Raw genomic sequence first — 72089 nt, forward strand, 5'->3', positions numbered from 1 at the left:
ATAAGAGGAGGATGACTCAACATAAAAGTAAATAGATAGGCCCTTCGTAGAGGGAAACAGGATTTGTAGAGGTGCTAGAGCTCGATTTTTGAAATAGAGATGAATAATATTTTGAGTGGCATACTTTCATTGTCAACATAACAACCGAGAGATCTCGATATCTTCCATGCTACACACATTATAGGCGGTTCCCAAGCAGAATGGTAAAGTTTATACTCCCCCTACCACCAACAAACATCAATCCATGGCTTGTCCGAAACAACGGGTGCCTCCAACTAACAACAGTCCTGGGGGAGTTTTGTTTGCAATTATTTTGATTTGATTTGAGCATGGGACTGGGCATCCCGGTGACCAGCCATTTTCTCGTGAGTGAGGAGCGGAGTCCACTCCTCTTGAGAATAATCCGCCTAGCATGGAAGATACAGACAGCCCTAGTTGATACATGAGCTATTCGAGCATACAAAGCAGAATTTCATTTGAAGGTTTAGAGTTTGGCACATACAAATTTACTTGGAACGGCAGGTAGATACCGCATATAGGAAGGTATGGTGGACGCATATGGAATAACTTTGGGGTTTATGGAATTGGATGCACAAGCAGTATTCCCGCTTAGTACAAGTAAAGGCTAGAAAAAGACTGGAAAGCGACCAACTAGAGAGCGACAACAGTCATGAACATGCATTAAAATTAATAAACATTGAGTGCAAGCATGAGTAGAATATAATCCACCATGAACATAAATATCGTGGAGGCTATGTTGATTTTGTTTCAACTACATGTGTGAACATGTGCCAAGTCAAGCCACTTGAATCATTCAAAGGAGGATACCACCCTATCATACCACATCACAAACATTTTAATGGCATGTTGGCACGCAAGGTAAACCATTATAAACTCCTAGCTAATTAAGCATGGCATAAGCAACTATAATCTCTAATTGTCATTGCAAACATGTTCATTCATAATAGGCTGAATCAGGAACGATGAACTAATCATATTTACAAAAACAAGAGAGGTCGAGTTCATACCAGCTTCTCTCATCTCAATCAGTCCATCATATATCGTCTTTATTGCCTTTCACTTGCACGACCGAACGGTGTGTATAATAATAATAGTGCACGTGCATTGGACTAAGCTGGAATCTGCAAGCATTTTAATACAAGGGAGAAAACAAGGTAATATGGCTCTTGGTTAAATCAACAATAATGCATATGGGAGCCACTTCAACATTTTAATCATGGTCTTCTCCTCTCAACCCCCAAAGAAAAGGAAATAAAATAAAACTATTTACACGGGAAAGCTCCCAACAAGCAAAAGAAGAACAAGAAATCTTTTTGGGTTTTCTTTTAATTATTACTACTACAAGCATGGAAAGTAAACTAGCTAGAAGCTACAACTAATTTTTTGGTTTTTCTTAAGGTTTATCAAACACACAAGAAGAAAGCGAGAAAAAGAAAATAAACTAGCATGAATATTACACTGAAAAAGTATGAGCACCGACAACTAGAATGAGTGTGTGAACATGAATGTGATGTCAGTGAGAAATACGTACTCCCCCAAGCTTAGGCTTTTGGCCTAAGTTGGTTTATGCCCATGGATCAAAGTTGTAGTTGGGGTCGTACTGAGATACAGTAGCTATTGCATCATGAGCTGCCGCTTGGAGGCGAGCTGCCTCCGTCCTCCTCTTATACTCGTTTGCCTCCTCCCTGGTTATAATATATCTCCCTTTTGCCTGAAAGTCAAAGAAAGTAGGAGTAGGGAGAGCAACATGGAAAGTGCGGCTCCTGTCAAACATTAGTCGGTACTGGAGAGGTTGTTCATTCCTCTCAATAAACTGATGGCGAACCATAGCATTATAATCTAGATAAGCGGGAGGCAATTCCATATCATTTTCATGTATGGGTATCTCAAGAAAATTAGCCACACGGGTTGCATAAATACCACCAAACAAGTCTCCACTTAAACCATTATTATGCAACCTTCGTGCAACAATGGCCCCCAAGTTATATTGTTTATCTCCTAAAACAGCACTCTTGAGAACACTAAGATCAAGAACACACATGTGACAAGCCTCATCCTTACCGTTTATGCATCTACCTATAAAGAGAGCAAAATAATGTATAGCAGGAAAATGAAGGCTCCCTATGGTAGCTTGTGTTATTTCCCTAGATTCCCCCACAGTGATACTAGCAAGAAAATCCTTAAACTCAGATTTGCGAGGTTCACTAGCACCACCCCGCTGCGGAAGTTTACAAGCAGTATTAAAATCCTCTAAGTCCATAGTATAAGATTTACCATAGATATCAAATAGGACGGTGTGAGAATTGCGTGAAGATGAAAATTTGAACCTTCTCACAAAGGAATCAGTTAGGTGATAATACTGAGGGCACTTATCTAGCATGAAGCCCTCGAGTTCAGCATTACGCACATATGCGTTAAATTCCTCCTTAATTCCTGCTCGAACCATGAAATCTTCTGACGGCCATTCACAAGGCCGCACTTGAGCTTCTCTTGGTGGTTCATGCTCCGGCTCACGTATTGCGGGCCTGGGTCCTTGCTTTCTTGAAGAACCACCTTGGTATATTTTCCGAAACATATTTCTTCTTCTGAAAAATTTCTGAAAAATTTAGTAACTCAAAATAAAAGTGAACCAAACTCAACAAAATTGATAGCAACTACTCCTACAAGTGCCTAGAGACTATATCATGCATTAGAACTACTTGGGACCATATAAATTTGACATGCAAGCTCAAGAACAGGGTCACCTAGGCAGCAAAAATTTGCAATGAATAAAGTACTAGAACAAAAACTAACCATTGGAGGAGTCACATACCGAAGAACAATCCCCCAAAGCAGTTTTGTGAGTGGAGCTTTGAGCAAGGAGATCGAAAATCGCAGCAAGATGAGCTAGAACTCATGCTTGAGCTAGTTGGTGATTTTTTGGGGAGGAAGAAGGAGTGTGTGGGTGCAGGAATAAGTGGAGGGGGGCCACCAGGGGCCCACGAGGCAGGGGGCGCGCCCAGGGGGTGGGCGCGCCCTGGACCCTCGTGGCCAGGTGCTTGCTCCCCCTGATGTGTTCTCAGTGCCTAATATTCTCAAATAATCTAGAAAAAATCATATTTCAATTTCAGGGCATTTGGAGAACTTTTATTTTCAGGATATATTTTTTTATTGCATGGATAAATCAGAAAATAGACAGAAAATACTATTTTTGCTTTATTTAATCTAAATAACAGAAAGTAAAAGGAGGGTACAGAGAGTTGTGCTTTCTAACTTCATCCATCTCATGCTCATCAAAAGGAATCCACTAACAAGGTTGATCAAGTCTTGTTAACAAACTCATTCCGAATAACATGGAACCGGAGAAATTTTGAATAACACTATGTTACCTCAACGGGGATATGCACATCCCCAACAATAAGAATATCATATTTCTTTTTGACAGTAGGAAGAGGAAATTCAAAACCTCCAATAGTAATCGTTGAAATTTTTCCAATAGAATTGATACTTTGGACTTGAGGTTGTTTCCTCGGAAAGTGTACCGTATGCTCATTACCATTAACATGAAAAGTGGCATTGTCTTTGTTGCAATCAATAACAGCCCCTGCAGTATTCAAAAAAGTTCTACCAAGGATAATCGACATACTATCGTCCTCAGGAATATCAAGAATAACAAAGTCCGTTAGAATAGTAACGTTTGCAACCACAACAGGCACATCCTCGCAAATACCGACAGGTATAGCAGTTGATTTATCGGCCATTTGCGAAGATATTTCAGTAGGTGTCAACTTATTCAAATCAAGTCTACGATATAAAGAGGGAGGCATAACACTAACACCGGCTCCAAGATCACATAAAGCGGTTCTAACATAATTTCTTTTAATGGAGCATGGTATAGTGGGTACTCCTGGATCTCCTAGTTTCTTAGGTATTCCACCCTTGAAAGTATAATTAGCAAGCATGGTGGAAATTTCAGCTTCCGGTATCTTTCTTTTATTAGTAACAATATCCTTCATGTATTTAGCATAAGGATTCATTTTAAGCATATCAGTCAAACGCATGCGCAAAAAGATAGGTCTAATCATTTCAGCAAAACGCTCAAAATCCTCATCATCCTTTTTCTTGGATGGTTTAGGAGGAAAAGGCATGGGTTTCTGAACCCAAGGTTCTCTTTCTTTACCGTGCTTCCTAGCAACAAAGTCTCTCTTATCATAACGTTGATTCTTTGATTGTGGGTTATCAAGACCAACAGTAGGTTCAATCTCTACATCATTATTATTGCTAGGTTGAGCATCATCATTAACATCATCATTAACATTATCACTAGGTTCATGTTCATCACCAGATTGTGTTTCAGCATCAGAAATAGAAATATCATCGGGATTCTCAGGTGTGTCTACAACAGGTTCACTAGAAGCATGCAAAGTCCTATCATTTTTTTCTTTTTAGAAGGACTAGGTGCATCAACATTAGTTCTCTAAGAATCTTGTTCAATTCTCTTAGGGTGGCCCTCGGGATAGAAAGGTTCCTGAGTCATTTTACCCCCTCTAGTCATAACTCTAACAACATTATCATTTTTCTTACTATTTAATTCATGGAGCAAATCATTTTGAGCTTTAAGCACTTGTTCTACTTGAGTGGTAACCATAGAAGCATGTTTACTAATGAGTTTAAGTTCACCTTTAACTCTAGACATATAATCACTCAAGTGTTCAATCATATAAGCATTTCGCTTCAATTGTCTACCAACATAAGCATTGAAGTTTTCTTGTTTAACAATAAAATTATCAAACTCATCTAAGCATTGGCTAGCAGACTTATAACGAGGAATATCACCTTCATCAAATCTATAGAGAGAATTTACCTTTACTACCTGTGTCGGGTTATCAAGACCGTGTATTTCTTTAACATGCGCAAATTAAGACCATGTATTTCTTCAATAGGAGGTAAATTCTTAACATCATCAGCTTTAATACCTTTTTCTTTCATAGATTTCTTTGCCTCTTGCATATCTTCAGGACTGAGAAATAGAATACCCCTTTTCTTCGGAGTTGGCTTAGGAGTTTGTTCAGGAAGTGTCCAATTATTTTCATTAGTCAACATATTATTCAATAGCAATTCAGCTTGATCAACTGTTCTTTCCCTGAAAACACAACCAGCACAACTATCCAGGTGGTCTCTGGAAGCATCGGTTAGTCCATTATAAAAGATATCAAGTATTTCAGATGATCAGGCAAAGCATTAAGTAGTTGGAGAAGCCTCCCCCAAGCTTGTGGGAGACTCTCTTCTTCAATTTGCACAAAATTATATATTTCCCTTAAAGCAGCTTGTTTCTTATGAGCGGGGAAATATTTAGCAGAGAAGTAATAAATCATATCCTGGGGACTACGCACACAACCAGGATCAAGAGAATTAAACCATGTTTTAGCATCACCTTTTAATGAGAACGAAAATAGCTTAAGGATATAATAGTAACGAGTTTTCTCATCATTAGTGAACAGGGTGGCTATATCATTTAATTTAGTAAGATGTGCCACAACAGTTTCAGATTCATAGCCATAAAAAGGATCAGATTCAACCAAAGTAATTATCTCAGGATCAACAGAGAAATCATAATCCTTATCAATAACACAGATAGGTGAAGTAGCAAAAGCAGGGTCATATTTCATTCTAGCATTCAAAGATTTTTCTTTCAGCTTAGCTAATAATTTCTTCAGATCATTCCTATCATTGCAAGCAAGAAAGTCTCTAGCAGTTTCTTCATCCATAACATAACCCTCAGGCACAACAGGCAATTCATATCTAGGGGGAGAATCTTCATCATCACTTTCATCAATATTATCAGTTTCAATAATTTCATTCTCTCTAGCCCTAGCAAGTTGTTCATCAAGAAATTCACCTAGTGGCACAATATTATCAAGTATAGAAGTAGTTTCATCGTAAGTATCATGCATAGCAGAAGTGGCATCATCAATAACATGCGACATATCAGAACAAATAGCAGAAGCAGGTTTGGGTGTCGCAAGTTTACTCAAAATAAAAGGCGAATCAAGTGCAGAGCTAGATGGCAGTTCCTAACCTCCCCTCGTAGTTGAGGGATAAATTTTGGTTTTCTCGTCTTTCAAGTTCCTCATAGTGATCAGCAGATATAAATCCCATGTGACTCAAAGAATAGAGCTATGCTCCCCGGCAACGGCGCCAGAAAATAGTCTTGATAACCCACAAGTATAGGGGATCGCAACAGTTTTCGAGGGTAGAGTATTCAACCCAAATTTATTGATTCGACACAAGGGGAGCCAAAGAATATTCTCAAGTATTAGCAGTTGAGTTGTCAATTCAACCACACCTGGATAACTTAGTATCTGCAGCAAAGTATTTAGTAGCAAAGTAGTATGGAAGTAACGGTAACGGTGGCAAAGGTAACAGTAGCAGTTTTGTAGTAATTGTAATAGTGGCAACGGAAAAGTAACTAAGCGGAGAACAATATGTGAAAAGCTCGCGGGCATTGGATCGGTGATGGAGAATTATGTCGGATGCGATTCCTCATGCAATAGTTATAACCTAGGGTGACACAGAACTAGCTCCAATTCATCAATGTAATGTAGGCATGTATTCCGAATATAGTCATACGTGCTTATAGAAAAGAACTTGCATGACATCTTTTGTCCTACCCTCCCGTGGCAGCGGGGTCCTAATGGAAACTAAGGGATATTAAGGCCTCCTTTTAATAGAGTACCGGACCAAAGCATTAACACTTAGTGAATACATGAACTCCTCAAACTACGATCATCACCGGGAGTGGTCCCGATTATTGTCACTTCGGGGTTGCCGGATCATAACAGATAGTAGGTGACTATAGACTTGCAAGATAGGATCAAGAACTCACATATATTCATGAAAACATAATAGGTTCAGATCTGAAATCATGGCACTCGGGCCCTAGTGACAAGCATTAAGCATGGTAAAGTCATAGCAACATCAATCTCAGAACATAATGGATACTAGGGATCAAACCCTAACAAAACTAACTCGATTACATGATAAATCTCATCTAACCCATCACCGTCCAGCAAGCCTACGATGGAATTACTCACGCACGACGGTGAGCATCATGAAATTGGTGATGGAGGAAGGTTGATGATGACGATGGCGACGGATTCCCCTCTCCAGAGCCCCGAACAGACTCCAGATCAGCCCTCCCGAGAGAGTTTAGGGCTTGGCGGCGGCTCCGTATCGTAAAACGCGATGAATCCTTCTCTCTGATTTTTTTCTCCCCGAGCGTGAATATATAGAGTTGGAGTTGAGGTCGGTGGAGCACTAGGGGGCCCACGAGGCAGGGGGCGCGCCCAGGGGGTAGGCGCGCCCCCACCCTCGTGGACAGGGTGTGGGCCCCTGGCCTTGATTATTTCGCCAGTATTTTTTATTAATTCCAAAAATATTCTACGTGAAGTTTCAGGCCATTCTGAGAACTTTTATTTCTGCACAAAAACAACACCATGGCAATTCTGCTGAAAACAGCGTCAGTCTGGGTTAGTTCCATCCAAATCATGCAAGTTAGAGTCCAAAACAAGGGCAAAAGTGTTTGGAAAAGTAGATATGATGGAGACGTATCAGTGCGCACTCTTCTCTTCCACGCTAATGTCCCGCCCCGGTTTTGGCTGGACGCCCTCTCCACCGCCTCTCTACTCATCAACATTCGTCCGAGTCATGCTCGTGGGAACTTTGCACCACATCATCTCCTCTTCGGTAACCCTCCCTCCTATGACGACCTTCGTGTTTTTGGGTGTCTCTGTTATCCTAGCATTGCCTCCACTACTCCTCATAAACTCGCACCTCGCTCCGTGGCATGCATCTTTCTCGGATACCCACCAAACACCAAAGGTTATCGTTGCTATGATCCGGTTTCCTACCGAGTTTTCACTTCACGGCACGTTTACTTTGACGAGAGGTCTTTTCCCTTTCACCAGGTACCGCCGTCGGTCGACTCGCCATCGTCACCCGCGCCTCCTGGCACCCCTCGAGGAGGCCGCTCACTTGCGCTCGGGCCTCCCTCCCGGCTTCGGGCCCCCTGCAGCGCGTGGGCTTCCCCCAGGCTTCGGCGCTCCCACAGCGCCTGGGCCCCGGTCTGTGTCCGTGGCGTCGGACCCGGCCCCGTCTCTCGCCGCCCCAGGCTCTCCCGCCGGCCCAGCTGCATCCTCGCCGGCAGCCACGGCGCCCCCGACTCCCGTTGAGTCCGTAACCCGGTCAGCGAGCGCCTCTCATGCGCCTGACCCTGGCTCCTCGACGGCTTCACCGGTGATCCCGATGGGCTCATCGTCAACTTCGCCCTCGGTCGATCCCCCCTCGCCGGCCTCGCTGGCCTCGTCAGCTGCGCCCCCGGCCCCGCCGGTCCTGCCGACCCCGTGTTCAATAATAGGCACGGACTCCGGTGCGGTGTCGTCAGAGCCCGTCTCCATCGTGGGGTTGTCCTCATTGTCGAAAACCTCAGGCGAGTTGGCCGGCATATGCCCTCCTGGATCTGCCTTGCACGGCAGCTCTGCCACGCGTCCGCAAGGGCGGCCAGCTCATGCTTTGTCTCCGTCGATAGGCTCTTCCAGAGAGCGTTGGCGCCTGCAGTCATGGCGGATGGGGTGGAAGGAAGGAGGATGTGGAGCTGCTTGTGTTGTGGCGTGAAGTAGCCCGGGTGTGGCCGCCTTTAAATAGCGGATTCCAGTGAGGCCAGGCGTCCGGATGCGTCAATGCGCGGCGCTGGAGTGAGTTTCTCGTTCGGCGAGCTGGCTTAATGGCGGCATACAGACGGATGGGGCATTGAACGGGCATGGTAGATATTCGTCATGTCCCGTCCAGTAAGGCGTCTCCGACATTGAACAGGCGCAGACACCGGGGACGCGTCGTGGGCGGCGCCCTCGGCCGCTGCACTGCTTCAATGCTGGCGCCAGTCAGAGGTCGCGTCCGCTCTGTAGCCGGCTTCAATGGGGAGCGGCCGCTCTACAGCGGCATGAATGCAAGCAGCTGACACCGGGCGGGAACGGCAGGACGTTTTTGGGTGGGCCAGGGTGATCAGAAGCAAGCGTGCCTGTTGTTCGCACGCTCGCAAAGCTCCCCCCCCCCCCCCCCCCCCCGCCTCCCCTTCTCCCTGTTTGTCTCCGAACTGCCTTGCGGACCGACGCATGACTGCGTTGGATGGCACAACACGTTCAAATCACATGGTCCAGACGTATGCAGACAGTTTGAGGGTTTGCGTTGGAGATGCCCTAATCAACATATTTGTTCAGATTCATCAGATAACATACTGACAACGATTGCAGCCGGCCATACACAACGTACAGTTCATGTTATGAACCTGGACTTTTCTAACTATCAATCGTACTTTCAGAACCGAAGAAGTTGTCGCTGAACCCGACATCCGGCGTTCATAAAAGGACAAGATCGTTTCATTTTCTCACAGCTAATATGAGGTGAACGATGGCATCAAATTAATTCTTCCAAGTACACAAACAGAAAGCAACAAATCCTTAACAGTCAGCTTACTGTGTAAACAAGAGTAAGGTAAAGCACCAGAGAATCTTATCTCAAACCCAAAGTTAAATTGCACGCTGGCTGGGAGCTATAATACACTTCACTCATATTACTCCTCACATACTACAGGTACTATTCACCATGTACATAGTGTATATATCATAGGTAAAAATATGGCAAGGGATCCCTAATAGTACAGCAATATCTACAGAGCAGAATTTGTTTTGCTGAGAGACCTACACGCTGGCCTTCTCGGAACCAATCTGCCACATGCTGATCGAATCCTTTACGCGATCCGTACGCAAATCGTGGTAACTCTGCTCTCAGAATGAGAATCGGCAGAGGATCGGGTAGCAAAATGTTGAAAAACACACACACATTGTTCGCGGAAGGGGAGGATGGATGGATCGCCGTTCATTTCTTCCAGCTCCGGCAGCGTAGGACCGAGTCGTCGCCGCCGACGATCCATGTCTCCTTGGCGATGTCCATGGACACCTGGAAGAAGTCGGGCGGGTACCTCATCACCACCAGGTTCTCCTTCTCCGGCTCTTCCTCCCTTGCCTTGTTGCTGTCGCTCTTGGCCTCCTCGTCCTCCCCTGCGTCGGCTACTCCTAGCCTCCTCGCCAGCCCCTTCGCCGGCGCCGACCGGCACCGCATCAGCATCAGCGCGTTCGCCGGCGGCGCCGCGTCTTCTTTCTCCTGCTCCTCGTGAGGTAGCTCGTGCTCCTGGTTCTTGTTGGGAGCCCTCTTGCCTTCCTCGAGCACCATGAACCACTTGGCCAATGCGTCGCCGTGGCGCCGATCCGTCTCCTTCCCCGCGCGCTCCACGTGCTCCTCCTCCTCCTCGTCCTCCTCCCCGGAGGTGTACTCCACGACGGCTCCGGGGAACCTGCCGAAGCAGCCGGAGACGTTGAGCCGGAAGGCGCCGTGCAGGGCGTTGAGGAAGGGCAGGGCGTCCTTCTTGATCCCGAGCGCCTGCATCCACGTGGCCTTCTTCTTCCCGCCAGCACCGGCGGCCTTGGGCTTGGCCGACCGGGAGACCTTGATCTGCCCCGCGCACGTCACCTTGGGCGACGACGGCTCGTTGTCCTCGCCGACGTCCACGGCGTGGTGGCGCCGGCTCGGGTTCCTGTTGGTGGCCGCCCTGGACGACGACGACGACGGCCGGGCGCCGCTGGTGCTGTGCCGGCGCTCGGAGCTCGCGGACGGCCGCGACGGGCTGCAGGCCGTCTTGGGCGGCATCAGCGCCAGGTGCGCCCGCGGCGGGAAGCAGACGAGGAAGTCGGTGGCCGTGCCGCTGCTCCCCCTCCTCCTCCCCCTCATGGCGCCCGCGCTGTGTGTGAAGCTTCTTCTTCCTCGTCCTCCTCCTCCTCTGCTCCTAGGCTCTAGCTAGCGTCCGCTTCTTGTTGTGAAGAAGCTTGAGGCTGTGATGAGTGACCGAGCTGTCCGTTTAGGTGGGCAGTTTTTAAAGCCCGGCCGGACGACGTCCAGCTTTCGGTTGGTGCTGGCGTTAAAAGAAGAGTCCTTAAGCCCAAATAAACAAGACAAGGCAACATGTAACAGGAAAAGCTTGAGCCAAAATGATAGCTGCAATGGCGTGTCGTGCTGTTTGGCCATATGCCTGGGGTAATAAGATTAGTGCCCGGCGCTTGCTTGGCGAAGTGGTCTGGGCTAAAATATTGGGATTTAATCGGGGGCCTAATTGAGGTAGTTGATCACGGGTATCTTCAAGGAAGTGGACCTTGGAGCTTTTCTATGGATACATAATCTAATCTATCTACTGGGTATCTTCAAGGAAGTGTTCATAAAGCTACACTCCACCACCTTCCGATCTTGATCCCATCAAAAAGAATGCGCGGGTAATCTACTGTTGCATAGCGGAGGATCTATTTATGTGTTGTGTGTAAGTGCAGCATCACCAGAGGAGCCCAACTTTGTACTCCCTCTGTTCTAAAATAGATGACCCAACTTTATACTAACTTTATACAAAATTGGATCATCTATTTTGGAACTGAGGGAGTACTGCTATACAATTCTTCTTATTTTTAATGTGCTCCGTCGGCTCGATCTGTATTATACTGCTGTGGGCGCAGGTTTGTGAGAAGTGTGCAACAACGGCTTAACCTACCTGTTGCAGAAAACCGCAAACAGATGTGCAGATACAGTGCTAGGCTGGCTTTCAAATTGGGTGGTAATGTCACCCTACTGGCATGATCTTACCTAGATTTGTTGATGAAATACATCGGAAGGCACTGAACATGTGGAGACAGTGCAATTCAGTCCTCAAACTTTCAAAAGTGTGCACTCAAGGAAGTCGATGAAATGCATCGGAAGTCATTGAACTTACGCCATGCCTACTGGATGCACAGCGAAGGAAGGGTTTTAGATCGTCGATCGACCCCTTTGTAAAGTTTGAGGATGTATGGCGGGGCCTCCTCTGCGACCGTGTCACACCATGATGGTGCCTACATGCGTCCCCTGATTGACCCATCGGCCTCATTGCCATGTCCAATGAGCCACCACAACACTAGATGGTAGCCACCTCCACCACCTCTTCTCGGACGACCCGCGGTGAGGAGGCAGGGCACCGAATGGTGCACTATGGCTAACATGGGTGTATCGCATCCGAGAAAGGTGGGCCGAGCAAGGAGAACAGAGCCATATCGACACACCGAGGTCGGCAAAGGCAGAGTCCTCATCTGGGTGGCCTAGAAAATGGCGCCAAACTTGATATGCAGATCGGGGCAAGAGGGCAGGGACGTTCTGTGGAGGAATAGAGGCGGCTTGTCAGTTAGCATGGGCGTGGTGAGGTCAATGTTTCATTGTGCTAAGTGTCACTTATAACTAGGCCGTGTGGGGCCAAATAGTTCTTGTTTTATGAGCTAATGGACTAGGTTTTGCCGGTTTCCAAGCAAGGGAGACACCCCTCCTACCTCACTATCCTCCCCCTCACAAATTGAACCCTCACACAACAACAAAAAATAGTCACCACCACTCAAACCCTAAATCACCACCTCCTACCTCCCCGTCCTTCCTTTCCCCGGCCGCTTCTAGAGACTATTGGCCGGGCTAAGCCCCGTCACTGGTCGATTTAGGTGGCAACGGGGAAGTCGCCGCTCTGATAGCCTTTCGTGGTGAGATGTCATTTATGAGTGGAGGCTAGAAGCAAAGGGCATGGCTGCGTAATGGTGACAATTGTGGTTTTGGCCTGGTCGATAATATCTGGTGGCGAGGTGGCGGTGGCGACGATCTCGATCCTGTCTGCAGGGACGTAGGGGGCAATAGTGGCCATCTGCGCCCTACCATGGTGGTCCTCCGCTCGGGAACGTGGGTGGCGCCATGGTCCTGTGTTGTTAGGCGATTGACGCAGCATCGGCTTGACATTAGTCGCAACAAGCTTCCTGAAGGTACCTCAGCGGTTGAGCGTAGTTCACTTCCTGAAGGTGTTGTTACCGGAGAACATTTCTCATTGTTCTTGTGATGTCAAAAAATGATTGGTGCGGATAGTTGTTGTAGTAGTTCGACGGTTGCTGTTTTGATCACTTTGGAGATTCTTTTCTTCTATTTCCTCTACTTAGACATAACTTCTGCCTGGTATAACTTTACTCTTTGCCAGCATGATTGTGTGTGTGTTGTGTGTTGATGTTGGTTGTATGCGTCCTAATCATGAAGAGACCAGGTGCGTCATCATTGTGTTTGTTCGTATTGCCTTGATACTTCATTTTAAGATAATAAATTCCACCTTTACCGAACAGGTTTTTCCAGTTTTCGAGCCGAGGACATTGTGTTTACACCGTAGACAAATTTAAAACACACTTTTCTGTAAATTTTACTACTCATAGTTTTTCTATTTCAACCAAACGTCCTATGCATGCAGCTGAAGGTACCAGCATGGATGCATCGATCCTCATCAGATGAACCTGTTGCTATCAAGTGAGGAAGCAAGTACGGACAGTTCACAGTCAGCTGACTGTGGCAATGTTGTACACAGTAGACTTATCTACAAAGTTTTTGCCATAAAAAGAATCTAACAGACATGCCTCTCCATGCCGTGGTGGTCCAACGGCGTCCATCACCATGCTTGGACCCCGAGCTCCAGCAGCTCCTGGTGGTCACGCTCGAGCCCTCCGAGTGCGCGGTGGCGGCACACGGCCGGGCCGACGCGGCGCCTAACCAAATAATTCATCTACCGCCGAGCATGATTTCTCTCCTCCAGAGCACGAATTATTAGCGCTACTGCCACGCCTGTCACGAGCGATTCCCATGGAAACTCCAAAGCAAAATGAAGGAAAGAAAACCATTACGCATGCACTGATGCAGACCGGAGCAACACAGCGCTTTCCATGAGCCACCACTGCATTGTTAATCCTCTGCAATCATACGACGAGCTTCACATAATGATGGTATCTCGGAGCATTAGCTAGCACTGACGGAGCACCGAGCTGCGGCTACGCTACTGATGATGGACGTCGCCGTGATTAGTTGTTGTTTATCCGCGTAGCAATGATAAGGGAGAATGGGGGGAGAAGGGTTGGTGTGTGTGAATTGTTTTTCTTCTGAAAGCAGGGATTTTTTTCTTGTGAAAGCAGGTTGGTGTGAGTGTTCATGAGTGATGGATGTGTAAAGGATTAAAGGTGTTAAATTCATTTAAGAGAAACGGGTGCCATCATGGGGAGGGGGATGCATCACGCACACTTTTTTTTTTTTTTTGAGGGGTATCACGCACACTATTGGGAGTTGAGAGGGGATGGAGGGAGGGGGTGAGCGGTTGGGCTGGGCTGGCTGGACCCTCCACCACGAGCCAAGATTTGGAGCCGGAGATTCGCTGCGATTGCCAACTTGCTTTGCCCCGCACGCATCGCTAGCCAGCCGGGAGGCCATCCTCTGGGGGCGCTTTCTACAGTGTTCCGGCGGAGTGTCCATTTTCAGGCTTCCGAGGGCGTCGACCGTCGAGGTTCGCTAGCAATCATACGACCTCCGGTCCCTGCATGTGTCCTCGTTCGCCATGTCGTTGCGTGTCTGCTTGGGTTCTTCCTGCGATCAGTTGCACGCTTTCGTGGATATTTTGCTGAGGAAAGTAGTGGAAGTCTGGTCAGTGTTTTGGTAATGGAACATGTGCGCCTAGTGCTTGGGTTAATTTAGCACCCCCAAAATGTAGAAAGGTACCAAATTTGCACCAACCAAACTGTGAAATTCCATATCCAAATTTGATGCAAGAACAAGATAAAATCCTGTTATTGGTAGTTATATTTCCCTCTATCTGTAAAAACACAGCATTTTAGACAATGACCACCGTCTTTAACATGCAAGTTTAATAGTAGAAGCTTAATTACAAGAACTATATCATGGATAAAATTCATGAAAATCTCCTGCACCATTCCCCACTAGACACCCTAAGTTCTTACACATCGAGATAGAGAATTTCAATGCACACTTTCTTAAATGACATCCATTTCCGAATAGAGGTGATAGCGTGTATGGAGTTGAGGTGATGTATTATAATACAACTAGAATTTGTTAATGTGTACTCCCTCGGTCCCAAAATAAGTGTCTCAACATATTATGTGTTTTGCTTCTTTTGGGATGGAGGGAGTACATCATATTATATGTTTTGCTTCTTTTGGATGTGTGGGCCAAATCTGTATTTTATGTGTTGTTGCATGTTATGAATTAGAATGTGAAATAGGAAAAGGTACAGACACAAATTCAAGTATATGTTGAGGAATGGAGAATACCAACTTGTTTGGTGGGATCATTTTAGTCTATGAACTTGCAAAACGATATGAACTAGTCCCTAAACTTTCCATGCAGATTCAATTCGACAAAAACAGTCTGAATCGCACACAAGCCATGCCATAAAGGGCACACTCCCGTGGCTGTTTTTGTGTTGAAGCCGGATGAAATTAGTCAAATGGGTCCTTATTAATATGTGCTTGCCCGTGTAGATATTTTGTTTACGACCCAGGGGTTTAGGCAATTCTCACTCCTAGTCCCGAAACCACATGTCCCCCTCAAACTGTTCGTAACGACTGTGTAGAGTTGTCGTTTGCGAGCTGGCTGGCTGCTAAGCACACCAAATGGAGCCACGACATTGAGGAACATGAGATGAGCCGCCCGATTACGATAAGCTACAACTTGATCTTGCTACCTATTGGCCAAAAGGGTTTTGGGTGTAGAAAGTTGCTCGGTTTTTTTTTTGCATGATTGGGCCTAAAACTAGACAAATTTGATGGTTGTATGTTGGCAGTGACATGGGACCTGTTTACAGATGTACATGACACTTCTCTCATGCAGGTTATCTACGGATGTACAAGTACGCTCCGTTTGTGGTCGTCTCTACAACGTGTGGAGAATCAAAACATGTTTACGCAGGTGTGTACACGCTTGGAGAACACAGCAATGGATACTTTTGCCCGACATGCATGGCAACATGGTCTTAGGATTAGGCATCATACAGTCTTATGATTACTTGTATTTCACTTTCTTTTCTTTCTGGGTTTGAACTTGGTTTAGTTGTGTGGATCTTAGTTTTGCAGTGGCTGGGTGTAATACTTAAACCTTTTAAGTAATAATGCGCTACTTATCAAAAAAAGTAGTCGTACGAGAAAAGTGATAGGAATGATAGATTAGGGGTCGTGATGATTGTTGCCTTAGGTCCATGGATGGTTTGAGGGGGTAGTAGTGATGGTTTGACTAGAAGATAAGAGCCATAAGTTAATGTGTGTCTTCTAAGTTTGCTAATGCGTTTGATCAGATGATACCCACTCCTCCATAGTTGGCGTGGTTCCTCTTCTCCATCGGCGGTAGTGGTCAGGAACGGAGTCAGGAAATGGTGATAGGGGTGGGGGGCTTGAACTAGAAGTATCGATCACAATTACACTCATATATCATCGTAACTATCGGAAGGTCTAGTGGTCTAGATTCCCAAAACATGTTCGATGTTCTACAATATGAATAAAATTTCATCTCTATTAATCTGAATTTGGCTCTACACCCACCATGATTAACGGTCTCAGTAATTTATTCTGAAGTAAATTGGCTACTAGTTCCAGTTGGCTTGAAAATGTTCTCAACTAAACTCTTCATCTTCATGTCTACATAAGTAAAATTGGAATATTTTTTAAATATTTTATAATTGTAGTTTATAGTTTTGTAGTTTTTAAGACACACAACTAAACAAAATTAAATACAAAAAATGATGGTAGGAATCAAGACTAATTGTTATCATGTGTACACCCACTACGACTAATATGTTTGAGGAAACCGTCTCCCCTATCGGCCTACCATAAGCCGTCTGCACGAAAGCTAGGCGTGTGCGTCGTAACTCGGTGTCCACAAGCACCGAGTGGACGAGCTGAAGGCCAACGGCGGAAGACCGAACATGATGACCAATCACATAGCTGGTTGGTTTCTCTATTTTACACTATGTGTATGGGAGAGGATTTGTGGCACGCATGGGATAGGGGCACACATATCTAGGGCCACTCGATTGTCTTATGATTCGCAAATTGGATTGGTCTTCCGCATGTGTTTAAGGCGTAAGGGGTCCACAAATACATCGTTTGGAAGAGAGTGCATGGCTCACTCGTCCCACCTCCCATGCTTGTTTTACTTGTAAATTTGAATCTATTATATGTTTCGCACAAAATTCCAATTTATATTTTGTTTGCATATTTGTGTTCATTGTGACGAAGGTATTGAAATAAGGCCCATTTTGAATATGTTTTGACACGGTTTTGTAAATTTTATTAGGTTTGCATTGCTGAAACTTAGTTGAAATGAACGATAAAATCAATAAGTTTTGGAACTCAAACTTTAAACCAAGTGGGGCTCCAACGTTTTGAAAAGTTTTAAAAGCTTTAGTAAGTTTCTAAAAAGCAAATGAAATTTGGTACAACTTTGTAAAACCTTACGACTATCAAGTTTTATATTCTAAACTTGGTAAAAAAATTAAAAATAAAGGTGTTGGAATTTATTTAAATTGTGTATTATTTGAATGTACTCGTTATAACAATCATGAATATGCGAATGAAACTTGATTTGGACTTCGGAAGATACAACAGATTCAAGTTTTAAGATAAAGATGAAAAGCTATGGGAAGTGGGAGAGTGACAAATAACGAGTGCACTTTAAGCAAATGGGTCGCCGTATGTGTGCCACTGCGAGTTATAGCTATGTGGATTAATAGTTAATGGGCTTTTGGAATATTCCACCACCCTACTTGGAAGGGAGTGGCAATAGCCTGTCTTTTTGAAGAAAAAAATCAGAACAAAAAAACCAGTAAAAGGAAAGAACTAGAAAGCAAAAAAAAAATCAACAAGAATGAGAAAAAATATAATCAGAACCAATGAACTGAGTCGATCCATTTTCCCTCATTGTGGGCGTAGCCTTGCTTAGTTGACTCACATATCATGTATTTAAAAATGTTAAATGTGTGTAGAGAAATATTCAAGATGTAAAAATATGTACAGCACTAATGAAAAAATTAGACATGTGCTGACACAAGAGAAAAATAATTTTAAAATGCAATAAAGAATAAGAAACAAAAAACCGAAGGGAAGAAAGAAAAAAAGGAAAATCTGAAGAAAGCCAAAAAAGACAAAGAAAGCCGATGCAAACTAGTGAACAGACTGGTAAGAAAAAACAAAAAGCTTGTCCGTAGCTACAGTATTGGGCCGACCCAAAGACTGTTGCAATGTAGGCGAGTTGTAATAGGAATTAGTACGGGCGGCGTATAGGGGAGCTCAGAGAGCAACTAATCGGCGGGGCCCTCGTCAGCTCCCAGTGTGCCACCACGTGTGTCGCGCTGTGTGCATCCCGCGGGAGCATGTTTTTTGTTTTCTGCATGTGTTCTTTTTTTTGTCTTTTACCTTGCTTTGCTAGAATTTGGTGAGAAATTTGTTGTTTTTTTTCGAAGAACAGTTTTTTTTTTTGCAAGAAAAACTTTCAATCTATTCATCTTCAACCATGGTACAACAAACACTAGAAATAATAAAAATTACATCCAGATCCGTAGACCACATAGCGACGACTACAAGCACTGAAGCGAGCCGAAGGCGCGCCGCTGTCATCGCCTCTCCCTTGCCGGAGCCGGGCAAACGTTGTTGTAGTAGACAGTCGGGAAGTCGTCGTGCTAAGGCCCCGTAGAACCAACGCATCAGAACAGCAACCGTCGTAGATGAAGAGTGTAGATCAAAAGGATCCAACTTGAAGACACACGAACGAAGACGAACGACGAACAGATCCGAGCAAATCCACCAAAGACAGATCCGCCGGAGACACACCTCCACACGCCCACCGATGATGCAAGACGCATCACCGGAACGGGGCTAGGCGGGGAGACCTTTATTCCATCTTCAGGGAGCCGCCGCCGTCTCGCCTTCCTGAGTAGGACATAAACCCTAACAAAGCTAAAAAAAAGATCTAAAAGCGGAGCCCTCCCACCGGCAAGGGCCGAGATCCACTCCGTCTCCATGGCCCTAAGGCCACCAGAGACGGGACGGACCGGTGCCAGCGGGAGGCAGAGAACCCTAGATCTTGGGCCGCTGCGTTTGCTGAGACGCGCCCTCCTCCTCCGCCCGGGGTTGAAGGTAACGCACTCGTCACCCAAACAATGAAGGAAAGCTTTTTTCGAAGAACAGTTGTGCTTCTAAAAAAACATAGTTTGTGCTTTCATGAGTGTGCTTTTCAAAAAGGGGAAAACATAATTGTGCATTCCAAATAAGGGAAAAGCACAATCTATATTCTACAGAAAGCACATCTAGTGCTTCCCCGAAAAAAAAGAAAAACACAGCATGTCCTTTCAAAAAGAAGTGAAAACCGGAATCATCCTTTCAGGTTATGATTTCTTTCTTGTGGTTTTTATTCGTTTTTCTGGTTTTCTTATTCCAATTTCTCTTAAAAAAGATAGTTCAAACATATAAATTATTTTGAACAAAAAATCTATGAAAAAAGAGAAAACTCCTATATTGCGACAAAGTGGTGCACATGCTGCATGCCACTTGTCAGGAGCAGAGAAGGTGGGTAATGGCCTTTGCAAGGACGAACCCTTAAGTAGTGATTTTGCTATTATACGCGTCACGCGGTAGAAAGCGAGCAATTGCGCACCCCTCTACTCGTCAGAGCTCTTTGGGTCGGCCCATGTGCGGATCGGGGCGGCCGTTTTTTCATCTTATTGTTTTTATTTATTTATCCTCTTTTAATATAAAAAATGTTCATGAATCCCGAATTCAGAAAAAAATGTTTGGTATTTCAATAGAAGTAATGAAATTCGAAAAATGTTTACAAATTCCAAATTCAACTAATTAGTCAGGATTTCAGAAAAACTTATGAAAATAAAAATGTTTGCAAATCACAAATTAAAAAAAATGTTTGGGATTTCAAAAAAATGAAATTAATTTTTTCCATGATTTTTAAAAATGTTCTCGAAATTCAAAATTTCTGAAAAACTGTCTAGGATTTCAAAAAATATTCCTAAATTTCACCAATTTGAAGAAATGATCCTGTTTTTTGTAACATGCTCATGAATTTGAAAATATGATCTTGGATTTATGAAAAATGTTCACGAACTTGAGAAATATTCATGGTTTCAAAATATATTCCTTGAGGTAAAAAATGTTCACAGACTTGCAAAATGTTCTCAAAGTTTAGAAAACATTAATGAACTTTAAAGCTGTTCCCATATTTCAAAAAAATCACGAATTTAAAATTTTATTTCCATATTTCCGAAAATTTTAATGAAAATGTAAAGAGAAAAAAAATAAAGGAAAGAAGAAAAGAAGAAGAAGAGAAAACCGAAAAAAATAATGAAAAGAGTAAAAAAAAGGGTTTTGGAGAAATAGAGAAGATACGAAATGGGCCAGCCCAGTACTGCAGGCGTGAAAGCTCGTTTAGTCGCTATCCCCCGACCTGCGCGGGGAATAGGATCCGACGACATCTAGCTCTACGGACGGACGGTGAGTCCGATTTGCGGCACGGCATTGGAGATGCCCTCAGTCATTTCTCCATTTTTCATCGTATATAGAACATCTTCGCAGAGAATCCTCTGGGAAAAATCTTATTTGACAAAAAACAGGTTGAGTGGGCGTTAGTCGGCAGATACCCAGAAATATTTCCTCTAAATTATAATCACCCGTTGTTTATAAATTGCTCGCTGATGCTGATTCCACTCTAATGTTTTAATTTTGATGAGCCACGCGCCCTGAAAGCGTCGAGAAATCATCAACCACCGTGGCACGCACGTCGTGTGCAGGTGCATTGACATTCTAGCTCGAGCTACTATCCGCGCGGGAGCCGGACACCACGAGTAGGCTACGCTGCTGCACCACGGACGCCGTCTGCCGGTGGCTAGAGCTTGGAACTGAATCTACAGTCATGCACCGGCCAGCAGAGAGAAGACATGTTACTGATGTAGGAGTGCATGAAAACATGGACAAGATCCACACAAATGGAGATGCCATATCGACATCATCAACGTACAAAACAGCCACCGCAACTAATCACAACTCTCACTAATGGCACACAGTACAAATCAGGTCCCGATTATTTCGCCACCACCAGCAGCACGAACTCATCTAGTAGTACATCTCCGCGTCCGGCGCGGCGCACGCGGATCACGGGGCCGGCACGACCGGCCCCGCAGCTTATTGCTACCAACCACACACGATGACGAAGAGGCCGGCGTACAGCTTACTCGATCTTACTCCTCGGCGGCGGCGCCATCGGCGGGGCAGCGGTCGACGACGGCCTCGAGCTTGTAGGGCGCGGCGTCGGTGGCGAGCCACTGCTCGACGGTGAAGAGCTGCTGGGCGCAGCCGCGGTGCGGGCCGGTGACGGTGACCTCCACGTAGTTGCAGTACCAGCCGTGGTGCGCGCCGGTGCCGTCGGAGGACACCCTCATGCGGCAGGGCGCGCCGGCCATGCACGGCCCGCGCCCGCTGAAGATGTCCAGGTTGCCGCGCTCGAAGTAGGAGTGCCCCCCCCACATGAGCCCGCCCCACGACGGCAGGTCCGCGATCGCCACGCCGTCGGCGTTGCCCGCCGTGTAGAGCTCCAGCGTGATGTTGGCGTCCGTCCCGGCCTTCCAGATCGACCCCGTGCGCACGTACACCGTGTACACGCACTCCTGGCTGTCGCCGCCCACCGCGCCGCCGCCCTTGGTCAGCTGCGGATCCGTCGAAGCCGGCAAGGTAAATGCGATGAGTACACGAGCAGAGCAATAATCATGTCGCGAGGAGAGGAGAGGGAGGACGGTGAGTCACCTTGATCTGGGTCGGGAGATCGCGGCCATGCGCCAGCGCGGCGGCGGAGACGGCGACGGCGAAGGCGAGGAGGAGGGCGGCGAGCCGAGCCATGGCTGACGGGTCGGAGCGCGATCGAGCTTGGTGTCTTCAGATGCGGAGATTGCTGGGGGGAGTGGATGGTATAAAATGGAAGTGGGTGATGAGGCCGCGTGGGGCCTTGGCTGTCACCGTGCCACCGTGGCGTCGATCCGATCCGGAAAGCTTTTAAAAACTGTGCAGTTTTGTCCCTGCTCGTCTGAATTAATCCTGCATTATTCAATGGACGCATCATGGCCGACAGAGGACAGACAGGGCCGCGCCACCCGCCCCGCTCCCTCCACAGTTGCTCGTTCCAAATATCTTCATACTAATACTAGTAGTACGATACGAAAACTGAGTTCGAAAGAAAAGATCGTCAAGCAATGAAACAACCTAGGATCCGATCGCAAACATTATGACAGAAGGTCTAAGCTTAAGATGATCTATACATTGTGGAATTTGGAGCAGTTAGAGCAACTTCAATTGGGCGACCCAAACGGACGGCGATTTCGTCCGTTTGGGTCGGCCGCCCGTCCGGCGTCCGACCTTTTTTAGATTTGAGTCCGCAGGGCGCCCAATGCGTCGGCCCATTTCATGTCCGCGCGTAAATTTTTAGAGAAAAGGCCCACGGCTATAGATCATGCCAGTGGTCATGTCGTCGCCCTGGTTTTGGCGCTCCAGCGTGCGGGAAAGGATCGGCCTAGCGCGCGCTGGTTTTGGCGCGCCGCGTCCGGCGCGCGTTATTAAGAAGGCGTTCCCTCCACACTCTGTCGGCCGCCCACTCGCTTCGCCGCCTCTCACTCGCCTCGCCGCCTCTGCGCCACCATGTCGATGCGCCGCCTGGGCGCTTCGGATTTTCGCAGAGTCCACGAGCGCCGCTCCGGCGCCTTCTCCTTCGAAATCTGGTTTGGCGAAAAACGCCTCAGTCTCGGCACCTTCGACACCGCAGAGGAGGCGGCCCGCGCGTACGATGCGGCGGCGTGGCGCCTCCGGCGGCCTCGTCGGGAGATGAATTTTCCCGACGTGTCGACGAGCCAGCGGGCGCAGGATCTCGCACCTCTCCCGCGGCTTTTCACCGACGAGGATCGTCGTGACAACCGGAGGCGGCAGCGTCGCCTCGCCATCGCCGAGATGGATGTGGAAGCCATGGCGGTGTGGCGCGAACGCTTCCCGCAGGACATCGTCAACGAGCGCCAGTTTTACAAGCAACGGAGGACGAAGGGGGAGGCAAGGAGGACGGAGCGAGCCGCCTATCGGGAGAACAAGCGTGCGCGGAAGCAGGCCGCTCAATTGAAAATGGAGCTAGGAGAAGCGTCGTCCTGGGACTCCGAGGACGAGCGGTATGCTGATGCCTACATTCAGACGTCGGAGAAGGACATTACCGAGTCAGAGTCGAAAAACGACGAGTAGTTGATCTTTTCTTTTAACAGTCTATGCTATGAACTATCTATGTATCCTTAAATTATCCGGCCACCCCAGCGAGTAGTTGATCCTTGGTACTATCTATGTTGAACTGGCCGACGGCGTCGGCGACGAAGGAGGCGGGCGAGGGGGCGATGTTGGATGGGGAGAGGGTAATGTGCCACCGACCAGCGTGCCCGGAAAGGGGAGAGGGCGAGCGCGCGCGCGTCCGTCTCGTGTCCGTGCCGACTTAAATCCGGCTAAAAATGAGCCGGGAATGGGTCGCCCACGGACGAAAAGCGGACACGCGTCCGTTTGAGTCGGCGCGTTGGACCGCTTTTTGTGTCCGCGCCGACCCAAACGGACGGCGGCAGAGGAAATGTATGGCCCCATTGGAGTTGCTCTTATAGTAGTACTAGTAACAAATATGAGGGACACCTCTCAAACAAAACCAAATAAAGACATGAGCATTGAAGACCATGAACGTGTCCCAAGGGAATCCCAGAAGACAAGGCCCTGGTAAACGGCACGGCACAGGGTACTAATAATACGATCCCCATCGCGGCAGGACTGGATCTGTTCTTCCCCGTGCGTGGGTTGCTCTCATGTTGGCCATGTTATGATGCCACATGCCGCCACATTACTAGACCCACCTCGCATTTAACATCTCCAGATTTGCTAAAACAACCTATCCCTCCCCTTGATCAAATGCATAATTGGATCAACACTGCAGGCTTCTATGATTAGCAAGAACCCAATGAGAATTTTGGACTATGAGCTAAGATTTCCATGTCCCCTAATTACAGCATGAAGCGCAACCAGTTCAGTATTCAGGGCTTCTGTAGTTCGGATGCTTCCTGGGAATTATGCCGAGATTTCGCACAAGACACAGTTCAGTTACGGGTAGATTCAGGAAAATGTCCCGTGAAGCAAAAGATGGCCCGAGTAATTTACTTAAACCTGACTTCGCTGGAAACATTTTATCAAACCAATCCGAGTGTGGCAGACAACTGCAAATACAAGAAACAAACCTTGGGACCCGCCGGGCCGCAGTGATACGAGCTTACCCAGGCAACAATACTGGATTCTACCTAGTGTACAGTTACAGACTAAGTGCACCAGCACTCCTGGTGACACCAATCAGTCAAATTGTTGGCGCAGGGCCATCTCAGTTTCGCTCTTCCACGATGCATGTGACGATTGCCCTCTCATCCTCTTCACTTTCTCCTTGTCTTTTACAGCAGAACCCTTCTTCTTCTCTGGCTCTTTAGCCTGCACCGGTCTGTCGTTGCAAACAGGGCATACCATTCCTTGCGCATGTGAACAGGTCTTTGGTATACCACACTGGAGGCACATTCTACAAATCGAAGAGAAAAAAACACAGTGAGGAGTCCTGTATAAGGCATATACCAGGAATGACAACAGATCGTATAAACAATTCAGCCATATATGTGCTTTTGTTCAGTTATTTCGTAGTTGTATTAGTGAAACAAAGTGGCCATCTGTTACCTTAGAAGCTCGGCAGCATCTTCTGGACCAGGATTTGCAGCGCCTATTTTCCTCTTTCCTTCAACAGAACCTGGAGGGTTGGCACCATTCTTCATGTCACTGCTAACTCGTTCGTGACCAGCAACCAACTGTGGTTTCGCCGACACAACCGCAACTGGAGACAGTTTTGTAGTCAGATTAGCCAAGAGATAATGAATTTGAAGTAGAATAATTAGCGTGAGCAGAAGTGCAGAACTAAGACTTTTATCACATGTTAGCACATATGATAATATCTGCTTTACCATCTATCGCATACTCAAGCATATTAACAAGCTATTCCGCAAATAAGTAATTTTGCTAATCCTATTTAGAAAGGGAAAGTTATATCCATTCGACGAACATCCAACAGAACCTGGAGGATTGGCACCATTCTTCACGTCACTGCTAACTCGTTCACGGATGGCAACCATCTGTGGCTTCGCCGCCACAACCGCACCTGAACATAGTTTTTAGTAAGATTAGCCAGGAGCCAGCTTGGATTTGAAATATAATAATTGCCATTAGTGAAACTAGGGATATTATCAGAAGCCAGCACAGATGATAAGATCTGCTTTACTAGGCATCTCATATTCAAACATATTAACGAGCTATAAAAATTATGTATCAAAATACAGATTCAATTCAAAAAGGCCAATTATATCCATTTGATGTACTCAAGCAGAGGATGGCGGGTTTTTGTGACCTATTTCCTCCTGCAAGAAGATAGATACCCAGATATATAGTCCTTCTAAGTCTCCTAACAAACACACCGCAGTAAGAACAGGATAATGGCCACAGCAATAAACACATTTACATATTTCTCACCTTATCTTGTGCTCTAAGAAATGGATGCCAATTTAATTATGCAATTTCTAGCACAAGCACATACATGGTGCACAAGTAGCATAGCACAATAATGTAATCACAACCCTCATTGTGTACATCAAACTAATAGAAGGCTAATATGTTGAATGCAGAACTAAACCGAAAAACATCTGTCTTCATTTGTATAAATGTGTTCCATCTCTCTTTTCTATCTAAATATGCTGGCCATGCCATCATCTTGGCTTCATGATACTTGTGTATAGCAATTAATCACTAGGACATGTAAAATAACAACAGAAAACAACACCAGTTCCCCTGATTTTACTCACTTATCACAGACAATAGACCGGACATGTCATTCTAAACTACTGGCCACCATAAGCACACCAAGACGACTACAGATAAACTAATTTTCATGTAGGACACGAACCAGTGCATTGTAAGTCAGGCTAGAATCAAATCGACCAACTCTGGGCTCTAGCAAATAACAGTCTGGCCTCGCAATCGAAACACTAACCCTATGTCCCTATAGCAATGCAATTCCACAACCAGAGACCACTAAGAAAGTCGACACTACAGCAGGAACAACAAAACCTCCTCATATAATACGCTGACTGTGCCATGTTTGAACTATAGAATTCTGGTTCTACCACTAAATCCTCACTGCAAGTGTCAAAACACAGCCAGTTCTGAACCAGCACGAAGATCAAAGCACGATAATCTGCTGGAAAATTAGCAGTAGTTTAAGCGTCTCACCGGGAGGTGGCGGCTTTCTCCTCTTGGAGTTGGAGCGGCGATCGAGCACGCCGAGCGCCTCCCCGACCTCCTCGGGCTGGGCCACTCTGCGGTTGAGGAAAGCCGGGGGCCCGGAGATCTCGGCGAAGACATCTAGCGCCGAGGGCAGCGAGGAGTCCCCATCTCCGGGGCTAGGGTTTACGCGGGGGCGGGGCTTCGCAGCCGGCTTCGACGGAGCGGACTTCTCGTCTCCGTCAGATCCGGCCTCTTCGGCTGATGAGTCGCCGGAGTCGCTCAGCTCGGCGCCGGCGCCGGCGGCGGGGTCGTCGTCCTCGGCGGAGGAGTAGCCCCCTAGAAGCGCTAAGCTCATCGTGTCCGTTGTTCTTGGGCTTTCCTGGCTTGAGCGGCCGCAAATCTAGCAAAACTCTCTACGGCGCGGCGGAACAAAGAAGGGGCGGCGAGGTCCCTCTGCACGCAATTTTGGGCCAGCCCATGTGCGGGCGGGGCGGGCCGCCCCTGTTTTTTACATTTCGTTTTTCTCTTTTCCTTCTTTCTTTTCTACTACTTTCGTTCTTTATTTTTCCAAATAATTCGGGATTACAAAAATGCTCGTGATTAAAAAATAAAACTGGAAAAAATGTTCCAGAAATCATAAAGTGTCAAAAAATGCTTACAATTTTGAAAAATATTCGGGAAATCATAAAATGATTGTCATTTCAAAAACATATCCGTAGATTCAAAATGTTTTTCACGATTTTAAAAAATATACAGGAAATCAAATAATGTACATGATTTTGAAAAAATGTTCTCATATTCCAAAAATGTTTGTGGATTTTTAAAATTTTGTGAATTCAAAAAGTTCAAAACAATTCAAAAAGTGTACAAGAATTTCAAAATTTGTTCCAAAATTTCAAAAAAGTTAAATGATTCAAAAATTGTTCATCAAAACAAAAAATGTTCGTGAATTTCAGAAAATATGTTTGTCGATCAAAACAATTCACCAATTCAAAACAATGTTCACGAGTGTCACAAAATGTTCCTAATTTCAGAAAACTATTCACAAATATGAAAATTGTTCATGATTTTCCAAAAAAATCACGAAGCTGAGAAATGTTTATGATTTTAGAAAATGTTAATGACCTCAAAAAATGTTCAGGAATTTGAAATATGTTCGCAAAAAAGAAAAAAAGAAAAAGGAAAATAGAAAAGAAGAAAGGAAAGAAAAAACAAGAAGAAAAAGGGAAAATAAGTAAATTGAAAAAAGGAAAAAAGAAACAAAAAACAGAAAAATGAAAAATGAAAATACTGGTTGAGGGAAGCTCCCAAAAATCGGTGGGGACAAAAACCGAGAATGAGCTGTCTCGCAGAAGCGGTCACGCCGGGGGTACGTGTTATGACGCTATAGGGCGACCTATGGGAACCCTTAAGGTATCCCTTGTGGAAAACCCTTAGGGTATTGGTGGGTTGAGACCATGTCGCACTCTAGCTACCGCCACATGTCGCTCGTGAACATTTCTCAACTTCGTGGATGGGTTTATTTTATTATATGGGTTTGTTTATTTTACTTCATTGTTTATTTTTTTCCAAAATCATGAGGGAGCGGTTTTGGAATATAAATCACGCTCCCTCATGATTTTATTTATTTTATTTTATTTTTGTGTACGGGTTTTCAGGGTTTATTTGTTTTTTCAGTTCTTTTCGGATTTTTAGTTTTCACCTGATTTTTCCTAGATTTTTGATAATTTTTCTGAAAAATAAATTTTGCGCAAAACACATGCTTTTTCTTACCCGAGAAGCACATATTTGCTTCTCATGGAGACATAGATTTGCTTCCACCATGTGCCTCTCGCAAAGGAAAAAAATGCATTTTTTTTCTAATAAATGCAAAGTTGTGCCTCTCAGAAAAGAAAAAAAATGCATTTTATTGGCTTTCATGAGAGACACGGATTTGCTTCGTATAGAGGCACATATATTCATTCATGAGAGGCACGATTGTACCTCTCGGAACGAGAAAAAACACATTTTTTTTGCTTCCATGGGAGGCACATGTATACTTTTTGCGGAGACACAAATTTGCTTTCGTGTGAGACACCATTGTGCCACTTAGAAAATAAAACAATCGCGTTTTTTTGTTTCACGAGAGGCACTAATTTTCTTCTCATGGAGACACAGATATGCTTCCGCGAGAAGCACTATTGTGCCTCTTGAAAATGGAAAAAAGACTGTGTTCGATTTTTACTGGGTTTTCACATAAAAAATCGTTGAAACATATTCAATGATACGTAGTTTTAAAGATTTTGACATGGGAATCCAACGATGAAAACATTTCGGAATTTGGGCACACGGTTCATGAGATAAAACGTATTGAAAAGCAAATCTACGAAAAAAAAGGAAAACTCACAGGTTGCCATGTGTCAGCCCCTGAGAAGGTGAGAGTGACCTTTGCAAAGAGTACCTCTTAACTAGTCATTTTCATAAAATAGGATCTTCCCTTGCTTATAGCATATGTTTTTTTAGCAACAGTGAGACATAATATTTTTAGACAAAACGGGACACATGGTTGCCCCGCATTAAGCGAGCACGACACTTGGCCAGCCCAGCCAGCAGGTGGCCACAAGCCTCAAAAGCTTTTTTTTTTCATAATTCTTTTTACATTTTTGTTTTTGTTTTTCTACTTCTGTAATATTTCCAAATATTTCAAATATATATAATACAAAAACTCTTTACATTTTTTTTTAAATCTTAATCATGCATTCAAAAAGTTAAATGTGTGTATAAAATGTCTTCGACGTATACAGAAAATGTACAATTTGTATGGAAAAAAGTACCCATCCAAAAATATAATTTTTCAAAACTGTTATTCATATATTCAAAAAAATATTAAACATGTATACAAAACATATTCCTGGTATTGTACAATGTGTATGAAAAATAGATATAAAACAATATATTTAAAAAATATTAATCCACTATTTATAGAATGTTAAACATGTATATATAAAAATGTTCTTGATGTATAAAAAATGCACAATGTTTTAATTTTCCAAATCATGTACATTTTTCCCGAAGTATACAAAAATACAAAATGTTTATGAAAAATATACATGAACATATATATTTTACAAAATGTTAATCATGAATTTATAAAATGTTGAACGTGTGTATAAAAAAGTTCCTAATGTATATAAAGTTTTTGCAAAAAACAAAAAATAGTAAATACAAAAACAAAGAAATAAAGAAAAACGAATAAAGAAAAAAGAAAAAATCAGTAAAACTAAGAAAAAAGGAAGTCAAGAAAAAAAGGCAGTAAAACCATGAAAAATGAAGAAACCAGTAAAAAACAAAGAAAGACATAAAATATAAAAAATCATGAAGAAACAAAGAAAACTGAAAAGTAAAACAAAAACAGTAGAAACATCAGAAAAAATACCATAAAACTATACAACGGGGATCCATCGTCCTCATCCGAGCGAGGGGCGAACAAATTATAAATTAACAATGTAACAGTTATATTTAGCCGATTGACAATATAAGAGAATGAATGAACCAAAGAAAACAAGAACAGTGCAACTAAATCCTCATCGAATTACTAGTGGCATTACGTACAGACTTACTTTATATTTTTAAACAATGTCGAAGATAAATTTATAAAATCATTTTGTATTAAGCAAATGTTGTAACATCCCAATTTTCAATTTGGATGTTATATATAGGTCATTATATGCATATCATATTTTATTTGCATTTTGTTAGTGATCCTGGAAATCCTAAGCAACTTAAGGACCCAAGGAGAGAGTTGAGGATTTCATTTATTTTCATATTTGAATTTTCTCAAATTTGAAAAGAGGATCAATTTGGTTTTAATATTTTTCTCTCCAAATATTTCTAATATTAAAAATAAAAGAGAGAAGATAATATGACTTCTTCAAAAGAGAGGAATATTGGAGGAAAATTTTTAAAATCAAATATATATTTTATTTGTATTAGAAAAATATGCATTTTTGAAAATTTCATTTTTAGGCCAGAAACATGTTCACTTTGTTCTAAATATTTTATTTGGACGGCAAAAATTGTTTTCGGCATTTTTAGAATCTTTTATATTTTATTAGGATTTTTATTCATGCGAAATTTTATAAAAAAAAGTTTCCTGCCCGACTCCGGCCCACCTCGCGCCACCGCCTTCCCGCGCCACGCCGCCGTGCCGCCGCCGGACCCCGAGGGGAGTCCGAGCCGGACTCCACCCCGCGGCGCCCCCTCCTCCAAGCCGCGCCCCCGGCCCCTTTATAATGCGCCGCCCCGCCGCCGCCTCCACCCCGTTCCTCCACCACCGCAGCCGCCGCAAGCCCGCGCCGCTGCCTATCGCCGCCCGCTCGCTCTGCTGCGTGCCGCGGCCACCACCGCCGCAGCCCGCTAGCGCCGCGACGCCGCCTCGCCTCGCCGTTGCCCGTCGCCGCCGGAGATCTCGTCGGATCTCGCCGCCGCCGACCGCTAGTTTTTTTTGTTGAACCGGTAAAACCGCCAAAACCGTTGCCCGTTTTTTTAGGTTTTTCGTTAGATCGGTTTTTTTTCGAGTTCGCTAATTAGCGAACGTTCACTCGAACGTCACTGTTAGCGAACGTATTCGCGTGTTTGTCCCTGATAGCGAACGTTTGTTCGTTAGTGTTTTTATTTTATTTTATTTTCGGCCAGGGACCTATCCGCGATTATTTTTTATCGCAGATTAGCCCCTGATCTTCAAACCCTCGCAACTTTTTGCTCGTTTATCCAAATCCAGTGAAACTGATGCCAAAATATTTTCTCGAACCCCTCTTTCCAGATAACCAACTTGAACATGGTTTTGACAATTTAAAATTTGGTTTCAAGCAGATTTGTTTTCGAACTTTTTTGATCGTAGTTTGAGTTTCGTAGCTCCGATTTGATTGAATCTTTTTGCAAATCGAAGCTCTTCTCTTGAACTTTCAGTTTGGATCTTTTCTGTTGAGTTTTACCCTTGCATCTTATGCTTGAGTGCTTATGTATGCTATTGTTTGTTTGCGATAGAGTTTCCGGAGTGCGAAGCGTGCTACTACGAGTCACTAGGGTTTTCAGATCGTCAGCAAGGCAAGTAACACTTTGATCATACCCCTTTATTACCCAGTTTTTATGCATTAGTTTCAATCCTCAAACATTGCATGGTTAGGATTTGTTAACATGTGGGCTCTGGGAAGTAGATGATGAGGTAGAACCTATTGCCCTGTTATTTCAAACCTTGGGAGTTACTTCTACGTTATGCTTATACTTCTATGCTATGCTCGTAGACGTGGTTTGGTTTGAGTGATTCATGACAGTTGTGAGAGATTATTGTTAACTAAGGTTTAACTTAAGGTGGTTACTTTAATACACATCTGGGTGGATTGTTTGTGGGCACTTGGGGAATCCAGTGTTGTCCAAGGAGATCCTGGGGAATCCATGTGATCATCTTATGGTTCGCCACCCAGACTCAAATGGGATCATAAGATTATTCATGCTAGAAACTTCCGTGTACAGCCACAAGCCATTATGGGCTCTGGCATAGTCGAGTATGTTGTGTGACCTCTTTCAGTGGTAAACTAGCAGATGTAGGGGATTGTAGGTGGTATGGTTTACCCGTCGAAGGAGTTAATGCTTCTAAAAGACTGTGTCTCGGTCATCCGCTTCTCAAACACCATGTAGTGCGAGAAATCCAACGGAGGAGATCAAGTCTTGTGGGGAAAAGTGCGCAAACCTCTGCAGAGTGTACAAACTAATCATGGTTAGCGGTGTCCCCGGTTATGGATATCTTGAGTATCTGGTGCTTGAATTATTATGATGATCTCATCACTTTACTTAATTAATTTTGTTGGGTTATTGATTACTAATTTTGGGATTGAGATGGGGTTTCCATTCTCAATGCTTCCAACAAACTTTGTAGTTAAATAAAATATATTCCTTTGCAGTAGGGAAAAATTGGTTTTACGCAAAAATGATAACCATAGAGCCTCCACCAGCCATATATGCATGTAGTGATAGCTATTATCTTGTTCATTGCTCTACAGTGTTATTTTGCCAGCATATTCCATGTGCTGACCCATTTCAGTCTGCAACGTATTATGTTGCAGACTTTTCAGACGAAGAGTAAGGTGCGCTAGGTCGTTGTCGTGCACTCAGCTATGCCGTTGGAGTTGATGGAATCATTTATCTTCGAAGCTTCCGCTATTATTTTAGTTAGATGGCCTTAAGCCATATTATTGTAACAAGTTCTCTTTTGAGACATTCGATGTAATAAGTGTGTGATTGAACTCTGTTATAAATCCTTCAAGTACTGTGTGTGTCAGCATTACCGATCCAAGGATGACACTTATACACACAGATTTGACCGTCTGAGGTCGGATCGCTACAAGATGGTATCAGAGCACACGCTAACTGTAGGACGCGACCACTAAGAAAAGCCATAGGGTTCTCTTCTCTACTCATTTCTGACTCCTCTCCATTTTCTACTCTATAGATGGCGGACTCGAGGAACAAGTTCACTCAACCGGATGAAGACACACCTTTTGGACGGCACTTGAAGGAAGTCACTAGGTACCTGAACATCGGAATACCTAGCTTCACCGGGACCTACACCGCCACTTTACCAGAAGAGGAGCGTTGGATGATTCAAGTTCATGTTCCAGGAAGGACATTCGCGCCAGTTACTGAGCCCATAGAGTTTTCCTTTGATGCACCAACCTGGAGTCTAGGAAAGAGCATGGCAACTCACATCGCCATGGGACGCATCGACGAAGTATACACAAGGATCTTAAGGACACCATCTACCAGATATGTGGGCACCGAGATGAGCAATGGGATATGATTTGCACCAGGAGGGACAAGTCCATTGCAGCCTACATCCAGGAATTAAACCAGCACATTCGCCGGCAGGAGAACCAGATGTGCGCCAACATGATCGACCTGAAGAAGGAGATGACCAAGAACATGGAGCTAGAAGAAGAACTCAAGTCTACCCGCGATGGATATGAAGAGGAGATTGCAGTACTACTGGAGAAGAATGAAGACCTGGAGAAGAAGCTAGGAGTATTCATGGGAGATCCCGCACCTGAGGAGGACATCCGTTCTGAAGACTACATCATCATCGACGACACCGACTCCGACCCTGATAGTGATGATGATTATGAAGACGAAGCTGGAGCAGATATCATGGAGTCTTCCACCGATCAAAATTTCTAGTCGACCACCATATTATCAGTAGTATTCCCCCATGTATATAGAAATAGTCCCAGTATTTTGTAGCGGTAGTTAGATCAATTGTATGCCCTTGTTTGAATTGAGTGATATGATATGATTTTGTGTTTGTCTCATGTGCATATGGGTAGTGATTTCTCTTTAGACCTCACTCTATTCTCACTTCCCTCTAAACCCATCAATTGCCTCCGAGACGTGACACCGGATTTGTCTTTCCACCGGAGCTCACTCAGTTGATCCAACAGCAGAATGCCTTGATGCAGCTACTAGTTCAGAACCAAGGCAACAACAACAACAACAACCCACCGCCACCACCTCCAGTTGACAACTTAGCCCGTTTTCTGAGGTTGAATCCGCCGGTGTTTTCCAGTAGCACCGAGCCGATTGTTGTAGATGATTGGCTCCGCAGGATTGGAAGGGAGCTGACCACCGCAGGTTGCACAGATGCTGTGAAAGTGCGTTTTGCCGCGCACCAACTAGATGGACCCGCAGCCTCATGGTGGGAGAATTACACCACCACTTTTCCCACAGCCAATGTCACTTGGGATCAGTTTCAGCAAGCTTTTCGCATAGGAAATGTCTCAGCTGGAGCAATGAGTATGATGAACAAGGTGCTCATGGAGTTCTTGGATAAGTTTGTTGTGGTGTTCATTGATGATATTTTGGTATACTCGAAGAATGAAGAGGAACACAAGGAGCACTTGCGCTTAGTTCTCGAGAAGCTCAGGGAACACCAGTTATATGCCAAGTTCAGCAAGTGTGAGTTTTGGTTGAAGGAAGTTGGATTTCTTGGACATGTTATATCAGGAGAAGGTGTAGCAGTAGACCCTACCAAGGTTCAGTCTGTCACTGAGTGGTTGGCACCCACCTCAGTGGGAGAGATCCGCAGTTTTCTTGGACTCGTGGGATATTACCGGAGATTCATTGAGAATTTTTCCAAGATTGCGAAGCCCATGACGGAGTTGTTGAAGAAGGACACCAAATTAAAATGGACCGAAGAATGTGAGGCTAGTTTCCAGGAGTTGAAGAAGCGATTAGTTACAACCCCAGTGCTAATTCTTCCGGATATACGCAAGGATTTCCAAGTATATTACGATGCTTCTCGCCAAGGACTTGGAGGTGTACTCATGCAAGACGGAAGAGTTGTTTCATATGCCTCACGACAGCTTCGACCACATGAGTTGAATTATGCCACGCATGATTTGGAGTTAGCAGCCGTAGTGCATGCGCTCAAGACCTGGAGACATTTTCTTATTGGAAACCATTGTGATGTGTACACGGATCACAAGAGTTTGAAGTACATCTTCATGCAGAAGGAACTGAATCTCAGGTAAAGGAGATGGTTGGAGCTTATAAAGGATTATGATATGAAGCCGCATTATCATCCAGGAAAGGCCAATGTCGTAGCAGACGCTTTGAGCCGGAAGAGTTATGTCAATACCCTCGTAAGCGGAGGATTACCGCAGGAGTTAGTTGACGATCTCAAGGAACTTCGTTTGGAGATAGTTCCAAGAGGTTTTGTTGCAGCAATGGAAGTTCAGTCTACATTATTGGGAAAGATTCGAGAAGCTCAGAAGGATGACAAGGAAATTGCTGCGATAAAGGAGAAGATGAGCAAAGGAAAGGCCAAGGGTTTTCGTGAGGATGAGCACGAAACCTTATGGTTTGAGGACCGTGTATATGTACCCAATAATGCAGAGATCAGGAAGTTAATACTTCAGGAGGCCCACGATTCGCCATACTCAATACACCCCGGAAACACCAAGATGTATTTGGACTTGAAGGAGCGTTTCTGGTGGACAGGTATGAAGAAGGATATTGCCGAGTATGTAGCCGTATGTGATGTATGTCAGCGAGTGAAGGCAGAACATCAGAAGCCGGCAGGATTGCTTCAGCCTATGCCGATACCCGAATGGAAGTGGGATAAGCTTGGCATGGATTTCATTACCGGATTACCCAGGACCCGATCGAGATATGATTATATCTGGGTAGTAGTTGATCGTTTGACCAAAATGGCTCACTTTATTCTAGTGAAAACCACCTATACGAGTGCGAAGTTGGCCAAGATATATATGACCAGAATCGTATGGCTGCACGGAGTTCCGAGGACCATCGTATCAGATAGAGGAACACAGTTTACTTCGACGTTTTGGAATCAGTTGCACCAAACTCTGGGTACCAGGCTAGAGTTTAGCACAACTTTTCATCCGCAGACAGATGGACAGACTGAGCAAGTCAATCAGATTCTGGAGGACATGTTGAGAGCCTGTGCACTAGATTATGGATCCAGTTGGGATGATAATCTACCTTACGCAGAGTTCTCCTATAACAACAACTACCAGGCTAGTTTGAAGATGGCACCTTTCGAAGCTTTGTATGGAAGAAGGTGCAGGACACCGTTGATGTGGGATGAAGTTGGAGACCGTCAGTTGTTTGGACCAGATTTGATTAAGGAATCTGAAGAGAAGGTTAAGTTGATTCGAGATAGACTGAAGGTAGCTCAGTCCAGGCAGAAGAGTTATGCCGATACTAAACGCGAGGAGGTAGTCTATGAAATCGGAGACAGAGCATATCTTCGTGTGTCACCACTCCAAGGAGTTAACCGATTTGGAGTTAAGGGAAAGTTAGCCCCGAGATTTGTAGGACCATATCGTCTTCTGGAACGTATGGGAGAAGTTGCCTACAAGTTGGAGTTACCCGAAGGTTTGACAGGAGTTCATGATGTGTTTCACGTTTCCCAGTTGAAGAAGTGCCATGCAGAGATGGCCGATATTCCTCTAAGAGATACAGTGCCCCTGGAAGCAATTCAGTTGGATAATGATCTAACCTACGAGGAGAAACCAGTCAAGATTCTCGAGTTTGCCAGTCGTGCTACACGTAGCAAGGTTATTAAGTTTTGCAAAGTGCAGTGGAGCCACCATACCGAGGATGAAGCCACCTGGGAGCGAGAAGAAGACCTACGGAAAGACCACCCACACCTATTTTCTAGCCAACCCGAATCTCGAGGGCGAGATTCATCTTAAGGGGGTAGGTTTGTAACATCCCAAATTTCAATTTGGATGTTATACATAGGTCATCATATGCATATCATATTTTATTTGCATTTTGTTAGTGATCCTGGAAATCCTAAGCAACTCAAGGACCCAAGGAGAGAGTTGGGGATTTCATTTATTTTCATATTTGAATTTTCTCAAATTTGAAAAGAGGCAATTTGGTTTTAATATTTTTCTCTCCAAATATTTCTAATATTAAAAATAAAAGAGAGAAGATAATATGACTTCTTCAAAAGAGAGGAATATTGGAGGAAAATTTTTAAAATCAAATATATATTTTATTTGGATTTTATTTGAGATTTTATTTGTATTAGAAAAAATATGCATTTTTGAAAATTGCATTTTTAGGCCAGAAAAATGTTCACTTTGTTCTAAATATTTTATTTGGACGATGAAAATTGTTTTTGGCATTTTTAGAATTTTTTGTATTTTATTAGGATTTTTATTCGGGCGATTTTTTTTAAAAAAAGTTTCCTGCCCAACTCGGCCGAAGACCCAGCCGAGCAGGCCGGCCCACCTAGCGCCACCGCCTTCCCGCGCCACACCGCGATGCCGCAGCCGGACGCCGAGGGGAGTCTGCGCCGGACTCCACCCCGCGGTGCCCCCTCCTCCAAGCCGCGCCCCCGGCCCCTTTATAATGCGCCGCCCCGCCGCCGCCTCCACCCCGTCCCACCAGCGCCGCAGCCGCCGCCTGCCGCCGCCCGCTCGCGCCGCAGCCCGCTAGCGCCGCGCCGCCGCCCCCGACGCCGCCCCGCCTCGCCGTTGCCCGCCGCCGCTGGAGATCTCGCCGCCGCCGACCGCCGTTTTTTTTTGTTGAACCGGTAAAACCGTCAAAACCGCCGCCCGTTTTATAGGTTTTTCGTTAGATCGGTTTTTTTTCGACTTCGCTAATTAGCGAACGTTCACTCGAACGTCATTGTTAGCGAACGTATTCGCCCATTTTTCCCTGATAGCGAACGTTCGTTCGTTAGTGTTCTTCTTTTTATTTTATTTTCGGCCAGGGAACTATCCGCGATTTTTTTTATCGCAGATTAGCCCCTGATCTTCAAACCCTCGCAACGTTTTGCTCGTTTATCCAAATCAAGTGAAACCGACGCCAAAATCTTCGTCTCGAACCCCTGTTTCCAGATAACCAACTTGAACATGGTTTTGAAAATTTAAAATTTGGTTTCAAGAAGATTTATTTTCGAACTTCTTTTGATCGTAGTTTGAGTTTTGTAGCTCTGATTTGATTGATTCTTTTTGCAAATCGAATCTCTTCTCTTGAACTTTCAGTTTGGATCTTTTCTGTTGAGTTTGACCCTTGCATCTTATGCTTGAGTGCTTATGTATGCTATTGTTTGTTTGCGATACAGTTTCCGGAGTGCGAAGCGTGCTACTACGAGTCATTAGGGTTTTCAGATCGTCAGCAAGGCAAGTAACACTTTGATCATACCCCTTTATTACCCAGTTTTTATGCATTAGTTTCAACCCTCAAACATTGCATAGTTAGGATTTGTTAACATGTGGGTTCTAGGAAGTAGATGATGAGGTAGAACCTATTGCCGTGTTATTTCAAACCTTGGGAGTTACTTCTACGTTATGCTTATACTGCTATGCTATGCTCGTAGACGTGGTTTGGTTTGAGTGATTCATGACAGTTGTGAGAGATTATTGTTAACTAAGGTCTAACTTAAGGTGGCTACTTTAATACACATCTGGGTGGATTGTTTGTGGGAACCTCGGGAATCCAGTGTTGTCCAAGGAGATCCCGGGGAATCCGTGTGACATCCTATGGTTTGCCATCCAGACTCAAAGGGATCATAAGATTATTCATGCTAGAAACTTCCGTGTACAGCCACAAGCCATTATGGGCTCTGGCATAGTCGAGTATGTTGTGTGACCTCTTTCACTGGTAAACTAGTAGATGTAGGGGATTGTAGGTGGTACGATTTACCCGTCGAAGGAGTTAATGCTTCTGAAAGACTGTGTCTCGGTCATCCGCTTCTCAAACACCATGTAGTGCGAGAAATCCGCTTCTTAAGCCATATTATTGTAACAAGTTCTCTTTTGAGACATTTGATGTAATAAGTGTGTGATTGAACTCTGTTATAAATCCTTCAAGTACTGCGTGTGTCAGCATTACCGATCCAGGGATGATACTTATACACAGATATTTGACCGTCTGAGGTCGGATCGCTACAAATGTTTACTTCACAATTTAAAATGTTTTCGCATACTTTGATGAATGTTCACCGTATATTGAGTTTTTTCCAATTCGTCTTTCAGATTTTTTCCCAAGTATTTAGAAAATATCTATTCATATATTAAAATATTCATTGTGTAGTTAAGAATAGTCATTGTGTAATTAAATAAATATTAATCATATATTTAAAAATGATCGTCGTGCACTCCAAAGTTATTCCGAAAAACTTGAAGAAAATTATGTAATTATATTAAAATAGAAATATAATGTAAAATATAATATAAAAGTGAAATTAAAAGGTAAAAAAAGGAAAGTAAACGTGATAATTAAGAAAAATACGAAGAGATAACAAGAGAAAAAAGCCACACAGATCTGTAAAAATCGTGGAAGAAGAAAAAAGTTAAAAGAAATATGGAAATATGGGCCGGCACAAGATGCGCCCTCCCTATGTGCGAGTTTTATTTTATTTTGGAAATTTCCAAAACTATTTAAATTTTATTTTTTCAGGATATTTAACAATGTTCCCAGATAAAAAATAATAATAAATTTTATGTACGCTCATGTATATGAAAGAAATCTTGGATTTTTAAATGTTGACAAATTTATTTATTTTTGCAAATTTCGAAAGGTGTTCGTGAATTCAAAATGTTAGGAAGTTTTGAAAACATTCATGAACCTTAAGAAAGAGAAATAAAAAACAAAACAACCCTACCCCTCCCCCCCTCCCCAACATAAAAAACCCAGGTGAAAGCTTGTAGAAGTTTTACAAAACCAATATGAGGTGCTCCTACATGGGCCGACCCACTTGACCATAAGTAAGTTAGGCGAGGTGTGCGTTATCTACCAGAAGAGCATAAGGTGCCGAGCCGGGATTTTTCTAGAATATGTATGAGCATGTGTATCATTGTAGTAAAGAAGTCACAGAACAACCAAGCCGCGTCACGAGCACCGCAGAAGACCTCTACAACATGACCAAGACCCGAGGACAGCACATACCAACGTACCCATACCCATTGCACCAAGAGGAAGTCGGCAAGTGGACCACAGGCTTTGAGCATACCTAGAGAAGGCGTCGTTATGAGTGCATCAGCGACGGTGTACGTTGCACCAGGACTAAACGTCTCCAAGGAGGGAACGCTGCCATGACGCCACCGCCTCCGCCTGGACCAGTCGGACCAAGGGTTTCCCTAGAGGAAGGGAGACTGCTCATTGGATGAGAAAGAGGGCGTCAAGGAATTTGCCCTCACGGAGAGGTCCCATCTAACAAATTAAACATTGGAATATATAATGTTCCTGATGTATATGTAAAATGTACAATGTGTACAAAAAAATAGACATCCAAAAATGTTAATCATGTATACGAAAAAATTGCAAAGAAAAACGACAAGAACTACTAAATATAAAAAAAGAAAACAAAGAAAAAATAAATGTTCACAAATGTGAAAATAAGTATTTTAAAGAAATAATTTTATTTTAAAAGATGTTCACAAATGTAAAAAAATATTTCAAAACCAGAAAAAGGTTCACAAATTTGAAAACATACTCGAAATTTAAAAATAAGTTCACAAACTTAAAATAACATCCTTAGATTTCAAAACATAATCATTAATTTCAAAAACCATATTAAAAACGAAAATAGTTTACTTTAAAAAAAATGTTAAGTAGGAGTTTTAAATATGTTTAGTGTATAGCAAAAAATATGTTCATCGTCTACTAAAAAATTCATGATATATTAGAAAACTTATCTCGGTATATTAAACAATCATTCAATGTATATTGCAAAAATAATTAGTGTATATTACAAAAAAAATTGTATATAAAAACGTGTTCCCTGTGTATTTAAATATTGTTCATCATTTATTGAAATATAAAAGGAAAAGGAAAAATTTCGAACATTTTTCAAAAAAATTGCGAACATTTATTTTTTGAACAAGAACCTTTCTGAGATTTTGATTTTTTTAAACCATTTTTTTTAATTCTAAGTATTTTTTGAAACTTATTTTGGTTGCAAATATAAATATCTTTGAAATTTTTTAAAATTGAGTATTTTTCGAAAATTTTGTTCAATTTGTGAATAAATTTACAAGTCAGAACATTATGTGAAATGTCCAAAAAGAAATGCAAACATTTTCTTAATAAACCTTGACGAAAAACCAAATCCAGAAGAAAACATTAAAATGAAATTAATAACTAGAAAGAAATAAAGTCAATAAAAACTAGTCAGAAAAGAAAAAAATAGAATAGACCACCGAGAAAAAAAATCATAGACCAAAAAATAAAAAAGAAACAACGAACACGAGTGATACCGAGTCTCAGTGCAAAATGGCTCTGGCTTCTCTTTAAAGTAACTGGAAAAATCAATATGGATTGTCAGAGGCTTATCTCTCTGATATGACTTTTAGAATTTTTTTCCTGAAGTCAACCTAAAATGGAGGTGTTGGGCCTTTAGCTCGCCCACAATCGCAAGCCCACTAGCATAAGGCCTCTCCCAATGCTCCACCTTAGACAGGTGCTAAGCCTGCCACATAGGCAAAAGTCAGACGTGGCATATTAATTAATGAGGAGAGAGAGAGCGAATCGGTACCCTCACGAAGAAGCGATTCCAGGCGCTCGTACCTAGGCGGAACGCGCGCCGTGCATGCCGCCGAACCGCCTCGCCTCTTCTTCTTTCCCCGTCTTCCCCTTTGGCCTCCTCAAACCGCTCGCCCTGCGCTGCCCCCCGGCATAGCCACCTCTTCCTCGCCCCGCGACGCTGCCACGCCTCTCAGGCGTTGCCTCCATGGACCGTCGCCGGCAGAAAGTATCAGGGACGCCCTCGGCTCAGCTCGCCGCCACCGGTAGCTCCTCCGGCCAGTCGCGGGAGAAGATATCTAGGACAGCACCAACGCCCTCGGTTCAGTTCGCCATCGCTGGTAGCTCCGCCGGCCGGCCACAATCTGCTCGATGGTATCGTCCTTTCACAAATCAAAATGGACGTCGATAACTGCCACACGTGTGGTGTATCGGGTGGTTGTGCCGCACGCCCTGTGTGGCACGGAGAGACGACCCCGCCCGCACGACCGCGTACGGGCGCGCGCAGCCACCGCCCGCACGTCCGGTGCAGCGCGATCGCCCCCGCACGAGCACGTCCGGGCGAGCGAGCGCGCGGTCCGCACGACCCGTCTCGGCCGTCGCCCCTCCCCGCCTGCGAGCCACACGCCCCGCGTGTCAGTAACCACACGTCCTGCCGCGATTGCCATGGTCCGGACCTCTTCGGTTGACATGTTGCCATGTTGCTGAACTGTAGTTGCCATATTGCTGAACTACAGTTGCCATGGTTGCTCAACTGTAGTTGCCATCTTAGGTCAAAGTGTCGGATGCCATTTTTGGGCAACTGCAGCTGTTGCCATGTATGGTCTGGTCTAATACAGATACCATGATTTGAAAAACTTTAGGAGTTGCCACCTACTAACACTGGACAGTTGCCATGTAGCACTAAAAAACATGGCAAAAAACATGTTTCGGTAAAAAGAGAGTTGCCATCTGCTTACAAGCGCGCTAGGGTAGTTGCCATGTACCCTGCAAAACACATGGCAACTGATGCTTTTGGTGTGTGAGAGAGGAGACGGGCATGTGGGCGATGGTGGTACCTTTAGGAGTTGCCACCTACTAACACTAGACAGTTGCCATGTAGCGCTACAAAACAGACGTGGCAACAATAACATGTTCGGGGTAAAAAGAGAGTTGCCATCTGCTCATGCTTATAAATAGGGCAGTTGCCATGTACCATTCCAAAACATGGCAAATGACAGCTTGGGTGTGGAGAGTGGGAGAATGGGCAGTCGTAGGAGATGGTGCGCGGCGTGCGGGCGCGACAACAGTTTCATCGCACGCCCTGACTGGCGAAACGTTGACCGCGGAAAGAAACCGGCGTGCGGGCGAACTCCCTCACACCCACACACACGAGTTGTCCTACGTGGCACACAAAATCAGCCTTTTCATGCCGAGATTCGTGCAAAGGGCGCTGGACGATGATGGAGGCGTGTGGGTGAGTTGTCTAACGCCCACACGTGTGGGCGTTAGTGTTTTCGATCAAAATACTCTTTTGTTCTGTATCCTAGTGCGCCTCATGCTTTGTCCCTCCCATTCTTGCTTAGATCAGATTTTTCTCTGCATCAGACTTGGGCTGTGACCAAAATTTGACTGATAATTGTCCAAGAAGACCTAGTTGATTTCAATTCATAATTTTTGTTCAGTTCAGAACATTCTAATTGATTTCAGAACGTACTAGTTCAGCTCATAATACACAATGGTTCAGTTCAATTTAGTTTGGAGTTACTTGTAGTTGGAAGGAACGTAGTTGATTATACTACATCTAGATACGTCTGTAGCAATCTTTTTATATAGGATCAAACTGAGTTCAGTTCAGTTTAGAACCAACAAGTAATTTCAATGTATTGCTATCTACTCATACAAATTATCAAGCAACAACATTTTGGCAGAACCAAACTGAGTTTTATTGATCTGATGGAAATGCATAAGGATCTATATCTGAAGTTTCAGATGTTGTACACGAACAATTTGAAGTTCTATGAGAAATTGGTTCAGACAGAATAAGAAATCAAACGCAATTCTGTTTTTATCATGAGAAGTTCGTCACTTAACTTTCATGTCATTATTCTCTGGTTCAGGAATCTAAACAGTGTCACCCACCTGTTTTTTTGGCTCGATCTTATTCTGATGTGTACACTTGTTGTCTTGTTTGTTACATGTTTCAGGCCTATGTATAACCATCCACCAGATGATCCTGATGATACAGATCAACAACATGATAGTGATGCCAGAAACACTACATATCCAACAGAGTTATACACACTTGATGAATTCCTAGCCGAGGAGGACCTGCTAGACTCCTTCGCCGAGGAGATTGCTGTGGAGTTGAAGGGAACACTTGAGGCTCTTCAAGCAAGATCACTTAGCAGGAGTGGTCCGAGGATATACGTGAATAGACCGCGTGAAGAAGCACATCAACAACTTGTACGAGATTACTTCTGCGACAATCCTCTCTACCGCACCAAAAAAATTCGGAGAAGATTCAGGATGAGACGACCTCTCTTTCTTCGCATCGTCAATGCGCTAGATGAGTGGTCTCCATACTTCACCACAAGGACAGATGCGCGTAACCGTGAAGGGCTCTCTCCACTGCAAAAGTGCACAACGGCAATACGCCAATTGGCTTATGGCACACCTGCAGATAGTCTTGATGAATATCTCAAGATTGGCCAGACTACCGCAGTTGATTGCCTGAAGAACTTTGTGCAAGGAGTGATTGTGTTGGGGAACGTAGTATTTCAAAAAAATTGCCTACGATCACGCAAGATCTATCTAGGAGAAGCATAGCAACGAGCGGGGAGAGTGTGTCCACGTACCCTCGTAGACCGAAAGCGGAAGCGTTTAGTAACGCGGTTGATGTAGTCGAACGTCTTCGCGGTCCAACCGATCCAAGTACCGAACGCACGGCACCTCCGCGATCTGCACACGTTCAGCTCGGTGACGTCCCTCGAACTCTTGATCCAGTTGAGGCCGAGGGAGAGTTTCGTCAGCACGACGGCGTGGTGACGTGATGATGAAGTTACCGGCGCAGGGCTTCGCCTGAGCACTACGACGATATGACCGAGGTGTAAAACTGTGGAGGGGATCACCGTACACGGCTAAGAGATTGTTTGTTGTCCTTTGGGGTGCCCCTGCCCCCATATATAAAGGAGGGGAGAAGGAGGCCGGCCAACAAGGGGCGCGCCAGGGAGAGGGGAGTCCTACTAGGACTCCAGTCCTAGTAGGATTCGGCCCCACCCTTTTTTCCTTCTACCGGAGGGGGAAAAGGGGAAGGAGAGGGAGTAGGAGAAGGAAAGGGGGTGGCGCCCCCTTCCCAAGTCGAATTCGGCCTCCTCCCTTGTGGGGGGAGCACCAGCCCCTTGTGGGCTGGTTAGCCTCCCTCCTATGGCCCATATCTTTCCTCGGGGGTTCCGGCAACCTCCCGGTACTCCGGAAAAATGCCCGAATCACTCGGAACCATTCTGATGTACGAATGCAACCTTCCAATATATGAATCTTTACCTCTCGACCATTTTGAGACTCCTCGTCATGTCCGTGATCTCATCCGGGACTCCGAACAAACTTCGGTACATCAAATCTCGAAATGGGCTCTCTCCACTGCAAAAGTGCACAACGGCAATACGCCAATTGGCTTATGGCACACCTGCAGATAGTCTTGATGAATATCTCAAGATTGGCCAGACTACCGCAGTTGATTGCCTGAAGAACTTTGTGCAAGGAGTGATTGTGTTGGGGAACGTAGTATTTCAAAAAAATTGCCTACGATCACGCAAGATCTATCTAGGAGAAGCATAGCAACGAGCGGGGAGAGTGTGTCCACGTACCCTCGTAGACCGAAAGCGGAAGCGTTTAGTAACGCGGTTGATGTAGTCGAACGTCTTCGCGATCCAACCGATCCAAGTACCGAACACACGGCACCTCCGCGATCTGCACACGTTCAGCTCGGTGACGTCCCTCGAACTCTTGATCCAGTTGAGGCCGATGGGGAGTTTCTTCAGCACGACAGCGTGGTGACAGTGATGATGAAGTTACCGGCGCAGGGCTTCGCCTAAACACTACGACGATATGACCGAGGTGTAAGACTGTGGAGGGGAGCACCGCACACGGCTAAGAGATTGTTTATTGTCCTTTGGGGTGCCCCCCGCCCCCGTATATAAAGGAGGGGAGGAGGAGGCCGGCCAACAAGGGGCGCGCCAGGGAGATGGGAGTCCTACAAGGACTCCAGTCCTAGTAGGATTCGGCCCCACCCTTTTTTCCTTCTACCGGAGGGGGAAAAGGGGAAGGAGAGGGAGTAGGAGAAGGAAAGGGGGGTGGCGCCCCCTTCCCAAGTCCAATTCGGCCTCCTCCCTTGTGGGGGGTGCACCAGCCCCTTGTGGGCTGGTTAGCCTCCCTCCTATGGCGCATATCTTTGCCCCGGGGGTTCCGGTAACCTCCCGGTACTTCGAAAAAAATGCTCGAATCACTCGGAACCATTCCGATGTCCGAATGCAACCTTCCAATATATGAATCTTTAACTATCGACCATTTCGAGATTCCTCGTCATGTCCGTGATCTCATCCGGGACTCCGAACAAACTTCGGTACATCAAATCACATAACTCATAATAAAAATCGTTATCGAACGTTAAACGTGCGGACCCTACGGGTTCGAGAACTATGTAGATATGAACGAGACACATCTCCGGTCAATAACCAATAGCGGAACCTGGATGCTCATATTGGCTCCTACATATTCTACGAAGATCTTTATCGATCAAACCGCATAAGAACATATGTTGTTCCCTTTGTCATCGGTATGTTACTTGCCCGAGATTTGATCGTCGGTATCATCATACCTAGTTCAATCTCGTTACTGGCAAGTCTCTTTACTCATTCCGTAATACATCATCCCGCAACTAACTGATTAGTCACATTGCTTGCAAGGCTTATAGTGATGTGCACTACCGAGAGGGCCCAAAGATACCTCTCCGATACACAGAGTGACAAATCCTAATCTCGATCTATGCCAACTCAACAAGCACCATCGGAGACACCTGTAGAGCATCTTTATAATCACCCAGTTACGTAGTGACGTTTGATAGCACACTAAGTGTTCCTCTGGTATTCGGAATTGCATAATCTCATAGTCATAGGAACATGTATAAGTCATGAAGAAAGCAATAGCAATAAACTTAAACGATCATAGTGCTAAGCTAATGGATGGGTCTTGTCCATCACATCATTCTCTAATGATGTGATCCCGTTCATCAAATGACAACACATGTCTATGGCTAGGAAACTTAACCATCTTTGATTAACGAGCTAGTCAAGTAGAGGCATACTAGGGACACTCTGTTTTGTCTATGTATTCACACATGTATCAAGTTTCCGGTTAATACAATTCTAGCATGAATAATAAATATTTATCATGATATAAGGAAATATAAATAACAACTTTATTATTGCCTCTAGGGCATATTTCCTTCAGTCTCCCACTTGCACTAGAGTCAATAATCTAGTTTACATCGCCATGTGATTTAACACCAATAGTTCACATCACCATGTGATTAACACCTATAGTTCACATCTCCATGTGACCAACACTCAAAGGGTTTACTAGAGTCAATAATCTAGTTCACATCGCTATGTGATTAACACCCAAGAACATTAAGGTGTGATCATGTTTTGCTTCTGAGATAAGTTTAGTCTACGGGTCTGCCACATTCAGATCCGTATGTATTTTGCAATTTTCTATGTCTACAATGCTCTGCGCGGAGCTACTCTAGCTATTTGCTCCCACTTTCAATATGTATCTAGATCGAGACTCAGAGTCATCCAGATCGGTGTCAAAGCTTGCATCGACGTAACTCTTTATGACAAAACTCTTTATCACCTCCATAATCGAGAAACATATCATTATTCCACTAAGGATAATTTTGACCGTTGTCCAGTGATCCACTCCTGGATCACTATTGTACCCTCTTGCCAAACTCACGGTGAGGTACACAATAGGTCTGGTATACAACATAACATACTTTATAGAACCTATGGCTGAGGCATAGGGAACGACTTTCATTCTCTCTCTATCTTCTACCGTGGTCGGGTTTTGAGTCTTACTCAATTTCATACCTTACAACTCAGGCAAGAACTCCTTCTTTGACTGATCCATTTTGAACTCCTTCAAAACCTTATCAAGGTATCTACTCATTGAAAAATCTTATCAAGCGTCTTGATCTATCTCTATAGATCTTGATGCTCAATATGTAAGCAGCTTCACCGAGGTCTTTCTTTGAAAAACTCCTTTCAAACACTCCTTTATGCTTTCCAGAAAATTCTACATCATTTCCGATCAACAATATGTCATTCACATATACTTATCAGAAAAGTTGTAGTGCTTCCACTCACTTTCTTGTAAATATAGGCTTCACCGCAAGTCTGTATAAAACTATATGCTTTGATCAACTCATCAAAGCGTATATTCCAACTCCGAGAGGCTTGCACCAGTCCATAGATGGATCGCTGGAGCTTGCACACTTTGTTAGCACTTTTAGGATTGACAAAACCTTCTTGTTGCATCATATACAACTCTTCTTTTAGAAATCCATTAAGGAATGCAGTTTTGACATCCATTTGCCAGATTTCATAAAATGTGGCAATTGCTAACATGATTCGGACAGACTTAAGAATCACTACGAGTGAGAAAATCTCATTGTAGTCAACACCTTGAACTTGTCGAAAAAACCTTTTTGCAACAATTCGAGCTTTGTAGATAGTAACACAACTATCAGTGTCCGTCTTCCTCTTGAAGATCCATTTATTCTCAATGGCTTGCCGATCATCGGGCAAGTCAACCAAAGTCCACACTTCGTTCTTCATACATGGATCCCATCTCAGATTTCATGGCCTCAAGCCATTTTGCGGAATCTGGGCTCATCGTCGCTTCCTCATAGTTTGTAGGTTCGTCATGGTCTAGTAACATGACTTCCAGAACAGGATTACCATACCACTTTGGTGCGGACCGTACTCTGGTTAACATACGAGGTTCGATAGTAACTTGATCTGAAGTTTCATGATAATCATTATTAGCTTCCTCACTAATTGGTGTAGGAATCACTAGAACTGATTTCTGCGATGAACTACTTTCTAATTCGGGAGAAGGTACAATTACCTCTTCAAGTTCTACTTTCCTCCCACTCACTTCTTTCGAGAGAAACTCCTTCTCTAGAAAGAATTCGTTCTTAGCAACGAATATCTTGCCTTCGGATCTGTGATAGAAGGTGTACCCAACAGTCTCCTTTGGGTATCCTATGAAGACGCATTTCTCCGATTTGGGTTCGAGCTTATCAGGTTGAAGCTTTTTCACATAAGCATCGCAGCTCCAAACTTTAAGAAACGACAACTTAGGTTTCTTGCCAAACCATAGTTCGCACGCTGTCGTCTCAATGGATTTATATGGTGCCCTATTTAACGTGAATGCAGCTGTCTCTAATGCATAACCTCAAAATGATAGTGGTAAATCGATAAGAGACATCATAGATCGCACCATATCTAATGAAGTACGGTTACGACATTCGGACACACCATTATGCTGTGGTGTTCCAGGTGGCGTGAGTTTGTGAAACTATTCCACATTGTTTCAAATGAAGACCAAACTCATAACTCAAATATTCACCTCCACGATCAGATCGTAGAAACATTATTTTCTTGTTACGATGATTTTCCACTTCACAATGAAATTCTTTGAACATTTCAAATGTTTCAGACTTATGTTTCATCAAGTAGATATACCCATATCTGCTCAAATCATCTGTGAAGGTCAGAAAATAACGATACCCGCCGCGAGCCTCAACACTCATCGGACCGCATACATCATTATGTATTATTTCCAATAAGTCAGTTGCTCGCTCCAATGTTCCGAAGAATGGAGTCTTAGTCATCTTGCCCATGAGGCATGGTTCGCATGCATCAAGTGATTCATAATCAAGTGATTCCAAAAGCCCATCAGCATGGAGTTTCTTCATGCGTTTTACACCAATATGACCTAAACGGCAGTGCCACAAATATGTTGCACTATCATTATCAACTTTGCATCTTTTGGCATCAATATTATGAATATGTGTATCATTACGATCGAGATTCAGTAAACCATTCACCTTGGGTGTACAACCACAGAAGGTTTTATTCATGTAAACAGAATAACAATTATTCTTTGACTTAAATGAATAACCGTATTGCAATAAACATGAACCAATCATATTATGCTCAACGCAAACACCAAATAACATTTATTTTAGGTTTAACACTAATCCCGAAGGTAAAGGGAGTGTGCGATGGTGATCTTATCAACCTTGGAATCACTTCCAACACACATCGTCACCTTACCCTCAACTAGTCTCTGTTCATTTTGTAACTCCCGTTTCAAGTTACTAATCATAGCAACTGAACCAGTATCAAATACCCAGGGGCTACTATGAACACTAGTAAAGTACACATCAATAACATGTATATCATATATACTTTTGTTCACTTTGCCATCCTTCTTATCCGCCAAGTATTTGGGGTAGTTCCGCTTCCAGTGACCATTTCCTTCGCAGTAGAAGCACTCAGTTTCAGGCTTGGGTCTAGCTTTGGGCTTCTTCATGGGAGTGGCAACTTGCTTGCCATTTTCTTGAAGTTCCCTTTCTTTCCCTTGCCCTTTACTTGAAACTAGTGGTCTTGTCAACCATCAACATTTGATGCTTTTCTTGATTTCTACCTTCATCGATTTCAGCATCACGAAGAGGTCGGGAATCGTTTTCGTCATCCCTTTGTAGTTCATCACAAAGTTCCAGTAACTTGGTGATAGTGACTAGAGAATTCTTTCAATCACTATTTTATCTGGAAGATTAATTCCCACTTGATTCAAGCGATTGTAGTACTCAGACAATCTGAGCACATGCTCACTGGTTGAGCTATTCTCCTCGATCTTGTAGGCAAAGTACTTGTCAGAGGTCTCATACATCTTGACTTGGGCATGAGTCTGAAATACCAATTTCAGCTCTTGGAACATCTTATATGCTCTGTGGCATTGAAAACGTTTTTGAAGTCCCGGTTCTAAGCCGTAAAGCATGGCGCACTAAACTATCAAGTAGTTATCATACCGAGCTTGCCAAACGTTCATAACGTCTCTATCTGCTCCTACAATAGGTCCGTCACCTAGCGGTGCATCAAGGACATAATACTTCTGTGCAACAATGAGGATAATCCTCAGATCATGGACCTAGTCCGCATCATTGCTACTATCATCTTTCAACATAGTTTTCCTCTAGGAACTTATCAAAAGTAAACGGGGAGCAACATTGCGAGCTATTTATCTACAACATAGTTATGCAAATACTATCAAGAGTAAGTTCATGATAAATTAAAGTTCAAGTAATCATATTACTTAAGAACTCCCACTTAGATAGACACCCCTCTAGTCATCTAAATGATCACGTGATCCATATCAGCTAAACCATGTCCGATCATCACGTGAGATGGAGAAGTTTTCAATGGTGAACATCACTATGTTGATCATATCTACTATATGATTCACGCTCAACCTTTCGGTGTCAGTGTTCCGAGGCCATATCTGCATATGCTAGGCTCGTCAAGTTTAACCCGAGTATTCTGCGTGTGCAAAACTGGCTTGCACCCATTGTATGTGAACATAGAGCTTATCACACCCGATCATCATGTGGTGTCTCAGCACGAAGAACTGTCGCAACGGTGCATACTCAGGGTGAACACAGATGATTGCTTCTAATAAGACGTATGTGATACGCGGCAAACATGTCTGTAATCAGAAATGTGTGCAAAGATCGATAATAACACAGACGATTGCTTCTAATAAGATGTATGTGATATGCTCTGTCTACACAACATCTATTGGCCATTGTGGGACGGGCGGTCATCCGGATACGCCATAAGGATGCGAAGAGGCATTCCTATCAGCAAGGACTAGCTGTTCCACCAGTAGCTCATGTAAGAAAACTATCAAGTTAAGTGTGCTCAGGCTGGAGCAGCCATCAGATGGGTGACTAGATGGGAAGTTGTGTTGATGTTAAATTAACTGATATGATGGGTCATTTTGGTCAAATGATCGAAATGACCCATTCCCTCAGCTAATTTAACCTCGGGGTCATTGTTTTTTTATTTTTTTTATTTTTTAACACATGTCAAAGAAGGTCTAACGCATTACTTTTTGACAATGTGTGATACATGGCATACAGTTGATCCATCCGACCTGTGATGGAATAGGCCGTGTGTGTTGTGGGCAAACACTTGCTAGTATTCAACCGTTTGGGATTGATGAATTCATCACCGACGGGTTCCCTATTGTGGTCCGTGTTCATGTGATCATCATCTACATCGTGTGCTAGCTCGATGTTCCTTCTATGCTAGGTTTTCATTAATTGATGGCGTTTTATGAACACGCCACCGTTTCGAGCCATTTCCTCACCTATTTCCCGCCACCCTGCTATATTGCGCATAGGCGACGCGCGGCGCACGGAGGCGACAAGCGCAGCCTGTAGCACATCCACCTTTTTCAAGCATGCCAACCCACCAAAGCACCGCCTCTGCCATCAACCTCGCCGACAAGGAAAAAGAGCAGGCGTCACGGCCCGTCGAGGCCGAGGCGCTCCCCGGCAAAGCGATGGAGGACGGCGTGATGCGCCTCATCGCCAGGGTTGAGTAGACCTTTGGCGCATGGCGCTTGAGCGCCGCGGATCAAGATAGGCATGTCAGCGCCGACAGGCTGCAGCTCGCCGCACAACATGATCGATGGCGCGACGCAGAGCTGTTGGGGAACGTAGTAATTTCAAAAAAATTCCTACGCACACGCAAGATCATGGTGATGCATAGCAACGAGAGGGGAGAGTGTTGTCCACGTACCCTCGTAGACCGAAAGCGGAAGCGTTAGCACAACGCGGTTGATGTAGTCGTACGTCTTCACGATCCAACCGATCAAGTACCGAACGCACGACACCTCCGAGTTCAGCACACGTTCAGCCCGATGACGTCCCTCGAACTCCGATCCAGCCGAGTGTTGAGGGAGAGTTTCGTCAGCACGACGGCGTGGTGACGATGATGATGTTCTACCGATGCAGGGCTTCGCCTAAGCACCGCTACGACATTATTGAGGTGGACTATGGTGGAGGGGGCACCGCACACGGCTAAAAGATCAATGATCAATTGTTGTGTCTCTAGGGTGCCCCCTGCCCCCGTATATAAAGGAGCAAGGGGGGGAGAGGCGGTCGGCCAGGAGGGGCGCGCCAGGAGGAGTCCTACTCCCACCGGGAGTAGGACTCCCACCGGGAGTAGGACTCCCTCCCTTCCTTGTTGGATTAGGAGAGGAGAGGGAAGGAGAGAGAGGGGGAAAGGAAAAGGGGGGGCGCCCCCCTCCTTGTCCAATTCGGACTTGGGGGGGAGGGGCGCGCGGATGCCCCTTGGCCTCCTCTCCTCTTGCACCAATTGGGCCCATGAGGCCCAATAACCTCCGGGGGGTTTCGGTAACCCCCCGGTACTCCGATATATATCCGATAACCCCCGGAACCATTCCGGTGTCCGAATATAGTCGTCCAATATATCAATCTTCATGTCTCGACCATTTCGAGACTCCTCGTCATGTCCGTGATCACATCCGGGACTCCGAACAACCTTCGGTACATCAAAACTCATAAACTCATAATATAACCGTCATCGAAACTTTAAGCGTGCGGACCCTACGGGTTCGAGAACTATGTAGACATGACCGAGACATGTCTCCGTTCAATAACCAATAGCGGAACCTGGATGCTCATATTGGCTCCCACATATTCTACGAAGATCTTTATCGGTCAAACCGCATAACAACATACGTTGTTCCCTTTGTCATCGGTATGTTACTTGCCCGAGATTCGATCGTCGGTATCTCAATACCTAGTTAAATCTCGTTACCGCCAAGTCTGTTTACTCATTTCGTAATACATCATCCCGCAACTAACTCATTAGTTACAATGCTTGCAAGGCTTATGTGATGTGCATTACTGAGTGGGACCAGAGATACCTCTCCGACAATCGAAGTGACAAATCCTAATCTTGAAATACGCCAACCCAACAAGTACCTTCGGAGACACCTGTAGAGCATATTTATAATCACCCAGTTACGTTGTGACGTTTGGTAGCACACAAAGTGTTCCTCCGGTAAACGGGAGTTGCATAATCTCATAGTCATAGGAACATGTATAAGTCATGAAGAAAGCAATAGCAACATACTAAATGATCAAGTGCTAAGCTAACGGAATGGGTCAAGTCAATCACATCATTCTCCTAATGATGTGATCCCGTTAATCATATGACAACTCATGTCTATGGTTAGGAAACATAACCATCTTTAATTAACGAGCTAGTCAAGTAGAGGCATACTAGTGACACTCTGTTTGTCTATGTATTCACACATGTATTATGTTTCCGGTTAATACAATTCTAGCATGAATAATAAACATTTATCATGATATAAGGAAATAAATGATAACTTTATTATTGCCTCTAGGGCATATTTCCTTCAGTCTCCCACTTGCACTAGAGTCAATAATCTAGTTCACATCACTATGTGATTTAATACCAATAGTTCACATCACCATGTGATTAACACCCATAGTTCACATCATCATGTGACCAACACCCCAAGGGTTTACTAGAGTCAATAATCTAGTCCACATTGCTATGTGATTAACACCAAAAGAGTACTAAGGTGTGACCATGTTTTGCTTGTGAGAGAAGTTTAGTCAACGGGTCTGCCACATTCAGATCCGTATGTATTTTGCAAATTTCTATGTCAACAATGCTCTGCACAGAGCTACTCGAGCTAATTGCTCCCACTTTCAATATGTATCCAGATAGAGAGTTAGAGTCATCTGCATCAGTGTCAAAACTTGTATCGACGTAACCCTTTACGATGAACCTTTTTGTCACCTCCATAATCGAGAAACATATCCTTATTCGACTAAGGATAATTTTGACCACTGCCCAGTGATCTACTCCTAGATCACTATTGTACTCCCTTGTCAAACTCAATGTAGGGTATACAATAGATCTGGTACACAGCATGGCATACTTTATAGAACCTATGGCTCAGGCATAGGGAATGACTTTCATTTTCTTTCTATCTTCTGCCGTGGTCGGGCTTTGAGTCTTACTCAATTTCACACCTTGTAACACAGGCAAGAACTCTTTCTTTGATTGTTCCATTTTGAACTACTTAAAAATCTTGTCAAGGTATGTATTCATTGAAAAACTTATCAAGCGTCTTGATCTATCTCTATAGATTTTGATGCTCAATATGTAAGCAGCTTCACCAAGGTCTTTCTTTGAAAAACTCCTTTCAAACACTCCTTTATGCTTTGCAGAATAATTCTACATTATTTCCGATCAATAATATGTCATTCACATATACTTATTAGAAATGCTGTAGTGCTCCCACTCACTTTCTTGTAAATACAGGCTTCACCGCAAGTCTGTATAAAACTATATCCTTTGATCAACTTATCAAAGCGTATATTCCAACTCCGAGATGCTTGCACCAGTCCATAGATGGATCGCTGGAGCTTGCATATTTTGTTAGCACCTTTAGGATTGACAAAACCTTCTGGTTGCATCATATACAACTCTTCTTTAATAAATCCATTAAGGAATGCAGTTTTGTTTATCCATTTGCCAGATTTCATAAAATGCGGCAATTGCTAACATGATTTGGACAGACTTAAGCATAGATACGAGTGAGAAACTCTCATAGTAGTCAACACCTTGAACTTGTCGAAAACCTTTTGCGACAATTCTAGCTTTGTAGATAGTAACACTACTATCAGCGTCCGTCTCCTCTTGAAGATCCATTTAATCTCAATGGCTCGCCGATCATTGGGCAAGTCAATCAAAGTCCATACTTTGTTCTCATACATGGATCTCATCTCAGATTTCATGGCCTCAAGCCATTTCGCGGAATCTGGGCTCATCATCGCTTCCTCATAGTTCGTAGGTTCGTCATGGTCAAGTAACATGACCTCCAGAACAGGATTACCGTACCACTCTGGTGCGAATCTCACTCTGGTTTACCTACGAGGTTCGGTAGTAACTTGATCTGAAGTTACATGATCATCATCATTAGCTTCCTCACTAATTGGTGTAGTAGTCACAGGAACAGATTTCTGTGATGAACTACTTTCCAATAAGGGAGCAGGTACAGTTACCTCATCAAGTTCTACTTTCCTCCCACCCACTTCTTTCGAGAGAAACTCCTTCTCTAGAAAGGATCCATTCTTAGCAATGAATATCTTGCCTTCGGATCTGTGATAGAAGGTGTACCCAACTGTCTCCTTTGGGTATCCTATGAAGACACATTTCTCTGATTTGGGTTTGAGTTTATTAGGATGAAACCTTTTCTTATAAGCATCGCAACCCCAAACTTTTAAGAAACGGCAGCTTAGGTTTCTTGCTAAACCACAGTTCATACGGTGTCGTCTCAACGGATTTAGATGGTGCCCTTTTTAACGTGAATGCAACTGTCTCTAATGGATAACCCCAAAATGATACTGGTAAATCGGTAAGAGACATCATAGATTGCACTATATCCAATAAAGTACGGTTATGATGTTCGGACACACCATTATGCTGTGGTGTTCCAGGTGGCGTGAGTTGCGAAACTATTCCGCATTGTTTCAAATGAAGACCAAACTCGTAACTCAAATAGTCTCCTCCACGATCAGATCGTAGAAACTTCTATTTTCTTGTTACGATGATTTTGCACTTCACTCTGAAATTATATGAACTTTTCAAATGTTTCAGACTTATGTTTCATCAAGTAGATATACCCATATCTGCTCAAATCATCTATGAAGGTCAGAAAATAACGATACCCGCCGCGAGCCTCAATATTCATCGGACCACATACATCAGTATGTATGATTTCCAACAAATCTGTTGCTCGCTCCATTGTTCCGGAGAACGGCGTTTTAGTCATCTTGCCCAAGAGGCATGGTTCGCAAGCATCAAGTGATTCATAATCAAGTGATTCCAAAAACCCATCAGCATGGAGTTTCTTCATGCGCTTTACACCTGACCTAAACGGCAGTGCCACAAATAAGTTGTACTATCATTATTAACTTTGCATCTTTTGGCTTCAATATTATGAATATGTGTATCACTACGATCCAGATCCAACGAACCATTTTCATTGGGTGTATAACCATAGAAGGTTTTATTCATGTAAACAGAACAACAATTATTCTCTAACTTAATGAATAACCGTATTGCAATAAACATGATCAAATCATATTCATGCTCAACTCAAACACCAAATAACATTTATTTAGGTTCAACACTAATCCCGAAAGTATAGGGAGTGTGCGATGATGATCATATCAATCTTGGAACCACTTCCAACTCACATCGTCACTTCACCCTTAACTAGTCTCTGTTCATTCCGCAACTCCCGTTTCGAGTCACTAATTTTAGTAACTGAACTAGTATCAAATACCGAGGGGTTGCTATAAACACTAGTAAAGTACACATCAATAACATGTATATCCAATATACCTTTGTTCACTTTGCCACCCTTCTTATCCGTCAAGTATCTAGGGCAGTTCTGCTTCCACTGATCAGTCCTTTTGCAGTATAAGCACTCAGTTTCAGGCTTAGGTCCAGACTTGGGTTTTTTCACTTGAGCAGCAACTTGCTTGCCGTTCTTTTTGAAGTTCCCTTTTTCTTCCCTTCGTTCCTTTACTTGAAACTAGTGGTCTTGTTAGCCATCAACACTTGACGCTCTTTCTTGATTTCTACCTTCGTCGATTTCAGCATCGCGAAGAGCTCGGGAATTACTTTCGTCATCCCTTGCATATTATAGTTCATCACGAAGTTCTAATAACTTGGTGATAGTGACTAGAGAATTCTGTCAATTACTATCTTATCTGGAAGATTAACTCCCACTTGATTCAAGCAATTGTAGTACCCAGACAATCTGAGCACATGCTCACTGGTTGAGCTATTCTCCTCCATCTTGTAGGCAAAGTACTGTTAGAGGTCTCATACCTCTCGACACGGGCATGAGTATGAAATGCCAATTTCAACTCTTGGAATATCTTATATGCTCCGTGGCGTTCAAAACATTTTTGAAGTCCCGGTTCTAAGCCGTGAAGCATGGTGCACTAAACTATCAAGTAGTCATCATACCGAGCTTTTGTCAAAACGTTCATAACGTCTGCATCTGCTCCTGCAATAGGTCTGTCACCTAGCGGTGCATCAAGGACATAATTCTTCTGTGCAGCAATGAGGAAAATTCTCAGATCACGGAACAAGTCCGCATCATTGCTACTATCATCTTTCAACTTAGTTTTCTCTAGGAATCATATCAAAATAAATGGGGGCTACATCGCGAGCTATTGATCTACAACATAGATATGCAAATACTACCAGGACTAAATTCATGATAAATTAAAGTTCAATTAATCATATTACTTAAGAACTCCCACTTAGATAGACATCCCTCTAATCCTCTAAGTGATCACGTGATCCATATCAACTAAACCATAACCGATCATCACGTGAAATGGAGTAGCTTTCAATGGTGAACATCACTATGTTGATCATATCTACTATATGATTCACGCTTGACCTTTCGGTCTCAGTGTTCCGAGGCCATATCTACATATGCTAGGCTCATCAAGTCTAACCTGAGTATTCTGCGTGTGCAAAACTGGCTTGCACCCGTTGTAGATGGACGTAGAGCTTATCACACCCGATCATCACGTGGTGTCTGGGCACGACGAACTTTGGCAACGGTGCATACTCAGGGAGAACACTTTTAGCTTGAAATTTAGTGAGAGATCATCTTATAATGCTACCGTAAATCAAAGCAAGATAAGATGCATAAAAGATAAACATCACATGCAATCAATATAAGTGATATGATATGGCCATCATCATCTTGTGCTTGTGATCTCCATCTCCGAAGCACCGTCATGATCACCATCGTCACCGGCGTGACACCTTGACCTCCATCGTTGCATCGTTGTCGTCTCACCAATCTTATGCTTCTACGACTATCGCTACCGCTTAGTGATAAAGTAAAGCATTACAGGGCGATTGCATTGCATACAATAAAGCGACAACCATATGGCTCCTGCCAGTTGCTGATAACTCGGTTACAAAACATGATCATCTCATACAATAAAATATAGCATCATGCCTTGACCATATCACATCACAACATGCCCTGCAAAAACAAGTTAGACGTCCTCTACTTTGTTGTTGCAAGTTTTACGTGGCTGCTACGGGCTGAGCAAGAACCGTTCTTACCTACGCATCAAAACCACAACGATAGTTTGTAAAGTTGGTGTTGTTTTAACCTTCGCAAGGACCGGGCGTAGCCACACTCGGTTCAACTAAAGTTGGAGAAACTGACACCCGCCAGCCACCTATGTGCAAAGCACATCGATAGAACCAGTCTCGCGTAAGCGTACGCGTAATGTCGGTCCGGGCCGCTTCATCCAACAATACCGCCGAACCAAAGTATGACATGCTGGTAAGCAGTATGACTTATATCGCCCACAACTCACTTGTGTTCTACTCGTGCATATGACATCTACGCATAAAACCTGGCTCTGATGCCACTGTTGGGGAACGTAGTAATTTCAAAAAAATTCCTACGCACACGCAAGATCATGGTGATGCATAGCAACGAGAGGGGAGAGTGTTGTCCATGTACCCTCATAGACCGAAAGCGGAAGCGTTAGCACAACGCAGTTGATGTAGTCATACGTTTTCACGATCCGACCGATCAAGTACCGAACGCACGACACCTCCGAGTTCAGCACACGTTCAGCCCGATGACGTCCCTTGAACTCCGATCCAGCCGAGTGTTGAGGGAGAGTTTCGTCAGCACGACGGCGTGGTGACGATGATGATGTTCTACCGACGCAGGGCTTCGCCTAAGCACCGCTACGACATTATCGAGGTGGACTAAGGTGGAGGGGGGCACCGCACACGGCTAACCTCTATAAGAAATGCGGACATGAATAAAAAAGGAACAATAGATCAATGATCAATTGTTGTGTCTCTAGGGTGCCCCCCTGCCCCCGTATATACAGGAGCAAGGGGGGAGAGGCGGCCGGCTAGGAGGGGCGCGCCAGGAGGAGTCCTACTCCCACCGGGAGTAGGACTCCCTCCCTTCCTTGTTGGATTAGGAGAGGAGAGGGAAGGAGAGAGAGAGAGGGGGAAAGGAAAAGGGGGGCGCCGCCCCCCTCCTTGTCCAATTCGGACTTGAGGGGGGAGGGGCGCGCAGCTGCCCCTTGGCCTCCTCTCCTCTTCCACCAATTGGGCCCATGAGGCCCAATAACCTCCGGGGGGGGGGGGGGGGGTTCCGGTAATTAACCCCCCGGTACTCCGGTATATATCCGATAACCCCCGGAACCATTCCGGTGTCCGAATATAGTCGTCCAATATATCAATCTTCATGTCTCAACCATTTCGAGACTCCTCGTCATGTCCGTGATCACATCCGGGACTCCGAACAACCTTCGGTACATCAAAACTCTCATAATATAACCGTCATCGAAACTTTAAGCGTGCGGACCCTAAGGGTTCGAGAACTATGTAGACATGACCGAGACATGTCTCTGGTCAATAACCAATAGCGAAACCTGGATGCTCATATTGGCTCCCACATATTCTACGAAGATCTTTATCGGTCAAATCGCATAACAACATACGTTGTTCCCTTTGTCATCGGTATGTTACTTGCCCGAGATTCGATCGTCGGTATCTCAATACCTAGTTAAATCTCGTTACCGGCAAGTCTCTTTACTCGTTCTGTAATACATCATCCCGCAACTAACTCATTAGTTACAATGCTTGCAAGGCTAATAGTGATGTGCATTACCGAGTGGGCCCAGAGATACCTCTCCGACGATCGGAGAGACAAATCCTAATCTCAAAATACGCCAACCCAACAAGTACCTTCGGAGACACCTGTAGAGCACCTTTATAATCACCCAGTTATGTTGTGACGTTTGGTAGCACACAAAGTGTTCCTCCGGTAAACGGGAGTTGCATAATCTCATAGTCATAGGAACATGTATAAGTCATGAAGAAAGCAATAGCAACATACTAAACGATCAAGTGCTAAGCTAACGGAATGGGTCAAGTCAATCACATCATTCTCCTAATGATGTGATCCCGTTAACCAAATGACAACTCATGTCTATGGTTAGGAAACATATCCATCTTTAATTAACGAGCTAGTCAAGTAAAGGCATACTAGTGACACTCTGTTTGTCTATGTATTCACACATGTATTATGTTTCCGGTTAATACAATTCTAGCATGAATAATAAACATTTATCATGATATAAGGAAATAAATAATAACTTTATTATTGCCTCTAGGGCATATTTCCTTCAAGAGCAAGCTAGGCGCGTCCGCACCGATAGTGAAGGAAATATGCCTAGAGGCAATAATAAAGTTGTTATTTATATTTCCTTATATCATGATAAATGTTTATTATTCATGCTAGAATTATATTAACCGGAAACTTGATACGTGTCTCCGATGGTGTTTGTTGAGTTGTCATAGATCGAGATTAGGATTTGTCACTCCGAGTATCGGAGAGGTATCTCTGGGCCCTCTCGGTAATGATCATCACTATAAGCCTTGCAAGCAATGTGACTAATGAGTTAGTTGCGGGATGATGCATTATGGAACGAGTAAAGAGACTTGCCAGTAACGAGATTGAACTAGGTATGATGATACCGACGATCGAATCTCGGGCAAGTAACATACCGATGACAAAGGGAACAACGTATCTTGTTATGCGGTTTGACCGATAAAGATCTTCGTAGAATATGTAGGAGCCAATATGAGAATTCAGGTTCCGCTATTGGTTATTGACCGGAGATGTGCCTCGGTCATGTCTACATAGTTCTCGAACCCGTAGGGTCCGCACGCTTAACGTTCGATAACGATTTGTATTATGAGTTATGTGATTTGATGTACCAAAGTTTGTTCGGAGTCCCGGATGAGATCACGGACATGACGAGGAGTCTCGAAATGGTCGAGAGGTAAAGATTCATATATTGGAAGGTTGCATTCGGACATCGGAATGGTTCCGAGTGATTCAGGCATTTTTTTCGGAGTACCGGTAGGTTACCGAAACCCCCGGGGAAAGATATGGGCCATAGGAGGGAGGCTAACCAGCCCACAAGCGGCTGGTGCGCCCCCCGCAAGGGAGGAGGCCGAATTGGACTTGGGAAGGGGGCGCCACCCCCCTTTCCTTCTCCTACTCCCTCTCCTTCCCCTTTTCCCCCTCTGGTAGAAGGAAAAAAGGGTGGGGCCGAATTCTACTAGGACTGGAGTCCTAGTAGGACTCCCCTCTCCCTGGCGCGCCCCTTGTTGGCCGGCCTCCTCCTCCCCTCCTTTATATACGGGGGCAGGGGGCACCCCAAAGGCATAACAGACAATCTCTTAGCCGTGTGCGGTGCCCCCTCCACAGTTTTACACCTCGGTCATATCGTCGTACTGCTTAGGCGAAGCCCTGCGCCGGTAACTTCATCATCACCGTCACCACGCCATCGTGTTGACGGAACTCTCCCTTGGCCTCAGCTGGATCAAGAGTTCGAGGGACGTCACTGAGCTGAACTTGTGCAGATCGCGGAGGTGCCGTGCGTTCGGTACTTGATCGGTTGGATCGCAAAGACGTTCGACCACATCAACCGCCTTACTAAACACTTCCGCTTTTGGTCTACGAGGGTACATGGACACACTCTTCCCGCTCGTTGCTATGCTTCTCCTAGATAGATCTTGCGTGATCGTAGGATTTTTTTTGAAATACTACGTTCCCCAACAGTGATATCAGAGCCAGGTCTATGCGTAGAAGTTATTTGCATGAGTAGAACACAAAGAGTTGTGGGCGATAATAGTCATACTGCTTACCAGCATGTTATACTTTGATTCGGCGGTATTGTTGGATGAACCGGCCAGGACCGACATTATGCGTATGCTTACGCGAGACTGGTTCTACCGACGTGCTTTGCACACAGGTGGCTGGCGGGTGTGAGTTTCTCCAACTTTAGTTTAATCGAGTGTGACTACGCCCGGTCCTTGTTGAAGGTTAAAACAACACACTTGACGAAAAATCGTTGTGGTTTTGATGCGTAGGTAAGAACGGTTTTTGCTCAGCCCGTAGCAACCACGTAAAACTTGCAACAACAAAGTAGAGGACGTCTAACTTGTTTTTGCAGGGCATGTTGTGATGTGATATGGTCAAGACATGATGCTAAATTTTATTGTATGAGATGATCATATTTTGTAACACAGTTATCGAGAACTGGCAGGAGCCATATGGTTGTCGCTTTATTGTATGAAATGCAATTGCCATGTAATTGCTTTACTTTATCACTAAGCAGTAGCGATAGTCGTAGAAGCAATAGTTGGCGAGACGACAACGATGCCACGATGGATATCAAGGTGTCGCGCCGGTGACGATGGTGATCATGACGGTGCTTTTGAGATGGAGATCAAAGGCACAAGATGATGATGGCCATATCATATCACTTATATTGATTGCATGTGATGTTTATCCTTTATGCATCTTATTTTGCTTAGTTCGGCGGTAGCATTATAAGATGATCTCTCACTAAATTTCAAGGTACAAGTGTTCTCCCTGAGTATGCACCGTTCCGAAAGTTCATCGTGCCGAGACACCACGTGATGATCGGGTGTGATAAGCTCTACATTCACATACAACGGGTGCAAGCCAGCTTTGCACACGGAGAATACTCGGGTTAAACTTGACGAGCCTAGCATATGCAGATATGGCCTTGGAACACTGAGACCGAAAGGTCGAGTGTGAATCATATAGTAGATATGATCAACATAGTGATGTTCACCATTGAAAACTACTCCATCTCACGTGATGATCGGACATGGTTTAGTTGATTTGGATCACGTGATCACTTAGATGATTAGATGGATGTCTATCTAAGTGGGAGTTCTTAAGTAATATGATTAATTGAACTTAATTTATCATGAACTTAGTCCTGATAGTATTTGCATAACTATGTTATAGATCAATAGCTCGCGATATAGCTCCCTGTTTATTTTTATATGTTCCTAGAGAAAAACTATGTTGAAAGATGATAGTAGCAATGATGCGGACCAGGTCCGTGATCTGAGGACTGTCCTCATTGCTGCACAGAAGAATTATATCCTTGATGCACCGCTAGGTGACAGACCTATTGCAGGAGCAGATGCAGACGTTATGAATGTTTGGCAAGCTCGGTATGATAACTACTTGATAGTTTAGTGCACCATGCTTTATGGCTTAGAACCGGGACTTCAAAAATGTTTTGAACGCCACGGAGCATATAAGATGTTCCAAGAGCTGAAATTGGTATTTCAGACTCATGCCCGAGTCGAGAGGTATGAGACCTCTGACAAGTACTTTGCCTACAAGATGGAGGAGAATAGCTCAACCAGTGAGCATGTGCTCAGATTGTCTGAGTACTACAATCGCTTGAATCAAGTGGGAGTTAATCTTCTAGATAAAATAGTGATTGACAGAGGTCTCTAGTTACTATCACCAAGTTACTGGAACTTCGTGATGAACTATAATATGCAAGGGATGACGAAAACGATTCCCGAGCTCTTCGTGATACTGAAATTGACGAAGGTGGAAATCAATAAAAGCATCAAATGTTGATGGTTGACAAACACCACTAGTTTCAAGTAAAAGGGCAAGGGAAAGAAAGGGAACTTCAAGAAGAATGGCAAGCAAGTTGCCACTCCCGTGAAGAAGCCCAAAGCTAGACCCAATCCTGAAACTGAGTGCTTCTACTGCGAAGGAAATGGTCACTGGAAGCAGAACTGCCCCAAATACTTGGCGGAAAAGAAGGATGGCAAAGTGAACAAAGTATATATGATATACATGTTATTGGTGTGTACTTTACTAGTGTTCATAGTAGCCCCTAGGTATTTGATACTGGTTCAGTTGCTATGATTAGTAACTCGAAACAGGAGTTACAAAATGAACAAAGACTAGTTGAGGGCAAGGTGACGATGTGTGTTGGAAGTGATTCCAAGGTTGATAAGATCACCATCGCATACTCCCTTTACCTTCGAGATTAGTGTTGAACCTAAATGTTATTTGGTGTTTGCGTTGAGAATGAATATGATTGGATCATGTTTATTGCAATACAGTTATTCATTTAAGTCAAAGAATAATTGTTGTTCTATTTACATGAATAAAACCTTCTATGGTCATACACTCAATATAAATGGGTTATTGAATCTCGATAGTAGTGATACACATATTCATAATATTGAAGCCAAATGATGTAAAGTTAATAATGATAGTGCAACATATTTGTGGCACTGTTGTTTAGGTCATATTGGTGTAAAGCGCATAAAGAAACTCCATGCTGATGGGCTTTTGGAATCACTTGATTATGAATCATATGATACTTGCGAACCATGCCTCATGGGCAAGATGACTAGAACACCGTTCTTTGGAACAATGGAGCAAGCTACTGACTTATTGGAAATAATACATACTGATGTATGCGGTCCAATGAGTGTTGAGGCTCGCGACAGGTATCATTATTTTCTGACCTTCACAGATGATTTGAGCAGATATGGGTATATCTACTTGATGAAACACAAGTCTGAAACATTTGAAAAGTTCAAAGAATATCAGAGTGAAGTGGAAAATCATCATAACAAGAAAATAAAGTTTCTACGATCTGATCGCGGAGGCAAATATTTGAGTTACGAGTTTGGCCTTCATTAAAAACTGTGGAATAGTTTCACAACTCACGCCACCTGGAACACCATAGCGTAATGGTGTGTCCGAACATCGTAGCCGTACTTTATTAGATATGGTGCGATTTATGATGTCTCTTACCGATTTACCACTATCTTTTTGGGGTTATGCATTAGAGACAGTTGCATTCACGTTAAATAGGGCACCATCTAAATCTGTTGAGACGACACCGCATGAACTGTGGTTTGGCAAGAAACCCAAGTTGTCGTTTCCTAAAAGTTTGGGGGCTACGATGCTTATGTGAAAAAGCTTCAACCTGATAAGCTCGAACCCAAATCGGAGAAATATGTCTTCATAGGATACCCAAAGGAGACTGTTGGGTACACCTTCTATCACAGATCCGAAGGCAAGATATTCGTTGCTTAGAATGGGTCCTTTCTAGAGAAGAAGTTTCTCTCGAAAGAAGTGAATGGGAGGAAAGTAGAGCTTGATGAGGTTTTCGTACCTTCTCCCGAATTGGAAAGTAGTTCATCACAGAAATCAGTTCCAATGATGCCTACACCAATTAGTGAGGAAGTTAATGATGATGATCATGAAACTTCGGATCAAGTTACTACATAATTTCGTAGGTCAACCAGAGCACGATCCGCACCAGAGTGGTACGGTAATCCTGTACTGGAAGTCATGTTACTAGACCATGATGAACCTATGAACTATGAGGAAGCGATGATGAGCCCAGATTCCGCGAAATGGCTTGAGGCCATAAAATCTGTGATAGGATCCATGTATGAGAACAAAGTGTGGACTTTGGTGGACTTGCCCGATGATCGACAAGCCATTAATAATAAATGGATCTTCAAGAGGAAGACGGACACTGATGGTAGTGATACTATCTACAAAGCTCGAATTGTCAAAAAAGGTTTTCGACAAGTTCAAGGTGTTGACTACGATGAGATTTTCTCACTCGTATCGATGCTTAAGTCTGTCCGAATCATGTTAGCAATTGCCGCATTTTTTGAAATCTGGAAAAATGGATAACAAAACTGCACTCCTTAATGGATTTATTAAAGAAGAGTTGTATATGATGCAACCAGAAGGTTTTGTCAATCCTAAAGGTGCTAATAAAATGTGCAAGCTCCAGTGATCCATCTATGGACTGATGCAAGCATCTCGGAGTTGGAATATACGCTTTGATGAGTTGATCAAAGCATATAGTTTTATATAGACTTGCGGTGAAGCCTGTATTTACAAGAAAGTGAGTGGGAAGCACTACAGCCTTTATGATAAGTATATGTGAATGACATATTGTCGATCGGAAATGATGTAGAATTTTCTGGAAAGCATAAAGGAGTGTTTGAAAGGAGTTTTTCAAAGAAAGACCTCGGTGAAGCTGCTTACATAATGAGCATCAAGATCTATAGAGATAGATCAAGACGCTTGATAAGTTTTTTCAATGAGTACATACCTTGACAAGTTTTTGAAGTAGTTCAAAATGGAACAGTCAAAGAAAGAGTTCTTGCCTGTGTTGCAAGGTGTGAAGTTGAGTAAGACTCAAAGACCGACCACGGCAGAAGATAGAGAGAGAATGAAAGTCATTCCCTATGCCCCAGCCATAGGTTCTATAAAGTATCCATGCTGTGTACCAGACCTATTGTATACCCTGCCCTGAGTTTGGCAAGGGAGTACAATTTTGATCTAGGAGTAGAGCACTGGACAGCGGTCAAAATTATCCTTAGAGGACTAAGGAAATATTTCTCGGTTATGGAGGTGATAAAGAGTTCGTCGTAAAGAGTTACGTCGATGCAAGATTTGACACCAATCTGGATGACTCTAAGTCACAATCCGGATACATATTGAAAGTGGGAGCAATTAGCTAAAGTAGCTCCGTGCAGAGCATTGTAGACATAGAAATTTGCAAAATACATACGGATCTGAGTGTGGCAGACCTGTTGACTAAACTTCTCTCACAAGCAAAACATGATCACACCTTAGTACACTTTAGGTGTTAATCACATGGCGATGTGAAATAGATTATTGACTCTAGTAAACCCTTTGGTCATTGGTCACATGGCGATGTGAACTATAGAGTGTTAAATCACATGACGATGTGAACTATTGGTGTTAAATCACATGGCGATGCGAACTAGATTATTGACTCTAGTGCAAGTGGAAGACTGAAGGAAATATGCCCTAGAGGCAATAATAAAGTTGTTATTTATATTTCCTTATATCATGATAAATGTTTATTATTCATGCTAGAATTGTATTAACCGGAAACTTGATACATGTGTGAATACATAGACAAAACAGAGTGTCCCTAGTATGCCTCTACTTGACTAGCTCGTTAATCAAAGATGGTTAAGTTTCCTAGCCATAGACATGTGTTGTCATTTGATGAACGGGATCACATCATTAGAGAATGATGTGATGGGCAAGACCCATCCATTAGCTTAGCATAATGATCGTTTAGTTTTATTGCTATTGCTTTCTTCATGACTTATACATGTTCCTCTGACTATGAGATTATGTAACTCCCGAATACCGGAGGAACACCTTGTGTGCTATCAAACGTTACAACGTAACTGGGTGATTATAAAGATGCTCTACAGGTGTCTCCGATGGTGTTTGTTGAGTTGGCATAGATCGAGATTAGGATTTGTCACTCCGAGTATCGGAGAGGTATCTCTGGGCCCTCTCGGTAATGATCATCACTATAAGCCTTGCAAGCAATGTGACTAATGAGTTTGTTGCGGGATGATGCATTACAGAACGAGTAAAGAGACTTGCCGGTAACGAGATTGAACTAGGTATGATGATACCGACGATCGAATCTCGGGCAAGTAACATACTGATGACAAAGGGAACAACGTATGTTGTTATGCGATTTGACCGATAAAGATCTTCGTAGAATATGTAGGAGCCAATATGAGCATCCAGGTTCCGCTATTGGTTATTGACCGAAGATGTGTCTCGGTCATGTCTACATAGTTCTCGAACCCGTAGGGTCCACACGCTTAACGTTCGATGACGATTTGTATTATGAGTTATGTGATTTGATGTACCGAAGTTTGTTCAGAGTCCCGGATGAGATCACGGAAATGACGAGGAGTCTCGAAATGGTCGAGAGGTAAAGATTAATATATTGGAAGGTTGCATTCAGACATCGGAATGGTTTCCGAGTGATTCGGGCATTTTTCCGGAGTACCGGGAGGTTACCAGAACCCCCCCAGGGAAAGATATGGGCCTTATGAGCCATAGGAGGGAGGCTAACCAGCCCACAAGGGGCTGGTGCGCCCCCACAAGGGAGGAGGCCGAATTGGACTTGGGAAGGGGGCGTCACCCCCATTTCCTTCTCCTACTCCCTCTCCTTGCCCTTTCCCTCCTCCGGTAGAAGGAAAAAAGGGTGGGGCCGAATCCTACTAGGACTGGAGTCCTAGTAGGACTCCCCTCTCCCTGGCGCGCCCCTTGTTGGCCGGCCTCCTCCTCCCCTCCTTTATATACGGGGGCAGGGGGGCACCCCAAAGGCACAACAGACAATCTCTTAGCCTTGTGCGGTGCCCCCCTCCACAGTTTTACACCTCGGTCATATCGTCGTAGTGCTTAGGCGAAGCCCTGCGCCAGTAACTTCATCATCACCGTCACCACGCCGTCGTGCTGACAGAACTCTCCCTCGGCCTCAGCTGGATCAAGAGTTCGAGGGACGTCACCGAGCTGAACGTGTGCAGATCGCGGAGGTGCCGTGCGTTCGGTACTTGATCGGTTGGATCGCAAAGACGTTCGACTACATCAACCGCGTTACTAAACGCTTCCGCTTTCGGTCTACGAGGGTACATGGACACACTGTCCCCGCTCGTTGCTATGCTTCTCCTAGATAGATCTTGCGTGATCGTAGGAATTTTTTTGAAATACTACGTTCCCCAACAGATAGGCTGCGGCTCGCCGCACGGCGAGACCGTTGGAGCGCCGCAGAGCGAGAGGCGCGACATGCCGCACAGCAAGAGCGGATCCATCGGCGCTTGCCTGCTGTCGACACGGCATCGCAGCTGGGTACACGTCCCGTCAATACCCCCATTCCTCGCCAGGAGTGGGTAGAGGCCCTCAGCGCCGTACTTGCACCAGAGGCCGGCCGCGCCGTACTTGCACCGGACACCTGCCGTGCCGTTCACATGGGTGCCGCCGTTCGCCTTGTCCGCAGCCCGCTGGATGCCAACGCGCTGGTCCGTAGGCTCGACCGCCTCCTTGGCCCAGATGTCCACCTGGGCGCAGTAGAGGAACATGGCCGTCGCATCCTCGAGCTGGTGTTCTCCGATGAAATAGCCAACTTGGAGCTCGAGATCGCGCTCCAGATGTACCGCGAGCGTGTCGACCGCTTGGACGAACGCCTGCACGAGTTTAGGCAGAGCCAAGAGCTACCCTAGGCAAGGGCTGCTGGTCATGGTCTCATGGACGCGTTTTATTTTGAAAAGTCGTTTCGACGTGGATAGCTATGTATTCACAACAATCATAGTATTGCTCTGTTTATTGCTCTGTTTCAATGTGTGCACTCTGTTTTTCATTCTTATATGTTCTGTTTCAATGTGTGTATATACGCTTTCCATTCTATATATATGGATGATAACAGCTATATTCAAATTAGTATACAAAAACAGATAGAAAATGTAATTCGTAATATATATATATATTAATTGTTCATTAGTTCATCACAGAATATATATATATAATATCATCACATATACGTGATGATACTTAACTAATAGGTACAATGCATAAAATTGAAAACAAACAATACTAAAACTAATTATCCCTCCTTGGGCCAGTATTCCGGCAGCCCCTCGCTAGCAGCTCCTTGGTGTGCGGCGTCTTCCCAGTGCAGAAGCAGTACTCCGACTCCTCCGCCTCGTAGCGCTTGATGTACCGATCTGCCTCTTGCTGGCGGACGCGCGCGGCCGATCTTGCCACTTCGTTGGGCGCCCACCGGAGCTCCTCGTCGGTGGCACGCTGGAACTTATCGGCCCACCTCCACGCAGTGATGAGGCACCCAACGCCTATGACCTTCCTCGCGAAGTACCCGTCTTCGTACACCTCCTCGGCATGACGATGCGCCCGCCCCTAAAGCTCAGCCGCCTCCTTTTTCCAGGCGGCATCACGGGCTTCACAGGCCGCCTGGTACCTGGCTTCCTCCTCCGCCATCTCCTTCTTGAACGCCACTTGCCTGGCTTTCTCAGCCGGCGGTAGCGACTTCCACAGACAAAGATTGTACTGGCCCCAAAACCAATCCAAAGTTGGGGGGTTTGGCGCAACCTCGTCAGGCGGCGCGTAGGGGTCCTCATCGCTGCTAATCGAGTGAGCGTCCTCGGGGGGCGGCGACTCCTCGTCGGCGCGTGGGAAGACCGGCGGCGCCATGGCAGAGATTTTAGAGAGAGAGAGAGAGGGCGAGCGAGTGGAGGATGTGGATGAGAATGCAGGCGGGACGACGTGAGCAATGTAGTATTTATTGGCGGCCGGAATCTAGATCGACGGGGACAGTACACATGCTGGTCGCCGGAATTTACGAGTACTGTAGTTTGAATTACACACGATTCGCGCAGCAAAATCCGTGTGTGAACATAATAGCTGATGGTTTCCAAAACAGAACTGTGTCTGATTAATGATCCCCGCCAATCACCTACCAAACCTCGAGCCGCGAGATAGAGTGCCAATCATGTGGGGGCTGGTTGTCTTGCCAGATCTTCAAATTTTATTTTTTGAACACCAGATATTTACATCGTCTGATGATTTTCTAACTCGCACACAAGTACGCAGAAATATGATTTTTCAAACCGTTTTGGCTAGCGTTGCATGTAGATATAGTTCAAATTTGAATTACGGTCATTAAATGGTTAGAAAATCACTTAAATGTCTTTAAAAGGTCAAATGACCCCTGAAATTTTCCAAATTTTCACATGACAGTTGTATTAGTGCACGTTAAACGTAGGAAAAAAATTGAAGGCCGTAAGAGGAAGCTATCTCCCGTCCGTCATTAAACATGCACTGTTCCCTCTCGGAACCACGAACCTTCTAGTGAGTTGCTCCGGTTTGTGAGGGATGTGTGTCCAAACTTTCGTCAAGCAGGCCAATTTTTTTACCACATCATCTTGGTGGCATGACATTAAATCAAGCAAGGTTTCATGTTTTTCTGATCATTTTTTAATTTTTTGGAATTAAAATGCCATGGCATGCACTCCATGCATGTGCCCATGCCTTGAGACCAATATGTTTGAAAATTCCTTCTAATTTACTGCACATGGAATTAACTCGCACACAAGTACAGAAAAATATGATTTTTCAAACCGTTATGGTTAGGCGTTGCATGTAGATGTAGTTCAAATTTGAATTACGGTCATTAAATGGTTAAAAATCACTTAAATGTCTTTAAAAGGTCAAATGACCCCTGAAATTTTTTAAATTTTCACATGACAGTTGTATTAGTGCACGTTAAATGTAGGAAAAATTTTGAAGGCCGTAAGAGGAAGTTATCTCCTGTTCGTCATCAAACATGCATTGTTCCCTCTCGGAACCACGAACCTTCTAGCGAGTTGCTCTGGTTCGTGAGGGGTGTGTGTCCAAACGTTCGTCAAACATGCCAATTTCTTTACCACATCATGTTGGTGGCATGACATTACATCAACCAAGGTTTCATGTTTTTCTGATCATTTTTTTATTTTTGAAATTAAAATGCCATGTCACTCCATGCATGTGCCCATGCCTTGAGACCAATATGTTTAAAAATTCCTTCTAATTTACTGCACATGGAATTAACTCACACACAAGTACACAAAAATATGATTTTTCAAACTGTTATGGTTAGTCGTTGCATGCATGTAGATGTAGTTCAAATTTGAATTACGGTCATTAAATTGTTAGAAAATC

The 72089-nt window shown here is 44.2% G+C and overlaps 4 protein-coding genes across 4 annotated transcripts; 1 reads left to right on the forward strand and 3 right to left on the reverse strand.

The window, feature by feature from the left end:
- Nucleotides 1-9567: 9567 nt before the first annotated feature.
- LOC109741226 (uncharacterized) lies at nt 9568-11012 on the reverse strand. The gene has a single exon (XM_020300297.4). It carries the CDS (start codon nt 10840-10842, stop codon nt 9934-9936), a length of 909 nt encoding a protein of 302 aa, XP_020155886.1. The 5' UTR covers nt 10843-11012; the 3' UTR covers nt 9568-9933.
- A 9908-nt stretch (nt 11013-20920) lies between these two features.
- On the reverse strand, nt 20921-22051 carry LOC109741208 (PLAT domain-containing protein 3). Its single transcript, XM_020300279.3, has 2 exons — nt 21780-22051; nt 20921-21682 (listed from the first exon to the last, which is right to left on the reverse strand). The coding sequence occupies exons 1-2, from the start codon at nt 21870-21872 to the stop codon at nt 21218-21220; spliced, it is 558 nt and encodes a 185-aa protein (XP_020155868.1). The 5' UTR covers nt 21873-22051; the 3' UTR covers nt 20921-21217.
- A 613-nt stretch (nt 22052-22664) lies between these two features.
- On the forward strand, nt 22665-23249 carry LOC109741216 (uncharacterized). Its single transcript, XM_020300285.1, has one exon. The coding sequence runs from the start codon at nt 22665-22667 to the stop codon at nt 23247-23249; it is 585 nt and encodes a 194-aa protein (XP_020155874.1).
- Nucleotides 23250-24189: 940 nt separating this feature from the next.
- LOC109741222 (uncharacterized) lies at nt 24190-26748 on the reverse strand. Its single transcript, XM_020300293.4, has 4 exons — nt 26349-26748; nt 25141-25224; nt 24750-24903; nt 24190-24597 (listed from the first exon to the last, which is right to left on the reverse strand). Exons 1-4 carry the CDS (start codon nt 26695-26697, stop codon nt 24381-24383), a joined length of 804 nt encoding a protein of 267 aa, XP_020155882.1. The 5' UTR covers nt 26698-26748; the 3' UTR covers nt 24190-24380.
- Nucleotides 26749-72089: the final 45341 nt, after the last annotated feature.

Source organism: Aegilops tauschii, chromosome 6, assembly GCF_002575655.3.
Source record: "Aegilops tauschii subsp. strangulata cultivar AL8/78 chromosome 6, Aet v6.0, whole genome shotgun sequence".
NCBI lineage: Eukaryota > Viridiplantae > Streptophyta > Magnoliopsida > Poales > Poaceae > Aegilops > Aegilops tauschii.

Coding starts and splice junctions, on each gene's coding strand:
- LOC109741222 (XM_020300293.4), bottom strand. CDS start 26,697: ATGAGCTTAGCGCTTCTAGGGGGCTACTCCTCCGCCGAGGACGACGAC. Junction 24,904..25,140: donor GAATGGTGCCAATCCTCCAG/GTTCTGTTGGAT, acceptor AACTGTCTCCAG/TTGCGGTTGTGTCGGCGAAA. Junction 24,598..24,749: donor GATGCTGCCGAGCTTCTAAG/GTAACAGATGGC, acceptor TTCGATTTGTAG/AATGTGCCTCCAGTGTGGTA.
- LOC109741216 (XM_020300285.1), top strand. CDS start 22,665: ATGTCGATGCGCCGCCTGGGCGCTTCGGATTTTCGCAGAGTCCACGAG.
- LOC109741208 (XM_020300279.3), bottom strand. CDS start 21,872: ATGGCTCGGCTCGCCGCCCTCCTCCTCGCCTTCGCCGTCGCCGTCTCC. Junction 21,683..21,779: donor ATCTCCCGACCCAGATCAAG/GTGACTCACCGT, acceptor ACGGATCCGCAG/CTGACCAAGGGCGGCGGCGC.
- LOC109741226 (XM_020300297.4), bottom strand. CDS start 10,842: ATGAGGGGGAGGAGGAGGGGGAGCAGCGGCACGGCCACCGACTTCCTC.